The sequence below is a fragment of the Scyliorhinus canicula genome, chromosome 8, assembly GCF_902713615.1.
Source record: "Scyliorhinus canicula chromosome 8, sScyCan1.1, whole genome shotgun sequence".
Lineage (NCBI taxonomy): Eukaryota > Metazoa > Chordata > Chondrichthyes > Carcharhiniformes > Scyliorhinidae > Scyliorhinus > Scyliorhinus canicula.
The window spans coordinates 162,548,880-162,620,968 of record NC_052153.1 but is presented as its reverse complement, the minus strand read 5'-3'; positions in this window follow the sequence as shown (position 1 = coordinate 162,620,968).

Genomic DNA, 72,089 nt, shown 5'->3' with positions numbered 1-72,089 from the left:
GTAACACTCTACTAGCCTAAGCGTGCTAACTATAACTAAATAGACCAGACTAGCTATGAGCCACGTGTAGAAAGTGCTAACTGATATATACACCCTGACTGTCACTACAGTTGTCACCACTGCAAAGAGGCAGAGTGCTGATGCCTTGTGTGTTTTATAGTGGGAAACCCTCTTCTAGTATTCTGCCTGGTGATTGGTTGTGTTTTGTCCTGTGTGTTGATTGGCTGCACTGAGTGTCTGTCACTGCCTGTCTGCATCTCATTATGTGCACGAGTGCATATTGTGACATCTCTCAGGACTGCAGAGTCAGCATCAATTTCCATGCACATGTCTCTGTGGAACTGTGGTGAATGTAATATATGAATGTATATATACTAATTCACACTGTTATTGTAAGCGCAGTGGCGCCATCCTACCACTAGGGGGAGTAGTGCTGGGAGCACTTAGGAACTTGTACTGGTCTCCACCCTTGGTTCCGCCCACGACTCCTCCCCCTAGTGCAGCTGTATAAGTATCCGTGTCCAGAGTCAGCCTGGGTCACTACGAGTTCATCGACAGGTAACAGGCTGGCTCTGAAGTAAGTCAATTAAAGCCTAGATTCACATCGGAAACACGTGTCTGGTGAATTGATGGTTCCATCAGGAACATTGCCGCTTTAACCTTCTTGCCCCAGTGGCCAGAGCCCTACTGACTGAGCTACATGGTGTGGTTGCAGAATTTTCCATCTTGTCGAGAAAAGAGAAGGAAGTCCCTTCATATCTTGCAAAATGATATGTCATGGAACATAATTAATGATTACCGTGAATGTGTCCAAGTTCAGATGACGTTACCGAAGAAGGATGTGTGGTGGTTGCAATGGGGGGGGGGGGGGGGGATGTCTTGTTTCAAACTGGAAGGTCTTCTGATTAGAATTAGACTGATTAGACAGAAGTGAAGAACATTGGCTGCAATTCTGAAAGGCTCGAAGAGTGTTAACAGGAAGTGTTTTGATGGTGTCTGTATCAGCAATGTGCTACTTCCTCATGACAATCTACTTCAGTCATGCTTTTTTTTTGACTGCACTCCCTCCAGCAGTTCGTTTCAGACTTCCCCTGATGAAAATTGCTGTGTTGATCACAAAACTCTTTCTTCTACTGACCTCTGGGCTGAGACATCAGCATGACCTAAAGAATGCCGTCATTAACTTCTGTCAAATTTTCACAACTAAGAACTTCCACACAAAGTCGTTCTATAACATTTTGCCTCTGCATGCTTTGACTGCCGTCTGACAATTATATCTGACAAAATGTTACAGCCAGATATAACGTTATGAGAAAAAAGGTAGACTGTCAGTTATCAAATGTCTCCAGGATGCTTATTGCTATGTCAGTAGAATAAAGCCACTTTTTAAAATTTACTTTAGAGAAATTGTCCAAGGTAGTAATAAATGATGTACCAGCTACTGAAAAACCAAACAAAATTAATGTTCAAGCGTCATTTCAAAAGCCCTCTGCAAAAATTGTCAGGTGTTTTTGGAAAATAGTTAGATTCTGGCATTTCTGAAGGTCTGTGCAGTAACCTATCGGGCCTAGTCTTGCGCCTGATTAAAATTGGACATCCTAAATTAAAGAATTGAACCCTTTCAATTGCAATCAGCTCCAGCGAACAGCCTGTTCGGAATTCGAACTTGGCCAAGTTTGAATATACAAACTCAGACAGGTTGCCTGGGCATATCTGGACCTGCCCTGTCAATCACCTATCAAGAGAACATCGCCCCCTATTGTTATGCACCAGTCTATTGTCCGCAGTCTAGATCGAGCCAGACTCGTGGGCGCCCAGAGTTCCCACCATTATCTTATTTGGTAAGGCAGTACGTGCAGACCACAACACTGGAGATGGACAGATAGGGCAGGCTCAGATGTCCTGCCAACTGATCATTCGGACTATTGGGTGCTGAGACGCCCTCCTGAGACCTCAGTGGCAGAAAGCTAGATGAAATAGCAAAAAGGCGCAAAGGGAGGGGAGATGTGGGAAATGACCATGGCCACCCAGAAGACTGACCAGAGAAGGAAGGAAAGAAGAAGCTGCCAGTGAGACTGACCTTCATGACGACGGGCCAGAGTGACTCAAGAATCGGACCCACAATTCAACCAAGCCATCTTTACGGGTAGTATAACCGAATCTTGGGTGTTTCTAGTATTATATATTCGGGGTTAATTTATGGGTTATTATTGTGTGTTTAATAAAGTTTATTGGATTTATACTTGTGTTTGTCCTTTGTACTCCTCGCTATTAAAGACCCGTAGGTAAAACCTTTGAGCAAGTAAACTGGTTGAAAGTATCTGAATGGAACAGGAACAGCATTTTGGCACCCCAGATGGGACTGCCTAAGAAGTGACTTGCTCTGAAGTCAGACCCCTCAACCCCATATTCTCCAATACTCCGTCTGAGCCTGAATTAAGGGGGAAAATGCCCCACGTAAAGGACAGCCTTAAGTGAGTGAAGCACTAATACAGATTTCAATCAATAAATTCAGCCATAAACTAGATATCTGGAATGCAAGGTTTACAAACTACCTACTCAGAATCAGGATAGTCGAGAGAATTGGGAGCACTCTGGGAGGGAATTTAGTGAGGGTGAGATTGGTTTCCAATATAGCTGCGGCAAATCGTTAAGTAAGGAAAGAATTAGTTATGGCCAGCCATGCTGATTGGGAGGACATCCTCTGCAGTTACTTGAATATGAAATTTCCCAAATGGGTGCAGTCGGGTGACATCCCAAAATTGGATCTGGGATCTGAAGGAGAGAATTGTCGGAGTCATTCCCAGAAGGAGGTAGGTAAACAGGTCCCCAAACTCAGTAAAGCTATTGAGATTGCAAGTTGTTTCGAACAGCTCCGTGGAAGAGAGACGGCGTTAATTCAGGATAAATGGAACAGAGAAGCCCTGATAACCCATCTGAATGAAGAAAAGGAAGCGCAAACAAGTCAGTTAAAATTGGATAGCGAGGCACAACTAAATCAATGGAAGCAGGGAAAGGAAAGCACAGCTTCGTCCCACCGCATGCATCCCACAGTTAGAAACAGAGGTGAGCCTTCAAGAGAAAAGAAACCACACTAATATGATCCATATGAGCCATGCCCAATGTGATAAGGTCTACCAAAAAGTGCAGCGCACCACACCAAGTAAAAAGGACGCCGCGCTGCAACAATTTGAAAAAATAAAACGTAAATGCAGCGAACTACAGGCGGGAGTGAAAGTTCTGCACCAGGCAGTAGAAGACAATCGTACCCACACAGCAGACCCCACCAAATGCCTGCACGAGATTGAGAAGCTAAAACCTCAACTAAAGGGTCTGAATTCTTCCTCTGTGCACCCGAACAGGCGCTGGAATGTGCTTATCACAGTAACTTCATTGTAGTGTTAATGTAAGCCGACTTGTGACAATAAAGATTATTAATTATTCATTAATGTGCGCTTTCACCACCCAATCTGGCGACAGTGGCCCAGGGTAGAATGGGAATAATTAGAGGAGGATTATGCTTATGCGATGGGCAGCCCCACTACCGACTGGGGGCCCCCGCCTCCATTCCAGGCAATGGAGCCGATCACACTCCCCCCGACCCAGCTGCCATCCCAATGAATCCGGTCACCACCCGCCGACAGGACGGACAGAACCCCAATGTGACCTACGTGACGCCCTACAGTATGACAAGGCTTACGGACATTGCTGAAGCCATTGGCGTATTCAAACCCTCAGGGGACACAAACACTCTTTTTGCGAACATTGCCCAATACTGTATTCTAAACAGACTCGACAAGGCAAAGGAGGTCAAGCGCATCTTATTATGTTTAAGCCTTGCAATCCATTCCGCCCTACCCGATCCCCAAATGGTAGCGGGGGAGGGGGGGGGGGGGGGGGGGGGGGAACCCAACCCAAAATGAAGACAGCCATCCTGACTGCCATAGGGTACAATTGGGACAACCTGGTAAACGGCATGGACAATTATCAGCAAAGCAAAGGGAACAGCATTTGCCAGTCGGCTCTGGAATCAGTTTATTGGTGTCTTCGGGCAGTTAAACAGAGTCTAATTAAACCCACAACACCGGTCCACATGGATCGGTACCCTGATTGCACATGCCACCGATGGAGGTCAGAAGGCCTGTGACAACTTCGACCCCAATGACAATGGCCACACTGAAGCATGGGCTATCCACAAAATGACTCGTACTTGGGAAAGTAAGGTCAAACATGACCTTACCCAAACCGACAAAACCAGGGAAATTGAACCCCATCTGCCCAAACCTGCAGCCTGGCCCGGTGTGGTGGAACAAGGGGGCAAGCAGAAACAGGGGACATGGAAACTCCACATACCCACCCCCATAGACCCCTGCCGACCACCGAAACAGGAAACTGCTGCCCTGCCCAATCCCCCATATCCTCTCAACCCCAGACACTTGGAGCAGTACACAGCCGATCCAAGGTACCCACCCCCACAAGCCCAGTGTTAGAACTGCGGACAGATTGGTCATTTCACCTGGGACCGTCCAACCAAACCCCCTGACCGTCTTAGCGATTCCCTGATACAGTGACCTGACCTACGCCACTTGAAGGACCAGCCCAACAAGCCACCATAAACCAGGTAGACAGGTCGAACACTCCCTTCGGACAGTGCCCCCAATTAAAATCTCGACAAGATGCATAGTGGTGCCAGGCTTCACCCACTTGGGTCTGCAACATGAAGTGGGATAGTGTAGGGAGACCCCTTGTACAAGGTGAGGTAAGAGGCCACTCTGTCAAGTTCCTATGGGGCACTGGAGGATCCTGCACTACCGTCAACACATGTCGCAACCTCAGCTGCACTTGGCGGACCAGGAAAACATTTATGTTCAGTGGTTTCACGGGTCATCTACAGGAGGGTTCAGAATCTGACCCATTAGAATTTCGACTGGGAGGGCAGCATGGTGGTGCAGTGGTTAGCTCTGCTGCCTCACGGCGCCGAGGTCCCAGGTTCGAACCCGGCCCTGGGTCACAGTCCGTGTGGAGTTTCCACATTCTCCCCATGTTTGCGTGGGTTTTGCTCCCACAACCCAAAGATGTGCAGGGTAGGTGGATTGGACACACTAAATTGCCCCTTAAATTGACACTAAATTGGAAAAAATGAATTGGGTACTCTAAATGTATACAAAAAAAAAATAATTTTGACTGGGGAATGTGATATGCTGCCACCCTGCTATTTTAGTTAAATTCAACTCCAAAGCAGAACATACTCTAGGCCCTGACCTGATCGTTCGACCCTGTTAGCTCCTGTATATGGCTGATGCTGACCATCCATGAATTGCCTGTCCAGGTGGCCACCGGCAAATACACAGACCCAGGAGCACAGGGCATATTAGCCAAATACACACAGTCGTTCACCAACCACAAAATGATGGCCGAATGGCAGGGGAAGTGATCATAAAAAGCCCTGATCCAAAACCCCATAGCTCCCCATAGCACACCGAAGGGAATGTGGCCAAAGTAATTTAATAGTTTACTGCAGCCGGGAGTCCGGCGTCCTGTTGCCTCCACCAATAATTCCCCACATAGCTGATGAGAAAACCAGATGGCTCCTGGCGGCTCACCATCGGCTACTGAGAACTAAAACAGACCACTCCACCCCGATCACAGTCCCGACAGTGGCGACCAGTCCTGAGGCTATGATGAGACAGGTCCCACATATCAAGTATTTCAATGTGCTGGATATCAGCAACATATTCTGGTCCATTTCCTTGGATCGCCAATGTCAATATAAATTTGCCTTTATGTTCCCTGGGCAACAGTAGACCTGGACGTGCCTGCAGCAAGGTTTCCATAACTCCCCCTCCATATTCCACCAGCGACTAGGCAAAGACTTGGAGGGATTTTCCAAACCAGAATGTCTGATGCAATATGTAGATGATCTCCTCTCACAGACTGAGACAAGAGGGGAGCATCTGAAACTATTCAAAAAACGACCTCATCACTACATCAGGTTTAAAAATAAATCCCAAAAAAGCCTAGATCATGAGACCACAAGTCTCCTACTTGGGTGCAATAGTACCCGAGGGGAAGCACGAGATGGAAAGGAAGTGAGTCGAGTCTGTCACACTCCTTTCCTCACCAAAGGATGTGAGCTCGCTACACTCCTTTCTAGGCTTAGTGGGGTACTGCCGGAACCACATCAATGGTTTCGCCACCAACATCACCTTCCCTTTCGGGCTCTTACGAAAAAACGGCCCATGGATCTGGACGGGCGACACACACACGCATTCTCTGGTCTTAAGTATGCCCTAACACATGTCCCGGCCTGCAGGTACCTGACCCTGATCTTCCCTATACACTTGAAATAGCAGCGACTGATAGCACACTGGCAGCTGTGTCCCTCCAAGAACAGCACGATCGACTCGGCCCAATAGCCTACACTTCCTGCGTACTAACTCCGGTGGAACAAAGCTTCTCGATATCCGAGACACCAGTTATCAGTTTTCTCGGCAGTACACTATTGTAACTAAATAGTTGGCTTGCACTCTCAGCACCATCCTCACAGAACATACCCCCATACAAATACTGCTGAACAGGCGGATCAAAGATGGGATGGGGTTAGCCAAAACCGTATAGCACGGTGGACACTCATGCTCCAGGGCCTCGACATTGCAGCCAAAGATACCTGAGCCCCCACCTTCCAAGCAGACAACCTAACACATGGAGGGGAGCCCCATGAATGCCAGGTTCCGGCAAACAATGACCAATGGCAAGGGGCCATTTCTGCTAAAACAAAAGTGGGGGAGGATCAAGGGGAATCAACCGGGACTGCCAGAGCAGTTTAAAAGTTTATGTAAATGGATCTTCAGCAATGGAAGAAGGGAACAGGAAAACTGGATTGGCATTTATGTGGAAGACCAGGATGGCAAGCCCCTGGGGGAAATAGCCTTAAATCTTCCCACACACACACACACACTCACATACACACGAGTGCCCAGGTTTATGTGGTCAGCCACCCTGACCAGTTTGCCACTCCGCCAGACATACACTCCGATAGTATGCATGTCTGCAATAGTTTAACGGACGTCCTGCCACTATGGGAAGCCATAGATGGGAATCTCGACAGATGGCAAACCTCTTCCATCAGCACCATTATTAAGATTTATTTTTGTGAGTACAGCATCATTAGTCAAGGCCCACCACTGCACCTCCCTACTTGGAGTGGATGAATTAGCAAAGCAGGGTGCCCCGGAAGGAGACTTTTGGGAACCTACAGTTACCGAATGCATTGAAGCGGTAAGTGTCAGACAGACTAAGGTTGAAGACCTTAAACAGACCTAAAGCAGTGACCAAGATCTGAAACAGATTCAGGAAGGGGGATACCTTGCCTTCTTTGAAAAATAGCAGAACACCTCTCCATACAGAACGGGCTAGTCCTTAATGATGGCTTATATTTGGTTCCAACCGGGGTAGCAAGGACGGTGTCGAGGGTGGTAGGATCCAGGGTCAGGCTGGGGACTCGCAATTTTTAGGGTTGCAGTGGAGCCAGGAGTGCAGGAGGCGAAAGAGGCCGGTGTTCTGGCCTTTGCGTCCCTAGTAGCCCGGCCGAGGATCTTGCTTCAATGGAAGGATGCGAGGCCCCCAAGCGTGGAGGCTTGAATCAGTGATATGGCGGGGGTCATCAAATTGGAGAAGGTGAAATTTGCCCTGAGGGGATCAGTACAAGGGTTCTTTAGGCGGTGGCAGCCTTTCCTGGACTTCCTGGCGGAACGGTAGGGAAATAGGCCGGCAGCAGCAGCAACCCGGGGGGGGGGGGGGGGGGAGGGGGGGAGGAGGGAGAGGAGGGGGGGGGGGTGGGGGGTTTTGTTTCGGGGAAGGGAGAAATGTGTATATGTGTTTATTGAATATGCCGGGTGTTTATCTATTTCTTCTTTTTGTAGTTACTGGGGGGAGGGGATTTGGTTTTGGGGGTTAGTGTGTTTTTCTTTTTGTTGTTGTTAATATTGTTTTCTTGTTGTTATTTTACGTTTTTGATCTGTTTTTGAAAATCTCAATAAAAATTATTTTTTAAAAAACCATTTGGTTCCAACCAAGGTTTGGAAACATATTCGCCGGGATTCTCCGCCCCCGCGCTGGGTAGGAGAATCCCCGGGGACGACGGCCCGTGAATCACGCCCCGCTGCATCGACGACAGCTTACCTATTCTCCGGCGCCGATTCTCAGGCGCCCGCAGGATATCCGCTGCGCTGGTCGGGGGCCCTTGAAAGCGCCCCCCCCCTCCCCCCCCCCCCCCCCGGACGATTCTCTGGGCCCTGATGGGCCGAGTGGCTCAGGTTCCACACGCGGGACCTGGAAGGTGTGTGTGCGGGGCCAGTCCTGGAGGGGGGGGATGGTGAGATCTGACCCTGGAGGGGGGGCCCCCACGGTGGCCTAGCCCGCGATCGAGGCCAACCGATTGGCGGGCGGGCTGGTTCCATGGGGGCCTATGTTCCTCCGTGCCGGATCCCTGTAGGGCTCTGCCATATTGCCTGGGGATCGGCGCGGAGATGGGAACCCATGCGCATGGGTTGGCCGTAGCAAGCATGTGCGAACTCGCACCGGCCTTTCCGCGCCGGCTGGAGCTGCGGGAACCACTCCGGTGCTGACCTAGCCCCCTAGGAAGGGGAGCATTCCTCAATATTGGGGACCGTTGATGCCTGAGTGGTTGGCGCCGCTTTTCATGCCGGCGTGAGAACTTGGCCGCAGAATTGGAGAATCCCGGTCATTAGTTTTCAAAATGTCGATGTCCAGGGCCATTAAGGGGCAGGGACCACAGGTGAGCTAATTAAAGTATTGTGCTGGTGGCCAAACCTGGAGCAGGATGTATGACATAATAATAACAATAATAATCACAAGTAGACTTCATTATGTCAATAATTTTATAATCTGCACATACAATCCCGATAAACACGCCTACAAGGGGGAACTGAGACACCCACCCTAAGGAAGGTCCATCGACTAATCTCCTCATCCATTATATCGATCCTACACCACCTGGCCATGGGAGGTTACAAATACATCCTGGTTGTTGTAGACATCTTTTGTAAGTGAGTGGAAGCCTTTCCAACCCGTACTAACATGCCCAAGTTCATAGCCAACCTCCTGGTGTAGCCCATATTCACTAGATGGGGTCTTCCCCGCAGCATCGACTCCAACCAGGACACTCACTTCACTGCCCAGGTAATGCAATGAGTAATGGGATTGTTTGGGATTAAACAACAATTCCACATTGCATACCACCCCCAATCCCGTGGGATTGTGGAAAGGATGAACTGTACCCTAAAAGACATCCACAAAACCGTTCAGCAGAACGACCACTCTTAGAACAATGTCCTGCCTTTCGTACTAATGGTAGCGCAAAATTCCGTGCCCAAGTTCCACCGGATTCACCCACCCCACATCCGAATGATTTGACGACCTATGCAAGAAATCGAACCTCTACTTGGGTTGGATCTGTCCGGACCCGAAGTCGTGGCCCTCACACAGAGAACGCCGTGAAAACGTTAATTAAAAACATCCAGCTGCACAATAGGCTGCAGCCATTAAGATAGGAATATAAAGATGGGTATAAAGTAGGACAACAGATAATGTTCTGAGTAGTCCAGCCTGGTACCTTCTTGTCCCCTCAGAACGCTGGACCCTATTCGATAGTAGATAAAGCCAGTCTCTCCGTTTACAAGATACTGGTGGATCCCAAGATATTTACAAGATACTCGTCGTATGACGCTCACCTTCAGAGCCGGTAGGACAGCGGATACCTGGGAGCCAGAGCCCACCCACGTATATATCCTCCTGCAATATATCATTCTACTTTAAATCTTGGGTCCCAACATCTCTCTGAACACTGAACCCATGGCAGCTTCCAGCTGCAAACGTCTGCACCTACCTGTGACTCCACAGGATCCCTCAACCAGCGCCCGCTGCCAACCAATTCTTCCCACTAGTCACACTCGTCCCCTAGCTGTCCCGGGAAACAGAACCAAATTAAACACCGATTTCAAAGAAATCCTCGGAAAGAAACAAATCCGACTTGTGGCATAAACTTCCACCCGAGGAATCGCAGCCAAATTAAACATGGATTTCAAAATGAAATTCGACTGATAACACCATTGGTTTTTTTTTAAGAGGTGCGGGAGACATAAGAAATCCTGGGGTGGGGGGAGGGGGGGAATGAAATACGTATGGCTCTGCTACCTGGAACTACTCATCCCGCAGCAACCCCGGGCTGCAGCTGCCACACCGATCGAAGACCAGAGGACCAGCCTACGATAACCCGGATATATGTGGTTCACCCCAGCAGACGCAGGTGAGCGTGAAGATCCTCTGGGTGCACCCCAATAAGAGTGGCACCTGTGGGTGCAGCAACCAGTGGGTGTACAGGAAGGATAATGGGATCTCCGATTACTGTTCCCTAAGGACGACCCTTACCAGCGGCTGCTGAGCATACACTCACAATGGGTGCATTGAGCTAACCTGTGTAGCCCATGGCCCGGAGAAAGGGCTGGAATAAGGACAATGGTGCCTTGGTAAAATAATTCAGAAAGTGTACGTTTATAATGTAATTAGAAATGGGCGAAGGCCAAAAGCTAGTACACCCCTCCCACTTGTCTTGAAGTCACCCTAGGGCCCCAAAACGGGTTGATATTAAAACACATGGGGACAATATTATTTGGCACCAGTCTATTGTCCATAGCCCAGATTGAGCCAGACTCTCAGGCGCCCAGAGTTCCCGCCTTATTTGGTAAGGGGGTAGGTGCATACCACACTACCGGAGATGGCCACCGGGGGCGGGTTCAGCTGTCCTGTCAACTGATCATCATCCAGACCATTGGGTACTGCGACCTCCTCTCGAGGCCTTGTTGGCAGGAAGCCAGAGAATGTGGCAAAAGGGCGCAAAGGGAGGGGGGGATAAAGATAAGCATCTGAGGCACATCAGCAGCTAAGGCTCGATGTGGGTGGTGACCTTGACCATCCAGAAAACTGACCAGAGAAGGAAGGAAGAAGCTGCCTGTGAGACTCACCTTTGCGACGAGGGACCAGAGGGACTCAAGAATCAGACCCGCAGTTCAACCAAGCCATCTTTGAATGGTCTCACAAGTAGGCTTCAAATGAAGTTACTGTGAAAAGCCCCTAGTCGCCACATTCAGGCGCCTGTTCGGGGAGGTACAGGAATTGAACCCGTGCTGCTGGCCTGCCTTGGTCTGCTTTCAAAGCCAGCGATTTAGCCTTGTGCTAAACCACCCCTTCGGTATGGATAGTATACCCCAATCTTGGGTGTTTCTGGTACTATATGTATGTGTAATAAAGTTTACTGAATTTATACTTGTGTTTGTCCTTTGTTCTCGCTATTAAAGACATCTAGGTAAAACCGTTGAGTAAGTAAACTGGTTGAAAGTATCTGAAATGGAAGTTCAAGCACCTGGCAACGCTGCCTTGGTGTAGAGAATGCGTGAGGGGAGCTGATGTACATGGAAAAACCCGATTACTCGGTCATCTGTCCCAAAGCATAACTCACAGAAAATGCAAACTTCAGTGACTTGCGACATTGATCTCATGACTGTTGCTACCAACTTATTCTTCTGCATTTTGTGACCATCATGTGGGTTTAATTATGGGGATTTTTTGTGTTGCTCCTGTGGTAAGGGGCGTGCCCTCGTAGTCCATGTGACTGGCCCAACCACTGAGCCTGTCATGCGGGAGCACGCGAACCCCGATCAATGAGCAAAAAGCACTGGGCTCAGTGGGTGGGCTTCTGGTCAGAGTGAACATTGGAACGAGAGTGTTAACGCCGATATTAGAGACTGTGTGTCTGTACTCTTGTTAGGTGCCAATAAACACTTTGGGTGGAATTCTCCGACCCCCCGAGGGGTCGGAAAATTGCCCGGGGCCGGCGTCAATCCCGGCGTCAATTCCGCCCCCTCCATGTCCCGAATTCTCTGCTCCCCCGCCCCGAGATTCGGCGGGGGCGGGAATTCGGCGGGCCCCCGCGGCGATTCTCCGGCCCGCGATGGGCCGAAGTCCCGCCGCTGACAGGCCTTTGCCGCTGGCGTGGTTTAAACCACCCCGGGAACCCCCGCCCCGCCGGGTAGGGGAGAATCCTGGCCTTTGTTCTTCAATACTACCGTCTGCCTGTTATTGCCTTGCGTCACCACAGGTCCGCCAATTTCAAAAAATCTGAGTGCTTTTGTTTAAATTCATGCTTGGGATATGGGCTTCGCTGGCTAGGCCAACATGTGTTCCCCATCCCTAATTGCCCTTTGAGAAGGTGGTGGTGAGCAGCCATCTTGAACCTCTGAAGTCAGTGTGGCGTAGGTATACACAGAGTACTTTAGGGTGGGAGTTCCAGAAATGTGGGACGAAATTCTCCGACCCCCAGCAGATGGGCCGAAGTCCCGCCGCTGGGAGGCTCTCCCGAGGTTTGAACCACCTCTGGTAGCGGCGGGATCGGCAGCGTGACCGGGCCCCCGGGGTCCTGGGGGGGGCGCGGGGCGATCGGACCCCGGGGGGTGCCCCCACAGTGGCCAGGCCCGTGATCGGGGCCCACCGATCAGGGTGCAGGCCAGTACCCTGGGGGCACTCTTTCTCCTCCGCCGTCGCCACGACCTCCGCCATGGCGGAAGCGGAAGAGAAACCCACAGTGCGCATGCGCCGGTGGTGACGGCAGCGGCAGCTGGCCGCTGATGTCACCGCCGCCGCATGCGTTAACCGGTGAAAGCCTTTCGGCCAGCCCCGCTGCCGGGCGGCGGGCCTGAAAGGCCGCTGGCGCCGGTTTTTGCGCCAGTCAGCGTGGTGCCAACCGCTCCGGCGCGAGGCTAGCCCCCAAAGGTGCGGAGAATACGGCACCTTTGGGGAGGCCCGACCCCGGAGTGGTTGGCGCCACTCCCCTACGCCGGGACTCCCCGTCCCGCCGGATAGGGGAGAATGCCGCCCGTGATGAGTGACAATGAAGAAATAGTGATATATTTCCAAGTCAAGACAGTGTGTGACTTGGCGATAATCCTGCCGGTGGAGGTGTCCCCATGTGTCTGCTGCCTGTGTTCTTCTAGGTTCTGGAGGTGGCAGGTTTGGGAGGCTGGTTGAAAGAAGCCTTGGGAGTTGCTGCACTGCATCCTGTAGGTAGTGCATGCTGCAATGGTGGAGGAGTGAGTGTTCAGGGTGATGATCAGATTGCTGATCGAGCAGACTGCTTTGTCCTCATGATAGTGAATTCTTGAGCGTTATTGCAGAAATTCAGAAATGAAAGAATGGCAATATCAGCAGTGTCGTTGGAAAAAAAGGCTGAATGGATGCCACTCATTCCTCACATGGGCAGCACGGTAGCACAGTCGTTAGCACAGTTGCTTCGCAGCTCCAGGGTCCCAGGTTCGATTCCGGCTTTTGTCACTGTCTGTGCGGAGTCTGCACGTTCTCCTCGTGTCTGCGTGGGTTTCCTCCGGGTGCTCCAGTTTCCTCCCACAGCCCAAAGATGCGCAGGTTAGGTGAATTGACCATGATAAATTAACCTTACTGTCCAAAAGGGTAGGATGGGGTTACTGGGATACAGAGATAGGGTGAGATGCGGGTTTAAGTGGGGTGCTCTTTCCAACGGCTGGTGCAGACTCAATGGGCCGAATGGCCTCCTTCTGCGCTGTAAATTCTATGATTCTATGACAAATATATCAAACCATTAATTTTGAGGCATCCTCATGCACCACCTAGAAAGTAGATCAAGAACAGCTTGATAACTTAGCAAATTATCTTATCGAATCCCTACGGTGCTCAGGAGGCCATTTGGCCCATCGAATCTGCACCAACCCTTCGAAAGATCACCCTACCTAGGCCCAATCCCCTGCCCTATTCCTGCATCGCCATCCAAAGGGACAATTTATCATGGCCAATCCACCTATCCTGCACATCTTTGGACTATGGGAGGAAACTGGAGCACCCGGAGGGAACCCACGCAGACACGGGGAGAAAATGCAAACTCCACACAGACAGTCAGGTGAGGTTGGAATTGAACCTGGGTCCTTGGCGCTGTGAGGCAGCAGTGCTACCCACTGTGCCACCCATTCTTGGTCCGAGAATGGCGTGAGACACATGGGGGAAATGAGAACGGTTTCTCTTCTAGAACATAGAACAGTACAGCACAGAACAGGCCCTTCGGCCCTCGATGTTGTGCCGAGCAATGATCACCCTACTTAAACCCACGTAACCCGTATACCCGTAACCCAACAATCCCCCCATTAACCTTACACTACGGGCAATTTAGCATGGCCAATCCACCTAACCCGCACATCTTTGGACTGTGGGAGGAAACCGGAGCACCCGGAGGAAACCCACGCACACACAGGGAGGACGTGCAGACTCCACACAGACAGTGACCCAGCCGGGAATCGAACCTGGGACCCTGGAGCTGTGAAGCATTGATGCTAACCACCATGCTACCGTGAGGCCCCTTCTGAAAAATGGAAATAATTTTTGATAAGTAGTGAATGGGTTGGCATGCTAAACTCTAGGCAGCTGTTGTATTGACATCTGTGAGTTCAGCCCATGCTTCACGGTGGGCGCAGTTTGCATACGAATGAGTTATTACTACTATTTTGCTTCAAATCTGGGGGGGGGGGGGGGGGGTTGAGGAGGGTAGTTGAAGTGAGGCAAACGTGTGGGACGGGAAAGCCCTATGTCACTGTGTCTACCTCCCTGGAGGTGTATGAAAATTAATAGGTCTGGTGTGATTAATAAGTCACTGATTCGTGTAGTGGCAGTCAGATCATTTACTTGCAGGAGTCGAGGACTGGTGTGCAAGTAGCAGATGTTAGCCTCCTGCAGTCTAACAGTGGCAGTAGTGTGTGCAGCACCTGCCTCTGCCACTTGTGCTGAGATTGTTAAAATAGTTCGAACAGAAGTCACGCACCATTACTTCACAGACCACATTACTGGCACAAACATTAACGTGTTTACAGAAAAATAGCAGAAATTAGCAGATGGCCCAATTGCTCACCGATATCTGAAGAATGGCTGCGATGTTTCATCTGACCCCATTCTGAGTCAAAAATTGCGGAGAATGGAGCACAGTGGAGGGCCAGAGTGGCCTAGCAGGAGGTGGTTGGGAAGAAAGGAACAACTTTGAAGCAAATTCAAATTCAAAGACAAGTGGAGGTTTGCTTGAACAACTTCCCTTCAGCTAATTATTAACTTTAAAACTGAGATAATTCGTCAAAGCAGCAATATAGGGTGCGTCATTTAATAGCCTTTGTAAACAAACTCAATCATAGTTTTGACTGAAACTTGTCCAAAAGATACCCAAAGCATGATTAATATTGACAGACCATTGCCTGTTAGTCCACTTCACTAGGAAGCGTACCTGCTTCATAGGATGGGGAGCATATTCCATGAGTACTCTGTCCCAAGGCAGATACTTAGCTCATTGTCCATTCACTAATGCTTCATCCTGAGCTGTTTTCTTGACAGTTCTTTTTGGTGAGTGGTGGTTTGCCTATTACCTTCCACTCTCAGGGGCAGAGCAAAGACGCGGTGCACAAGCCCACTTCAACCAGGGCAGGGAGTGGACCCGCAATGTTGGCTTTATTCGGAACCACATATTATTAGCCACCTCGCCAAGCAAGCTGTGTCACCCGTGAGGAGCACGGCACCAAATTCTGAGACAACTGCTTTGTCCTTCTGGATCCAATCTCCAATCTGAATGGTGTCTCCTGGAGAAGTTTTGTGCATCAAACATCGGAAAGTAAGTTTCAGCAGAAGGCGTAATTTGCATTCTGAGAGGCAGAGTCCACCAGAGTAATTTCACAGAATCATAGAAGTGTTGCGACGCAGAAAGAGGCCATCCGGCCCATCGTGCTGTGTCGGTCGTTCCTTCCTCCAGTTTACAGGCTGTTTGTTGGTGAGGGGCTTTGCTTTCATTGTTAACTTGCTGCGATCACCAAATTCTTAATTTATTATTCATTTGTTAGCATTCCTGTATATTTCATAATATTTATGGCACTCAGCACTCAGTGTACATTCATTGTGTTTGTGTTTTCATGAATTTCGAGACAATCAGGAGGAGATGTTGCAGATGCTCTGCGCATGTGCCGGTCTGAAGGGTAACAGAGCATTTTCTCAACTGCCGCACATGCAAACGAGTCGTTACTTGTTACTGTTACTTGTGCAGTGAGATTTACTGTCTGATTCCTCATTGGTTTCAGTGGTACTTGTAATCAAAACAGGAAGTACATCTGACATATGGCGGATATAGATAGGCTGATGTTTCAGGTAGGATTCTTTGGCAGAACTGCATGTATTTATATCAAGTCACAGCTGACGGCACTGGTTACTGCAAAGGCTATGGGCCCTCACAACATTCAGGCAATAGTACTGAAGACTCATGCTCCAGAACTTGTTGCACCCCTAGCAAAGCTGTTCCGGTACAGCTACAACACTGGCATCTACCCGGCAATGTGGAAAATTTCCCAGGTATGTCCTGTCCACAAAAAGCAGGACAAATCCAACCTGGCCAATTACCACCCTATCAGTCTACTCTCAGTCATCAGTAAAGTGGTGCAAGGGGTTATCAACAGTATTATCAAGCAGCATTTAATGAGCAACAACCTGCTCACAGGCACTGAGTTGGGATCTGCCAGGGTCACTCAGCTCCTGACCTCATGGCAGCCTTGGTTCAAACATGGACAAAAGAGCTGAACTCCAGAGGTGAGGTGAAAGTGACTGCCCTTGACATCAAGGCAGCATTTGATTGAGCATGGCATCAAGGAGCTCTGGCAAAAATGGAGTCAATGGGAATCAAGGGGAATATTCTCCACTGGTTGGAGAATACACCTGTCACAAACAAAGATGGTTGTGGGGATTTTTTTTACATTTAGAGTACCCAATTATTGATTTTTTTTACAATTTAGGGGCAATTTAGCATGGCAAATCCACCAACCGGCATTTCTTTGGTGTGGGGGTGAAACCCACGCAGACACGTGGAGAATGTGCAAATTTCACACGGACAGTGGCCCAGGGCCAGGATTCAAACCCAGGTCCTCAGCGCCGCAGTCCCAGTGCTATCCACTGTGCCACGTGCCGCTCCTGGTTGTGGTTTATGGAGGTTAGCCATCTCAGTCCCAGGACATCACTGCAAGAACCTCTCAGGCTAGTGTCCTAAGTCCAACCATCTTCAGCTGCTTCATCAATGATCTTCCTCCCAACATAAGGGCAGATGTGGGGATGTTAGCTGATGATTGCATAATGTTCAGCATCATTCGCGAATCCACAGACACTAAAGCAGTCCACGTGGAAATGCAGCAAGACCTGAACAATATCCAAGCTTGGGCTGACAAGTGTCAAGTAGCAGTCGTACCACACAAGTGCCATGCAATGACCATCTCCAATAAGAGAGAATAAAACTATCACCCCTTGACATTCAATGGCATTACCATCACTGAATCCCCCACTATCAACACATCGGGGGTTACCATTGAGCAAAAAATGAACTGGGCTAGCCAAATATGTACTGTGGCTACAAGAGCAGGCCAGAGGCAAGGAATCCTGCAGTGAGTAACTCACCTCCTGACTCCCAAAGCCTGCCCACCACCTACAAAGCACAAGTCAGGAGTGTGATGGAATCCTCTCCACTTGCCTGGACGAGTGCAGCTCCAACAACACTCAAGAAGCTCAACACCATCCAGGACAAAGCAGCCCGCTTAATTCGCACCTTTTCCACAAACATTCACTCACTCCACCACGGACGCCCTTTAGCAGCCGTCTGCACCATCTACAAGATGCACTCCAGGAACTCATCAAGGCTCTTTAGGCAGCACCTTCCAAACCTACGACCACTACCATCTAGAAGGACAAGGGCAGCAGATACCTGGAAATAGCGCCACCTGCAAGTCCCCCTCCAAGTCACTCACGATGCTGACTTGGAAATGTATTGCCGCTCCTTCACTGTCACTGGGTCAAAATCCCTGAACTCCCTCCTTAATAACACAGTGGGTGTACCTACGTCACATAGACTGCAGTGGTTCAAGAAGGCAGCTCACCATCACCTTCTCAAGGATGATTAAGGATGGGCATCAAATGCTGGCCTAGCCAGCAAAGCCCACATCCCACTAAAAAACGCATTTTTAAAAAATGTAGATTTCTTCCGTTTTCGTCCTTCTTCAGTGTTGTTTCCCGAAGGCATATTTGGTGCATCTTCCACATTGTGAGAGATTGGATGTCTTTCCACTTTTGTTCTTAATAGATGATAATAAATTTGGATTTGTGACAAAATCACAACAACCGTCACTAACAAATGAAAATCGCGAACTTCTTTCTCATCAGCAATGCTATTTTGGAAGTACCAAAATCAGTCATGTTTTCTGAATACCTTAGGGCCAGTTGTCTTCGGCAGGGCGTACAAATGATGACATGTTAAGAGCAGCTAAGGCCTTTGCGACTCATTGATAACGATGCCAAGAAATCTTTCAGTACTTCAAGCAGTGGCCTGGATTATGTCTGTGTTGTCTGAACTGGATTTTGTTTCTAAACTGATAATAGGCTGGAATTTGCACAGGGATTAGTCAGCAGGGAATCTATGCAACACCTGGAGAAATGACACGGACAGCTAACAAAACCAACAGCTTTTCATCTTGTTCTCTAAATATTCCACTGTTCTCACGTTGAAGCTATGCCATGAAATATACCCCGGATAGCATGGCCTCAGCCCCAGGACAGTCTCTTCAATATACCCCGGATAGCGTGGCCTCAGCCCCAGGACAGTCTCTTCAATATACCCCGGATAGCATGGCCTCAGCCCCAGGACAGTCTCTTCAATATACCCCGGATAGCGTGGCCTCAGCCCCACGACAGTCTCTTCAATATACCCCGGATAGCCTAGCCTCATCCATAGGACAGTCTCTTCAATATACCCCGGATAGCATGGCCTCATCCATAGGACAGTCTCTTCAATATACCCCGGATAGCATGGCCTCAGCCCCAGGACAGTCTCTTCAATATACCCCGGATAGCGTGGCCTCAGCCCCACGACAGTCTCTTCAATATACCCCGAATAGCATGGCCTCAGCCCCAGAACAGTCTCTTCAATATACCCCGGATAGCGTGGCCTCATCCATAGGACAGTCTCTTCAATATACCCCAGATAGCGTGGCCTCAGCCCCAGGACAGTCTCTTCAATATACCCCGGATAGCGTGGCCTCATCCATAGGACAGTCTCTTCAATATACCCCGGATAGCGTGACCTCAGCCCCAGGACAGTCTCTTCAATATACCCCGGATAGCGTGGCCTCAGCCCCAGGACAGTCTCTTCAATATACCCCGGATAGCCTAGCCTTATCCATAGGACAGTCTCTTCAATATACCGCGGATAGCCTGGCCTCAGCCCCAGGACAGTCTCTTCAATATACCCCGGATAGCCTAGCCTTATCCATAGGACAGTCTCTTCAATATACCCCGGATAGCGTGGCCTGAGCCCCAGGACAGTCTCTTCAATATACCCCGGATAGCGTGGCCTTATCCATAGGACAGTCTCTTCAATATACCCCGGATAACGTGACCTCAGCCCCAGGACAGTCTCTTCAAAATACCCCGGATAGCGTGGCCTCAGCCCCGGGACAGTCTCTTCAATATACCCCGGATAGCGTGGCCTCATCCATAGGACAGTCTCTTCAATATACCCCGGATAGCCTGGCCTCAGCCCCAGGACAGTCTCTTCAATATACCCCGGATAACGTGACCTCAGCCCCAGGACAGTCTCTTCAAAATACCCCGGATAGCGTGGCCTCAGCCCCAGGACAGTCTCTTCAATATACCCCGGACAGCGTGGACTCATCCATAGGACAGTGTCTTCAATATACCCCGGATAGCGTGGCCACAGCCCCAGGACAGTCTCTTCAATATACCCCGGATAGCGTGGCCTCATCCATAGGACAGTGTCTTCAATATACCCCGGATAGCGTGGCCTCAGCCCCAGGACAGTCTCTTCAATATACCCCGGATAGTGTGGCCTCATCCATAGGACAGTCTCTTCAATATGCCCCGGATAGCGTGGCCTCATCCATAGGACAGTCTCTTCAATATACCCCGGATAGCGTGGCCTCAGCCCCAGGACAGTCTCTTCAATATACCCCGGATAGTGTGGCCTCATCCATAGGACAGTCTCTTCAATATACCCCGGATAGCGTGGCCTCATCCAGAGGACAGTCTCTCCAATATACCCCGGATAGCCTGGCTTCATCCATAGGACAGTCTCTTCAATATACCCCGGATAGCCTGGCCTCAGCCCCAGGACAGTCTCTTCAATATACCCCGGATAGCGTGGCCTCATCCATAGGACAGTCTCTCCAATATACCCCGGATAGCGTGGCCTCAGCCCCAGGTCAGTCTCTTCAATATACCCCGGATAGCGTGGCCTCATCCATAGGACAGTCTCTCCAATATACCCCGGATAGCGTGGCCTCATCCATAGGACAGTCTCTCCAATATACCCCGGATAGCGTGGCCTCATCCATAGGACAGTCTCTTCAATATACCCCGGATAGCGTGGCCTCATCCATAGGACAGTCTCTTCAATATACCCCGGATAGCGTGGCCTCAGCCCCAGGACAGTCTCTTCAATATACCCCGGATAGCGTGGCCTCATCCATAGGACAGTCTCTTCAATATACCCCGGATAGCGTGGCCTCATCCATAGGACAGTCTCTTCAATATACCCCGGATAGCGTGGCCTCATCCATAGGACAGTCTCTTCAATATACCCCGGATAGCGTGACCTCAGCCCCAGGACAGTCTCCTCAATATACCCCGGATAGCGTGGCCTCAGCCCCAGGACAGTCTCTTCAATATACCCCGGATAGCATGGCCTCATCCATAGGACAGTCTCTTCAATATACCCCGGATAGCGTGGCCTCAGCCCCAGGACAGTCTCTTCAATATACCCCGGATAGCGTGGCCTCAGCCCCAGGACAGTCTCTTCAATATACCCCGGATAGCGTGGCCTCAGCCCCGGGACAGTCTCTTCAATATACCCCGGATAGCATGGCCTCATCCATAGGACAGTCTCTTCAATATACCCCAGATAGCATAGCCTCAGCCCCAGGACAGTCTCTTCAATATACCCCAGATAGCATAGCCTCAGCCCCAGGACAGTCTCTTCAATATACCCCGGATAGCGTGACCTCAGCCCCAGGACAGTCTCTTCAATATACCCCGGATAGCATGGCCTCATCCATAGGACAGTCTCTTCAATATACCCCGGATAGCCTAGCCTCATCCATAGGACAGTCACTTCAATATACCCCGGATAGCGTGGCCTCATCCGTAGGACAGTCTCTCCAATATACCCCGGATAGCGTGGCCTCAGCCCCAGGACAGTCTCTTCAATATACCCCGGATAGCGTGGCCTCATCCATAGGACAGTCTCTTCAATATACCCCGGATAGCATGGCCTCATCCATAGGACAGTCTCTTCAATATACCCCGGATAGCCTGGCCTCAGCCCCCGGACAGTCTCTTCAATATACCCCGGATAGCCTGGCCTCAGCCCCAGGTCAGTCTCTTCAATATACCCCGGATAGCGTGGCCTCATCCATAGGACAGTCTCTTCAATATACCCCGGATAGCGTGGCCTCATCCATAGGACAGTCTCTTCAATATACCCCGGATAGCGTGGCCTCATCCATAGGACAGTCTCTTCAATATACCCCGGATAGCGTGGCCTCATCCATAGGACAGTCTCTTCAATATACCCCGGATAGCCTGGCCTCAGCCCCTGGACAGTCTCTTCAATATACCCCGGACAGCATGGCCTCAGCCCCAGGACAGTCTCTTCAATTTACCCCAGATAGCGTGGCCTCAGCCCCAGGACAGTCTCTTCAATATACCCCGGATAGCATGGCCTCATCCATAGGACAGTCTCTTCAATATACCCCGGATAGCATGGCCTCAGCCCCAGGACAGTCTCTTCAATATACCCCGGATAGCGTGACCTCATCCCCAGGACAGTCTCTTCAATATACCCCGGATAGCGTGGCCTCAGCCCCAGGACAGTCTCTTCAATTTACCCCAGATAGCCTGGCCTCAGCCCCAGGACAGTCTCTTCAATATACCCCGGATAGCGTGGCCTCAGCCCCAGGACAGTCTCTTCAATTTACCCCAGATAGCCTGGCCTCAGCCCCAGGACAGTCTCTTCAATTTACCCCAGATAGCCTGGCCTCAGCCCCGGGACAGTCTCTTCAATATACCCCGGATAGCGTGGCCTCAGCCCCAGGACAGTCTCTTCAATATACCCCGGATACCCTGGCCTCAGCCCCAGGACAGTGTCTTCAATATACCCCGGTTGGGTGGCCACAGCCCCAGGACAGTCTCTTCAATATACCCCGGATAGCGTGGCCTCATCCATAGGACAGTCTCTTCAATATGCCCCGGATAGCGTGGCCTCATCCATAGGACAGTCTCTTCAATATACCCCGGATAGCGTGGCCTCATCCATAGGACAGTCTCTTCAATATACCCCGGATAGCGTGGCCTCATCCATAGGACAGTCTCTTCAATATATCCCGGATAGCGTGGCCTCATCCATAGGACAGTCTCTTCAAAATACCCCGGATAGCGTGGCCTCAGCCCCAGGACAGTCTCTTCAATATACCCCGGATAGCGTGGCCTCAGCCCCAGGACAGTCTCTTCAATATACCCCGGATAGCGTGGCCTCATCCATAGGACAGTCTCTTCAATATACCCCGGATAGCGTGACCTCAGCCCCAGGACAGTCTCTTCAATATACCCGGATAGCGTGGTCTCATCCATAGGACAGTCTCTTCAATATACCCCGGATAGCGTGGCCTCAGCCCCAGGACAGTCTCTTCAATATACCCCGGATAGCCTAGCCTCATCCATAGGACAGTCTCTTCAATATACCCCGGATAGCGTGGCCTCATCCATAGGACAGTCTCTTCAATATACCCCGGATAGCGTGGCCTCATCCGTAGGACAGTCTCTCCAATATACCCCGGATAGCGTGGCCTCAGCCCCAGGTCAGTCTCTTCAATATACCCCGGATAGCATGGCCTCATCCATAGGACAGTTACTTCAATATACCCCGGATAGCGTGGCCTCATCCATAGGACAGTCTCTTCAATATACCCCGGATAGCGTGGCCTCATCCATAGGACAGTCTCTTCAATATACCCCGGATAGCGTGGCCTCATCCATAGGACAGTCTCTTCAATATACCCCGGATAGCGTGGCCTCATCCATAGGACAGTCTCTTCAATATACCCCGGATAGCGTGGCCTCATCCATAGGACAGTCTCTTCAATATACCCCGGATAGCGTGGCCTCATCCATAGGACAGTCTCTTCAATATACCCCGGATAGCCTGGCCTCAGCCCCTGGACAGTCTCTTCAATATACCCCGGATAGCCTGGCCTCAGCCCCAGGACAGTCTCTTCAATATACCCCGGATAGCGTGGCCTCAGCCCCAGGACAGTCTCTTCAATATACCCCGGATAGCGTGGCCTCAGCCCCAGGACAGTCTCTTCAATATACCCCGGATACCCTGGCCTCAGCCCCAGGACAGTGTCTTCAATATACCCCGGATAGCGTGGCCTCATCCATAGGACAGTCTCTTCAATATACCCCGGATAGCATGGCCTCAGCCCCAGGACAGTCTCTTCAATATACCCCGGATAGCATGGCCTCAGCCCCAGGACAGTCTCTTCAATATACCCCGGATAGCATGGCCTCAGCCCCAGGACAGTCTCTTCAATATACTCCGGATAGCGTGGCCTCATCCATATAACAGTCCCTTCAATATACCCCGGATAGCATGGCCTCAGCCCCAGGACAGTGTCTTCAATATACCCCGGATAGCGTGGCCTCAGCCCCAGGACAGTCTCTTCAATATACCCCGGATAGCGTGGCCCCATCCATAGGACAGTCTCTTCAATATACCCCGGATAGCGTGGCCTCAGCCCCAGGACAGTCTCTTCAATATACCCCGGATAGCATGGCCTCATCCAAAGGACAGTCTCTTCAATATACCCCGGATAGCGTGGCCTCAGCCCCAGGACAGTCTCTTCAATATACCCCGGATAGCGTGGCCTCATCCATAGGACAGTCTCTTCAATATACCCCGGATAGCGTGGCCTCATCCATAGGACAGTCTCTTCAATATACCCCGGATAGCCTAGCCTCATCCATAGGACAGTCTCTTCAATATACCCCGGATAGCGTGGCCCCATCCATAGGACAGTCTCTTCAATATACCCCGGATAGCATGGCCTCATCCATAGGACAGTCTCTTCAATATACCCCGGATAGCCTGGCCTCATCCATAGGACAGTCTCTTCAATATACCCCGGATAGCGTGGCCTCAGCCCCAGGACAGTCTCTTCAATATACCCCGAATAGCGTGGCCTCATCCATAGGACAGTCTCTTCTTCAATATACCTCATCCATAGGACAGTCTCTTCAATATACCCCGGATAGCGTGGCCTCATCCATAGGACAGTCGCTTCTATATACCCCGGATAGCGTGGCCTCATCCATAGGACAGTCTCTTCAATATACCCCGGATAGCGTGGCCTCATCCATAGGACAGTCTCTTCAATATACCCCGGATAGCGTGGCCTCAGCCCCAGGACAGTCTCTTCAATATACCCCGGATAGCCTGGCCTCAGCCCCAGGACAGTCTCTTCAATATACCCCGGACAGCGTGGCCTCAGCCCCAGGACAGTCTCTTCAATATACCCCGGATAGCGTGGCCTCATCCATAGGACAGTCTCTTCAAAATACCGCCAGATAGCGAGGCCTCATCCATAGGACAGTCTCTTCAATATACCCCGGATAGCGTGGCCTCATCCATAGGACAGTCTCTTCAATATACCCCGGATAGCGTGGCCTCAGCCCCAGGACAGTCTCTTCAATATACCCCGGACAGCGTGGCCTCAGCCCCAGGACAGTCTCTTCAATATACCCCGGATAGCATGGCCTCAGCCCCAGGACAGTCTCTTCAATATACCCCGGATAGCGTGGCCTCAGCCCCAGGACAGTCTCTTCAATATACCCCGGATAGCGTGACCTCTGCCCCAGGACAGTCTCTTCAATATACCCCGGATAGCCTGGCCTCAGCCCCAGGACAGTCTCTTCAATATACCCCGGATAGCGTGGCCTCATCCATAGGACAGTCTCTTCAATATACCCCGGATAGCGTGACCTCAGCCCCAGGACAGTCTCTTCAATATACCCCGGATAGCGTGGTCTCATCCATAGGACAGTCTCTTCAATATACCCCGGATAGCGTGGCCTCATCCATAGGACAGTCTCTTCAATATACCCCGGATAGCGTGGCCTCATCCATAGGACAGTCTCTTCAATATACCCCGGATAGCGTGGCCTCATCCATAGGACAGTCTCTTCAATATACCCCGGATAGCGTGGCCTCATCCGTAGGACAGTCTCTTCAATATACCCCGGATAGCGTGGCCTCATCCATAGGACAGTCTCTTCAATATACCCCGGATAGCGTGGCCTTATCCATAGGACAGTCTCTTCAATATACCCCGGATAGCCTGGCCTCAGCCCCGGGACAGTCTCTTCAATATACCCCAGATAGCCTGGCCTCATCCATAGGACAGTCTCTTCAATATACCCCGGATAGCGTGGCCTCATCCATAGGACAGTCTCTCCAATATACCCCGGATTGCGTGGCCTCAGCCCCAGGTCAGTCTCTTCAATATACCCCGGATAGCGTGGCCTCAGCCCCAGGACAGTCTCTTCAATATACCCCGGATAGCGTGGCCTCAGCCCCAGGACAGTCTCTTCAATATACCCCGGATACCCTGGCCTCAGCCCCAGGACAGTGTCTTCAATATACCCCGGATAGCGTGGCCTCATCCATAGGACAGTCTCTTCAATATACCCCGGAAAGCATGGCCTCAGCCCCAGGACAGTCTCTTCAATATACCCCGGATAGCATGGCCTCAGCCCCAGGACAGTCTCTTCAATATACCCCGGAAAGCATGGCCTCAGCCCCAGGACAGTCTCTTCAATATACCCCGGATAGCATGGCCTCAGCCCCAGGACAGTCTCTTCAATATACCCCGGAAAGCATGGCCTCAGCCCCAGGACAGTCTCTTCAATATACCCCGGATAGCCTGGCCTCAGCCCCAGGACAGTCTCTTCAATATACTCCGGATAGCGTGGCCTCATCCATATAACAGTCCCTTCAATATACCCCGGATAGCGTGGCCTCAGCCCCAGGACAGTCTCTTCAATATACCCCGGATAGCGTGGCCTCATCCATAGGACAGTCTCTTCAATATACCCCGGATAGCGTGACCTCAGCCCCAGGACAGTCTCTTCAATATACCCCGGATAGCGTGGTCTCATCCATAGGACAGTCTTTTCAATATACCCCGGATAGCGTGGCCTCAGCCCCAGGACAGTCTCTTCAACATACCCCGGATAGCCTGGCCTCAGCCCCAGGACAGTCTCTTCAATATACCCCGGATAGCATGGCCTCATCCATAGGACAGTCTCTTCAATATACCCCGGATAGCCTAGCCTCATCCATAGGACAGTCTCTTCAATATACCCCGGATAGCGTGGCCTCATCCATAGGACAGTCTCTTCAATATACCCCGTATAGCGTGGCCTCATCCGTAGGACAGTCTCTCCAATATACCCCGGATAGCGTGGCCTCAGCCCCAGGTCAGTCTCTTCAATATACCCCGGATAGCGTGGCCTCATCCATAGGACAGTCTCTTCAATATACCCCGGATAGCGTGGCCTCATCCATAGGACAGTCTCTTCAATATACCCCGGATAGCGTGGCCTCATCCATAGGACAGTCTCTTCAACATACCCCGGATAGCCTGGCCTCAGCCCCTGGACAGTCTCTTCAATTTACCCCAGATAGCGTGGCCTCAGCCCCAGGACAGTCTCTTCAATATACCCCGGATAGCCTGGCCTCAGCCCCTGGACAGTCTCTTCAATTTACCACAGATAGCGTGGCCTCAGCCCCTGGACAGTCTCTTCAATTTACCCCAGATAGCGTGGCCTCAGCCCCAGGACAGTCTCTTCAATATACCCCGGATAGCGTGGCCTCATCCATAGGACAGTCTCTTCAATATACCCCGGATAGCCTAGCCTCATCCATAGGACAGTCTCTTCAATATACCCCGGATAGCGTGGCCCCATCCATAGGACAGTCTCTTCAATATACCCCGGATAGCATGGCCTCATCCATAGGACAGTCTCTTCAATATACCCCGGATAGCCTGGCCTCATCCATAGGACAGTCTCTTCAATATACCCCGGATAGCGTGGCCTCAGCCCCAGGACAGTCTCTTCAATATACCCCGAATAGCGTGGCCTCATCCATAGGACAGTCTCTTCAATATACCCCGGATAGCGTGGCCTCATCCATAGGACAGTCTCTTCAATATACCCCGGATAGCGTGGCCTCATCCATAGGACAGTCGCTTCAATATACCCCGGATAGCGTGGCCTCATCCATAGGACAGTCTCTTCAATATACCCCGGATAGCGTGGCCTCATCCATAGGACAGTCTCTTCAATATACCCCGGATAGCGTGGCCTCAGCCCCAGGACAGTCTCTTCAATATACCCCGGATAGCCTGGCCTCAGCCCCAGGACAGTCTCTTCAATATACCCCGGACAGCGTGGCCTCAGCCCCAGGACAGTCTCTTCAATATACCCCGGATAGCGTGGCCTCATCCATAGGACAGTCTCTTCAAAATACCGCCAGATAGCGAGGCCTCATCCATAGGACAGTCTCTTCAATATACCCCGGATAGCGTGGCCTCAGCCCCAGGACAGTCTCTTCAATATACCCCGGACAGCGTGGCCTCAGCCCCAGGACAGTCTCTTCAATATACCCCGGATAGCATGGCCTCAGCCCCAGGACAGTCTCTTCAATATACCCCGGATAGCGTGGCCTCAGCCCCAGGACAGTCTCTTCAATTTACCCCGGATAGCGTGACCTCTGCCCCAGGACAGTCTCTTCAATATACCCCGGATAGCCTGGCCTCAGCCCCAGGACAGTCTCTTCAATATACCCCGGATAGCGTGGCCTCATCCATAGGACAGTCTCTTCAATATACCCCGGATAGCGTGACCTCAGCCCCAGGACAGTCTCTTCAATATACCCCGGATAGCGTGGTCTCATCCATAGGACAGTCTCTTCAATATACCCCGGATAACGTGGCCTCAGCCCCAGGACAGTCTCTTCAACATACCCCGGATAGCGTGGCCTCATCCATAGGACAGTCTCTTCAATATACCCCGGATAGCGTGGCCTCATCCATAGGACAGTCTCTTCAATATACCCCGGATAGCGTGGCCTTATCCATAGGACAGTCTCTTCAATATACCCCGGATAGCGTGGCCTCATCCATAGGACAGTCTCTTCAATATACCCCGGATAGCGTGGCCTCATCCATAGGACAGTCTCTTCAATATACCCCGGATAGCCTGGCCTCAGCCCCTGGACAGTCTCTTCAATATACCCCGGATAGCGTGGTCTCATCCATAGGACAGTCTCTTCAATATACCCCGGATAGCGTGGCCTCATCCATAGGACAGTCTCTTCAATATACCCCGGATAGCCTGGCCTCAGCCCCTGGACAGTCTCTTCAATATACCCCGGATAGCGTGGCCTCATCCATAGGACAGTCTCTCCAATATACCCCGGATAGCGTGACCTCAGCCCCAGGTCAGTCTCTTCAATATACCCCGGATAGCGTGGCCTCAGCCCCAGGACAGTCTCTTCAATATACCCCGGATAGCCTGGCCTCAGCCCCAGGACAGTCTCTTCAATATACCCCGGATAGCGTGGCCTCAGCCCCAGGACAGTCTCTTCAATATACCCCGGATAGCCTGGCCTCAGCCCCAGGACAGTCTCTTCAATATACCCCGGATAGCGTGGCCTCAGCCCCAGGACAGTCTCTTCAATATACCCCGGATAGCGTGGCCTCAGCCCCAGGACAGTCTCTTCAATATACCCCGGATACCCTGGCCTCAGCCCCAGGACAGTCTCTTCAATATACTCCGGATAGCGTGGCCTCATCCATATAACAGTCCCTTCAATATACCCCGGATAGCATGGCCTCAGCCCCAGGACAGTGTCTTCAATATACCCCGGATAGCGTGGCCTCATCCATAGGACAGTCTCTTCAATATACCCCGGATAGCGTGGCCTCAGCCCCAGGACAGTCTCTTCAATATACCCCGGATAGCCTGGCCTCATCCATATAACAGTCCCTTCAATATACCCCGGATAGCATGGCCTCAGCCCCAGGACAGTGTCTTCAATATACCCCGGATAGCGTGGCCTCATCCATAGGACAGTCTCTTCAATATACCCCGGATAGCCTGGCCTCAGCCCCAGGACAGTCTCTTCAATATACCCCGGATAGCCTGGCCTCAGCCCCAGGACAGTCTCTTCAATATACCCCGGATAGCGTGGCCTCAGCCCCAGGACAGTCTCTTCAATATACCCCGGATAGCGTGGCCTCAGCCCCAGGACAGTCTCTTCAATATACCCCGGATACCCTGGCCTCAGCCCCAGGACAGTGTCTTCAATATACCCCGGATAGCGTGGCCTCATCCATAGGACAGTCTCTTCAATATACCCCGGATAGCATGGCCTCAGCCCCAGGACAGTCTCTTCAATATACCCCGGATAGCATGGCCTCAGCCCCAGGACAGTCTCTTCAATATACCCCGGATAGCATGGCCTCAGCCCCAGGACAGTCTCTTCAATATACTCCGGATAGCGTGGCCTCATCCATATAACAGTCCCTTCAATATACCCCGGATAGCATGGCCTCAGCCCCAGGACAGTGTCTTCAATATGCCCTGGATAGCGTGGCCCCATCCATAGGACAGTCTCTTCAATATACCCCGGATAGCGTGGCCTCAGCCCCAGGACAGTCTCTTCAATATACCCCGGATAGCGTGTCCCCATCCATAGGACAGTCTCTTCAATATACCCCGGATAGCGTTGCCTCAGCCCCAGGACAGTCTCTTCAATATACCCCGGATAGCATGGCCTCATCCAAAGGACAGTCTCTTCAATATACCCCGGATAGCGTGGCCTCAGCCCCAGGACAGTCTCTTCAATATACCCCGGATAGCGTGGCCTCATCCATAGGACAGTCTCTTCAATATACCCCGGATAGCGTGGCCTCATCCATAGGACAGTCTCTTCAATATACCCCGGATAGCCTAGCCTCATCCATAGGACAGTCTCTTCAATATACCCCGGATAGCGTGGCCCCATCCATAGGACAGTCTCTTCAATATACCCCGGATAGCATGGCCTCATCCATAGGACAGTCTCTTCAATATACCCCGGATAGCCTGGCCTCATCCATAGGACAGTCTCTTCAATATACCCCGGATAGCGTGGCCTCAGCCCCAGGACAGTCTCTTCAATATACCCCGAATAGCGTGGCCTCATCCATAGGACAGTCTCTTCAATATACCCCGGATAGCGTGGCCTCATCCATAGGACAGTCCTCTTCAATATATCCCGGATAGCGTGGCCTCATCCATAGGACAGTCGCTTCAATATACCCCGGATAGCGTGGCCTCATCCATAGGACAGTCTCTTCAATATACCCCGGATAGCGTGGCCTCATCCATAGGACAGTCTCTTCAATATACCCCGGATAGCGTGGCCTCAGCCCCAGGACAGTCTCTTCAATATACCCCGGATAGCCTGGCCTCAGCCCCAGGACAGTCTCTTCAATATACCCCGGACAGCGTGGCCTCAGCCCCAGGACAGTCTCTTCAATATACCCCGGATAGCGTGGCCTCATGCATAGGACAGTCTATTCAATATACCCCGGATAGCATGGCCTCATCCATAGGACAGTCTCTTCAATATACCCCGGATAGCGTGGCCTCATCCATAGGACAGTCTCTTCAATATACCCCGGATAGCATGGCCTCAGCCCCAGGACAGTCTCTTCAATATACCCCGGACAGCGTGGCCTCAGCCCCAGGACAGTCTCTTCAATATACCCCGGATAGCATGGCCTCAGCCCCAGGACAGTCTCTTCAATATACCCCGGATAGCGTGGCCTCAGCCCCAGGACAGTCTCTTCAATATACCCCGGATAGCGTGACCTCTGCCCCAGGACAGTCTCTTCAATATACCCCGGATAGCCTGGCCTCAGCCCCAGGACAGTCTCTTCAATATACCCCGGATAGCGTGGCCTCAGCCCCAGGACAGTCTCTTCAATATACCCCGGATAGCCTGGCCTCAGCCCCAGGACAGTCTCTTCAATATACCCCGGATAGCGTGGCCTCATGCATAGGACAGTCTATTCAATATACCCCGGATAGCATGGCCTCATCCATAGGACAGTCTCTTCAATATACCCCGGATAGCATGGCCTCAGCCCCAGGACAGTCTCTTCAACATACCCCGGATAGCCTGGCCTCAGCCCCAGGGCAGTCTCTTCAATATACCCCGGATAGCGTGACCTCATCACCATGACCTCTCTTCATGATAATAATAATTAATATTAATCACAAGTAGGCTTACATTAACACTGCAATGACGTTACTGTGAAAATCCCCTACTCGCCAAATTCTGGCGCCTGCTCGGGTAAACTGAGGGAGAATTCAGAATGTCCAATTCATCTAACAAGCATATCTTTCTTGACTTATGGGAGGAAACCGGAGCTCCCGGAGGAAACCCACGCTGAAACGGGGAGATTGTGAAGACTCCGCATAGGCAGTGATCCAAGCCGGGAATCGAAACTGGGACTCTAGCGCTGTGAAGCAATACCCCACAACAGTGTGACCTCATCCCCAGCACAGTTATTTGATATACGTCCATCAGCATGGCCTCAGCCCAAGTACAGCCTCTTTTTGTAAAATATTTTAATTAAGGCATTTGTATAAATTGTAAATACAAACAAAAACAAGAGCAAGGACAAACAGGAACATCATAATAAATAAATAACTAGCTAACCAACATCTCAATGCCGCTGCCATCCCTCTCCTCCCATCCTGCCTTCCCTATTTTAGCCCCTTTATCCCCGATCTTTAAGTGTGTTTCTTGCAAAATGGCCACGTCAGCCTTCAAGCTGCTCAAGGGCGCGAACACACGCGACCATTTGACTGGCCCATTTCAGCCCTCTCGCATTCCATGTGACCAACTTGGTCGGGTGGGGGGAGGGTGGGAGGGGGGGGAGGTTGGCCGCCCCCCCCCCCCACCCCCCCAACCCCCACCCCCCCACCCCCACCCCCCTACACTGCCAATCAACCATATCCCTTCTTGGGCCAGGCCCCGGTCCATGTCTCGTGACCCTCCAGGCCCACCCTCGGATGCCCACCATCACCACCTCTTTACTACCTCTTTTCTTGCTGTGCCCCAGCAACCACACCTTTGTCAGCAGCCTGCACTCCACTCTCCACCCCCCCCCTCCCCTGAACAAAACAACAACCCATCCCACTCTACTACACTAACTACCTGTCCACCCCCCACTGCGCTCCAGTTAACTAGCATGCCCAGCTAGCCTGGCAGCCCCCTCCCTTGATGCCAAATCTCCTACCCCCCCCACTGATACCCCTCCCCCCCGCTCGCATACCTCCATAACGCAAACAACAATGAAACAAGAAGAAAGGTGCACTCACCCTCGACGCTCCCCAAGTATCCCTCCACCAAACCCAACAAAACATCTCAAAGAAGAGAGGTTCTCTACCAACCAACAAATAAAAAGAAAAACAACAGAAAAAGCAAACATCTCCTCACTCCTCCTCCTTCTCCTGCTAGTCCATTGTCTTTTAAAATCTCCATTGCCTCCTCTGGTGTCCCAAAATAATGTTCTCGGCTATTAAAGTCACCCAGAGGCGAGCTGGGTTCAGCATCACGAACTTCACCCCCTTTTTGAAAAGGGCAGCCTTCACCTGGTTGAACCTGGCTCTCCTCTTCACCAGGTCCAGGCCCAGGTCCTGGTACACCCGAAGTTCGTTGCCTTCCCAGGTGTACCTCCTCGTCTGCCTCGCACACCTCAATATCTTCTCCTTATCCAGAAATTGGTGGAGACGCACCACCACAACCCCCAGCGGTTTGTTCATCTGTGGTTTTCTCATCAGTCATCTTGACCTGTGGTGAACAAAGATTCTCTTGCTCCAATTACTCCTTTTTTCTCGCCCCACTTCTGGTCCGTAGATCCAGCCACCAGCATCAGCAGTGGAGTTTAACTTTCTTCAGTCACCTCTGCATCATTTTTCACCAAACCATCCGTCCAAGAAGCGGGGAAAAGGTCCGAAAAAGCCGCCTTGAGCGGGAGCTGCCAAATGTGCGATCAGGACAGCCTTTCTAATCTACCTCCATCAGCATGGCCTCAGCCCCCGGACAGCCTTTCTAATATACCTACCTCCATCAGCATGGCCTCAGCCCCCGGACAGCCTTTCTAATATACCTCCATCAGCAAGGCCTCAGTCTCTAGCCCTATACCCCCCAACAGTGTGGCCTCAGCCCCCGGACAGCCTTTCTAATATACCTACCTCCATCAGCATGGCCTCAGCCCCCGGACAGCCTTTCTAATATACCTCCATCAGCAAAGCCTCAGTCTCTAGCCCTATACCCCCCAACAGTGTGGCCTCAGCCCCAGGACAGCCCTTTTGATATCCACCTGACAAAGTGGCCTCAGCCCCAGAGCGGTCTGTCAATATACCTCCATGAGCATGGCCTCAGCCCCAGGAAAGCCTCTTCCCGATACCCCCCGACAGTGTGGCCTCAACCCCAGGACAGTCCCTTCCCTGTACCCCCCGACAGTGTGGCCTCAACCCCAGGAACGCCTCTTCCCGATACCCCCCGACAGTGTGGCCTCAGCCCCAGGACAGTCCCTTCCCTGTACCCCCCGACAGTGTGACCTCAGCCCCAGGACAGTCCCTTCCCTGTACCCCCCGACAGTGTGACCTCAGCCCCAGGACAGTCCCTTCCCTGTACCCCCCGACAGTGTGGCCTCAGCCCCAGGACAGTCCCTTCCCTGTACCCCCCGACAGTGTGACCTCAGCCCCAGGACAGTCCCTTCCCTGTACCCCCCGACAGTGTGGCCTCAGCCCAGGACAGTCCCTTCCCGATACCCCCCGACAGTGTGACCTCAGCCCCAGGACAGTCTCTTCAATATACCTCCATCAGCATGGCCTCAGCCCCAGGCCAGTCCCTTCCCTGTACCCCCCGACAGTGTGGCCTCAGCCCCAGGAAAGCCTCTTCCCGATACCCCCCGACAGTGGGACCTCAGCCCCAGGACAGTCCCTTCCCGATACCCCCCGACAGTGTGGCCTCAGCCCCAGGACAGTCCCTTCTCTGTACCCCCAGACAGTGTGGCCTCAGCCCTAAAGCAGTCTGTTCAATATACCCCGACAGCATGACCTAAGCCCCAGAACAGTCTCTTCAATATGCCTCCGATAGCATGGCCTCAGCTCCAGTATAGTCTCTGACTCATCCTTGGACATTCTTAAAACTCTCGTCCTAGGACAGTCTTTCACTACTCCACTCTGTTCCTTCAGCAACCCCTAGTCCTGCCTCTGTCTTCCCCTTCCCCTCCCATATCCCATAACTGCGCCCAAAGCTAGTCCTTCCTCTGTCTCTCCCCCCCTCCACGTTGGTCTTGCCTCCGGTGCCCAGCCCTGGCACAGCTTGGCACAGCTTGTGATACAGGCACCTTGAATCTCACAGCAACGCTCTTAAATATCGGTGAAAGCAGTGTTTACGTAGCTCAAAACCACTGATGAACTAAAGTTTGCATGGTGCACGCCACTTCTGTACCATTGGGGAACAGACTGTTCTAGTTATTTGCTGGAGGGGCCCATAATTTGGATGGAGCATATAATTCCAGCGAGTTGCGCTGTTAATGAACATTCGTGAGATGCAAATAAATGCAAATGTGGTGGCTGATTAGATCAGTGGAAAACTCTACACCTCTCTCCCCCCCCCCCCCCCCCCCCCCCCCCCCCAACCCAGCATCAAAGTCAGGAGAACAAAATACCAAATGGACTTTGTGCTGGCGGACAATTTACTTTTTCCACCACCCCCAAATTTAGTGCCACCCCCACCCCCGGTCCGCCATAATGCCCACAGCTGGCAGGAGCAGAAAACTCCGCACTCTGATTCGATTATAATAAGACTACATTATGCTCTTCCAGTACCTTGGAAAGGATTTGCAACCATGAAAATGTATGCATTCTGACACAAGAGAGAGCCAGGGACAAAGATAAAGATTGTGTCAGCTATGAACTATGAACTAAAAGTATGAAAGCAAAGTGATACTGTGGTGAATGTATAGTACTAGTAATTCACCAGTGTATTAGTATCATGTTCTGCCATTGTGTTACAGCCATGTTATGTTGTTGACCTTGTGGGCTCCACCTATGGGCAATTGTGTGGCTTCACCCACAGGGGGATATGTTGGGGCATGCACGGGCTCCCCCATGGCTCCTCCCCTTGAAAGGAAGTATAAAGAGCAGCTGACCTGTAGACGGGTCACAGTATTGTACCAGTCGCAGGCAGGCACTGTTCTAAGCTGACTAAAACCTTGGTTTGCTTCTACTCGTGTCTTTGAGTGAATTGATGGTCGTATCAGATACCGTACTGTGGGCTCTCTGTTTCTCTGTGTTTGAGATGACAATGTATAGCGTTCATGAAGGGCGTAATACACCAGCGTAGAAATTCATAAAAAATAAATCTTTGGTAACAAGATCACCCCAAGGCTAAATAAACAATATTTGCATTTCTAAGTGAAAACGTAAGAGTTTATGTTTAAATTTGTTTTTCATGCTTAAACCACAGGTGAGAGAATTTGCAATGAATTTGCAAAGAAGGTCAGAAAGATTTGAAGGATACCCACAAAGTGACAGATTAGTGAACACCAGCAGGCACAATCGGGACAGGTACATCAGGATTACCATCATGGCCGACAGATATTTAGTCCCGGGGTGTTTGTCGCTTGACTAATAGGAGCCTGCGTTGGCGATAACCAAATGAAGCTCAATGCATTTGATCAACGAGTCAGGTGGCAGCTTTTAGTCACCCCAACCAAGCGTGAAGATAGCGTTTTCTATATCAGAATGGAAAATACATCAAACAGGCATAATTCAGTAAATTATGCAAATACTTACATGTGGTATGATTTTCTTAAAGTGTGAGATCTATCCGAATCCAAATGGTCTAAACTGTGAGTATTTTCCCGTATTTCTGTTCTGAACATGTAAAGTTTGAATTAGATTGAGAATTGCCTTACCATTGCACCTCATAAAAAAATAACAGTTGTCATAGTTAGGACATCCCAAAGTGCTTCATAAACATTTTTTTTGTGTAATCAGCGATGCGATGTGTGTAATCATGACAAGCCATTTTCACACAGCAAGCTCCCATACAGTAATGAACTAAATGATTAGTTCATCTTATTTTAGAGATGTTGGTTGAGCCAAAAATGCTCACAGCACAGCTTCTATCCAAATTATGTCATGGGATTGCCCTTACTCACTCAAGAGGGTGAACAAAACTTCATTTTAATATTTCCAGTGAAGACAGAACCTCTGTCAGAAAGAATCTATGTTATATTCTGTTGAATGAAGCTACATCCTATAACTTGCTAACTCATGCAGTACGATCACCGAGCTGAGGGTTGACCCCCATATTTTTGCCATAAGATAACATTCTCTTCATCAAAGGCTCTTTATCATCCTGTTTTAAAGCAGACCAAGGCAAGCAAGCAGCACGGTTCAATTCCCATACCAGCCTCCCCGAATAGGCGCCGGAATGTGGCGACTAGGGGCGTTTCACAGTAACTTCATTTGAAGCCTTCTTGTGACAATAAGTGATTTTCATTTCATTTCATTATGGCTTCTTAAATTGAGTGGATGAAGAAGGAAGCATATAACTCTTCTGAATGTGAAGCATTAGATAGGGGTGACACGGTGGGTCTGTCAGGGGGGAACGTTCAGCAGGTGTCAGGGCACCGAGGGGGCAGGGGTGGGGCGCGTGCTAGCCATCAGTCTGGCCTTGTAGCCCATGGCACCTGGTTGTGGAGGGGGATATTCCAATGCTGAAACCCTGTCTACACCCACCACCTACAGATCGTACAATGTTCAGCCATCTTCCAGCGTTGTTGGCCGCCGTGGCGGGGGCTGCTGCCTTGCATGAGGCCCAGTGGGAGCTGGAGCAAAGGCGTGACAGGGAGGTGGCGGAGCCTGTTGTAGAGCATCGGGCTGCAGTGGGGCACGTGCAAGCCGCCAAGGCCGCAGGGCCGCACGCGTGAGAGGTGCAGGAGGAGCACCACGCCCTGCGGGAGCCACAGCACGATGATACCGAGGAGGAGGAGGAGGGGAAGGAGGAGGGTGTGGCGTGGCCACGGAGGAGTCCGATGCGACAATGTGTGTTCCAGCCCCGCATTTCCATCGAGGACCTCCCGGACATGCAGGAGGAGACTCCGGATGAGCCGGGAGACCATCGCCCACATCTGCCACCTGATGGCACACCTGGCACCACGTGGGACCGGGGGTGGACATGCCTGCTGGTGGTCATCAAGGTGACGGTCGCCCTCAATGTCTTCGCGATGGGGTCGTTTCAGTCGCCAAGTGGGGACCTTTCCAGCATCCCCCAGCCATCGGTGCATAGGTGTCTCTGGGCCGTCACCGACGCCCTGTACGACATCGCGGACCGGTACCTACTGTTCCCTGTAGACTGCACCCACCAGGATGTCCGCGCAGCGGGTTTCGCCGCTGTTGCCCGGATACCCATGGTGCAGAGGGCGATCGATGGAGTGAACATCGCCATGCGGCCTACGTTAGAGGAAAGGGTCATGTACCTGAACAGGGAGGGTACGTACTCAATGAACGTGCTGGTGGTCTGTGACCACAGGATGACGATCCTGCACGTCAGGTACCTGGCAGTGTGCATGACTCCTTTATATTGGCCTAATCGTTCATCCCCGCCATGTCCGAGGGACCACCCCCCCCCCCCCCCCTCCCGCCCGCCCCCGGCTCTGGGGATGGTTGCCGGGCGACAGGGGCTATCCGTTGCGGTTGTGGCCGATAACGCCTATACGGAGGCCACAGACCGATGCGGAGCGCCACTACAATGATGCCCATGCAGCGACCGAGAGGTGCTTTGCGCTGCTGAAGATGCGCTTCAGGTGCCTGGGGCACACTGGGGGGGGCCTCCAGTACCCGTCGGAGAGGGTCGGCTGCATCGTCGTGGTCCACTGCGCCCTGCACAACATAGCCCAGCAGAGGGGCGATGTGCTGGAGGTGGAGGACGGTCAGGATGAGGGGAACTCTTCTCCAGATAAGGGGGATGGCAAGGGGGGAGCCAATGCACGGGACATGGGGGATGGATGGCAACAGGAGGCTGCCCAGTGCCACCGACCACCCTCACCTCCCCCACCACCGACCACCCTCACCTCCCCCACCACCGACCACCCTCACCTCCTCCACCACCGACCACCCTCACCTCCCCCACCACCGACCACCCCTCACCTCCCCCACCACCGACCACCCTCACCTCCTCCACCACCGACCACCCTCATCCTCCCCCACCACCGACCACCCTCACCTCCTCCACCACCGACCACCCTCACCTCCCCCACCACCGACCACCCTCACCTCCCCCACCACCGACCATACTCCCCTCCCCCAACATCGACCACACTCCCCTCCCCCACCACCGACCAGCCTCACCTCCCCCACCACCGACCACCCTCACCTCCTCCACCACCGACCTCAATCCTCCACCACCGACCACCCTCACCCCCCCCACCACCGACCCTCACCTCCCACACCACCGACCACCCTGCCCTCCCCCACCACCGACCACCCTCACCTCCCCCACCACCACATCACCCTCACCTCCCCCACCACCGACCACCCTCACCTCCCCCACCACCGACCACACTCCCTCCCCCACCACCGACCACCCTCACCTCCCCCACCACCGACCACACTCCCCCTCCCCCACCACCGACCACCCTCACCTCCCCCACCACCGACCACCCTCACCTCCCCCACCACCACATCACCCTCACCTCCCCCACCACCGACCACCCTCACCTCCCCCACCACCGACCACACTCCCCTCCCCCACCACCGACCACCCTCACCTCCCCCACCACCGACCACCCTCCCCTCCCCCACCACCGACCACACTGACCTCCCCCCACCACCGACCACCCTCACCTCCCCCACCACCGACCACACTGACCTCCCCCACCACCGACCGCCCTCACCTCCCCCACCACCGACCACCCTCACCTCCCCCACCACCGACCATCCTCACCTCCCCCACCTCCCCCACCACCGACCACCCTCATCTCCCCCACCACCGACCACCCTCACCTCCCACACCACCGACCACCCTCCCCTCCCCTACCACCCACCACCCTCACCTCCCCCACCACCGACCACCCTCACCCCCCCACCTCCCCCACCACCGACCACCCTCACTTCCCCCACCACCGACCACCCTCACCTCCTCCACCACCGACCACCCTCACCTCCCGCACCACCAACCACACTCACCTCCCCCACCACCGACCACACTCACCTCCCCCACCTCCCCCACCACCGACCACCCTCACCTCCCCCACCACCGACCACCCTCACCTCCTCCACCACCGATCACCTTCACCTACCCCACCACCGACCACCCTCACCTCCCCCACCACCGACCACCCTCACCTCCCCCACCACCGACCACACTCACCTCCCCCACCACCGACCACACTGACCTCCCCCACCACCGACCACCCTCACCTCCCCACCACCGACCACTCTCACCTCCCCCACCACCACATCACCTGCATGCATACCACCCCTCCATGACTCATTCACCTGCGGCACAACGGGATGGGGGCAAATGGTTGATGGTGTAAGCGGGTCTGGTACAAGGCATGGAGGACATTGACAACCCGTCGTGCAATGGGCTCCGAGCCATACATCGTTCGACAATGTCTGACCCATGGCCACATCAAGACCCTCCACCTGGGTGGACCCTGCATGCGGCCCATACACTGCATCCCATGGCCCTGTCATATGGCTGGGAGCGGGATGGCGTGGGAGAACCGTGGGGGGGTTTGGGAGGGGGAGGGTCCGCGTGGCCGCATGTCACACGCACCGGAGCTCAACTTCTATCGCAGCACCCCTCACATACACTGGCACACAGTCCCTGCCCCACCCCCACACACATCAGACAGAGTACAGAGGCAGCTCGCATAGGTGTGGAATGTGTTTAATAACAGATGTTCTGTACATGTGCCCCAGCCCATTTAACTATTCTGTGCTCAAGGGCAGCACGGTGGCCTAGTGGTTAGCACAGCTGCCTCATGGCGCTGAGGTCCCAGGTTCGATCCCGGCTCTGGGTCACTGTCCGTGTGGAGTTTGCACATTCTCCCCGTGTCTGCGTGGGTTTCGCCCCCACAACTCAAAAATGTGCAGGGTAGGTGGATTGGCCACGCTAAATTGCCCCTTAATTAGAAAAAATAATTGGGTACTCTAAATTTATATAAAAAAACAACTATTCTGTGCCCTGCACCTGTGCCAACTTACTCATCAGTGAAATGAAATGAAAATCGCTTATTGTCACAAGTAGGCTTCAAATGAAGTTACTGTGAAAAGCCCCTAGTCGCCACAATCCGGCGCCTGATCGGGGAGGCTGGTACGGGAATTTAACCCGTGCTGCTAGCCTGCCTTGGTCTGCTTTAAAAGCCAGCGATTTAGCCCAGTGAGCTAAATCAGCCCCTACCTTTGTCTGCCAGTGTCTACCTTTCTGACCTTATGGGCCCAATGACGACGTCTCGGTGTTCCCCCAGATGGTACAGCAGAACTGGAGGTGGACTCCTGTGATTCTTGCCCTGTGACTAGGGTCCCCTTTGGCGGCCGTTTCCTGGGGTGGCCTCTCCTGGATGGGCCAGGCTGCACCTTGGACGGTTGGGATGGCGTGGTGCCACCCTGTTCTGCCCGCTGCCCACAGATGCACGAGGGACAGAAGGGAGGGGGGGAGTCCGAGGTGGCGTGGGGTTCCGGGAACCCCCCAGCACCTCCTCCTCCCTCGGGGTGCCCGGTGGCCCCCGGGGCTCTCCATGGGATGGGGGTGCGAGCGGACCCAGCACCCAGGGCACCCCCGTCACCTGGCCCTGCCAGTCCTGGAGGCCCGTGCTGGTATCGACCAGGGTCTGGACGTTCGCAGCCATGGAGCTCAGGGAGTTTGCCATCCCTGCCTGGCTCTGTACAACGCCGTCCATCACCTGGGCAATGGCGCTGATGCTCTCAGCGATGGCCTGCTGGGACTGGGCCATGGACTGCTGAGACCGGGCTAGGTTGTTGAGCGCCTCTGCAATGTTCAGCTGGCCATGGCTCATGGCTGCCTGTGAGACGGCAGCCCTGTCCTGTGCCGCGAAGGACGGGTGCACAGATAGCCCCAGGCCTGGCAAACTCAGTCCGATGCCACACACCGTCGCCACCATTGTCTCCACCGCAGACGCCACCCGTGCGGTGTTGGCCTGCGTGACACTCATGACCGGCACCATTTCCTGCTCCTGGACGCGGATGCAGGTGCTGGAAACCGGCCGTCACCTTCTCACGCCCCTGGGTCCCTGACTGCATCGGGTCTATGGGTGGGTGGGGGAACTCCAGGAACCCAGGACTCGTCTGAGCGGCATGTGTTTGCCGGGGCTGGGCTGCCCTCCCACCGTTCGGCCTTTCGGCTGCTCCTACCTTCACCTGCTGTACTGGAACGGCTGTGTGGTGCGCACCAGTTAGTGTCCCAGAAGCCTCACCACTCAAATGGCCAACCGAGGTGAGAGTGTCTGCAGTGGCGGAGGGTGCAGGGGGGAGTGCTGAGGGGAAAGGGGCCAGGCGAGGGTGTGTGGATCTCACTTGGTGGCGCGTCCCCGACCTCGACATGGGCAATCTCCCGGTCCTCGGGTGCACCAGCTATATCCAGTGCCCTCTGCTCCTGCACAATGAGGGGCCATGTTGCTCCATCAGCGGCCTGTGCGCTCGCGTTGCCGTGGCACCACGCGACGGGTCGCTGACGCTGCTCTGAGGCCACGCCCCCATGCTTCCGGCCACGCCCTTGCTGGCCCCCTTGCACGCTGGAGAATGCGGTCCCAGAATGGGAGCTAACTGCAGTGTGAAACATTCCCGTTTTAATGCTGGCGCCAGCACTCTGCTGTCGGAGCAGAGAATCGCACCTAATGTATTTGGGAAGGGCGAGCAGACCAAGGGAATACTCAATAAATGGGAAGATGTGCTGTACTGTTCTATGTTCTATGTTGAGAGGGGTTGAGGAAGTGAGAGTGCATATCCACAGGTCATTGAAGTTTGCAGGATAGATGGATAAGGTGGTCAAGAAAGCACATGGAATGTTTTCCTCTTTGGGCATGGTATTGAATAAAAAAGCGGCGCTGTAATTAGGGGAGGCGGTGAAATAGTGGTATTGTCATTGGACTGGTAAACCAGGAAGGCAGGGTAATGCTCTGGGGATCTATGTTCAAATCCCACCACTGCAGATGGTGAAATTTAATTTCAATAAAAATCTGGAATTAAAAGTCTAATGATGACCATGAAACCATTGCCAATTGTCACAAAAGCCCATCTGGTTCACTCATGTCCTTTAGGGAAGGAAATCTGCCATCCTTTTCTGGTCTGGCCTACATGTGACTCCAGACCCACAATGTGGTTCACTCTTCACTGCCCCCTCAGATGGAAGTAGGGACGGGTAATAAATGCTGGCACAGCCTGCGCTGCCCACATCCCTTGAACACATTTTAAAAAAAACTTTTTTTAAAACATTTTTAAAAAAGCATTCCTTTAAATATTGGAACTTTAATCTCAATTTAGACATCACAGGAAAGCTGAAACTGGACGGAATTCAATAGAAAATGTCCAGGAGTTGTACAAGCAAAAATGTTAACACGACAAGCTGACTGTGCAATAAACGGTCACGTTCAATTTACCACCAGTTGTATAAAGACAAGTACAATTCCACTATACTGTGAATTTTTCACTTGCTATCAGTAAGATAATCACATGCAACCATGCAACTATCACTGTCAATAAAACCCTTACACAATACAGATCCTGGAACTCTGAAATAAAAGCAAAACATCCTGGAAAAACTCAGCATGTCTGGCAGCATCTGTGGAGAGAAATATTTATGTGAGTGACCTTTCATCAGTTCTCCAAATTCAACCAATTATCTTCTGTCATTTTTATCACCACCAAAATCATCTTTTCTACCCCACCGGTTATAGAATTCCAAAGAGACCATTACTTCCACCACACCCTGGTCCATTTTTCCATTGCCGCACACTTCCCATCCTCTTCCCATTATATCTTCCCACACGAGCGCAGGAGATGTAACTGCGGCTCTTCCCCCTCCCACCTTCTTACTCTCCCTTCTTACACTCCAAGGCCCCAATCATTCCTTGTGGATGAAACTGCCACTTACGCATGCTTCTTCCAACTTACTATCCTGTATTTTTTGCTCACAATGCAATCTCCTCTGCGCTGGAGAGACCAACACAAATTAGGTGACAGAATTTGCGAAACACCTCCATTCAGACAGCAAGTGTGACCCTGAGTCATTGTAATACCCCATCCAACTTTCACTCTGACTTCACTGCCTTCAGCTTCCTGCACTATTTTAAGGAGGTTAAATATCAGTTTGATAAATAATACCTCTTCCTTCCACTCGGAAATCAAGGCCTGTGGTGAGGGGGGGGACTGGGGGGAGGTTTGGAGTTACGGCCTGCTATTGGGTTGAGGTTGAGGCCTGGTGGTAGGCTGAAAGTCGGGGCCTGGTGGTGATGTGGGAGTTGAGGCCTGGTGGTGGGATGGGACTCAAGGCCTTTTGATGGGTGAGATCAAGGCCTGGTGATTCAGGGGCAGAGTTTGGCCCCTGATGGGGTGGGGGGGGGGGGGGGGCAGGGCCTGGTAATTAAGGGGTCGATTCAGGGCCTGATGCTGGGATGGGTGTCAGGGCCGTAACCTCTTGCTGTTCTGTGTATTTGTATTACTATAGTCGACACTGTGCCTGTCAGAAATGAGTCAGTGGATACCAAGTGCCTAAGTCTCGCCTCGTTTCAGATCACAGGCCAGGAGGTTGCTTATTTATCTCACTTTCTGACATCTATTAAGTTGGGATGTTCCTTTAGCTATTAAGCTCTTTCTTTACAATAAATATTGCAACACTTATCTTCTGCTCAGGTTGCTTTGATCGTTAATCGACTCACTTCAGTCCTCAATAACCCCTAGGTTCAGGCCACGTTTTCCTGCTCAATGTTGCATGCACTCACCAAAAGGCAACATTTGGGATCTTGTTCACCTCGCATGAAAGAAAAGTCAGTTGGTTACCTGTCTCTTGAGTCTCGTGGTTTGAGGTCATCCATTCCTTGCGTCACTATTTGACAAGTGCAAAGGAATTCACCGCTCGGAGTTTTATCAAGTCGCACACTCCATAAGCCCATAATAAATAGAACAGGAGTAGACCATTTAGCCCTTTGAGCCTGCTCCGCCATTTAATAAGATCATGGTTGATCTAACACTTACTAAGTCCACTTTCCTGCCTTATCTCCATACCCCTTAATTCTTCTACTGATCAAAAACCTACTGATCTCAGCCTGGAAAATGTTCAAGGACTCGGGTTCCACAGCTCCCTGCGGTGAAGAATTCCAAAGATTCGCTGCTCTTGGAGAGAAGAAATTGTTCTTCAAATCCTCAGGAGATCATGATTTTTTTGCAGTTGATGTTATAATCGAAGATCAAAAAGACTAGTCTTATTTCAGGCTCGCTTCCATCACAGATATGGCAAAGACTATGGGCCCTGACCTGGGTGTTATGGTGGAACAGTCGCTAAAGGTTGCATGCAGGTACAGCAAGTGGTGAGGAAAGCTGATGGCCTGCTGGCCTTCATAGCCAGAGGATTTGAGTATAGGAGTAGGGATGTCTTACTGCAGTTATATAGGGCCTTGGTGAGGCCACACCTTGAGTATTGTGTGTGGTTTTGGTCTCCTAGTTTGAGGAAGGACATTCTTGTTATTGAGGGTGTCCAGCGAAGGTTCACCAGACTAATTCCCAGGATGGCAGGACTGACAGATGGAGAAAGGTTGGATCGACTGGGCTTGTACTGACTGGACTTTAGAAGAATGAGAAGGGATCTCAAAGAAACATATAAATCTTGACGAGACTGGACAGGCTAGACGTGGGAAGAATGTTCCCGATGTTGGGAACGTCCAGAATTAGGGGGTCACAGCCTAAGAATAAGGGGTAAGCCATTCAGGACTGAGATGAGGAAGAACTTCTTCTCTCAGAGGGGTGTGAAGTTGTGGAATTCTCCACCACAGAAAGCTGTTGGGGCCAGATTGTTGGATATATTCAAGAGGGAGCTGAACGTGGCCCTTGCGGCTAAAGAGATCAAGGGATATGGAGAGAAAACGAAAGTGGGATACTGAATTTGCATGATCAGCCATTATCATATTGAATGGTGGTTTGGCTCAAGGGGCCGAAAGGCCTCCTCCTGCACCTATTTTCTGTTCCTGACAGCATTCCAGCAATAGGTCTGAAAACCTGTGCTCAAGAAATTGCCAGTCCCCTAACCAAGCTGTTCCATACAGCAGCAACACTGGCATTTACCCAGCAATGTGGAAAATTGCCCAGGTATGTCCTGTACATAAAAAGCAGGACAAATCTAACCCAGCCAATTACCACCCTATCAGTCTGCTCAATCATCAATAAAGTGATGGAAGGGATCATCAACAGTGCTATCAAACAATACTTGTTTAGCAATAACCTGATACTCAGTTTGGATTCCACCAGGGTCACTCAGCTCCTCACCCCATTACAGCCTTGGTTTAAACATGGATAAAAGAGCTGAATGCCAGAGGTGAGGTGAGAGTGACTGTCCTTGCTATCATTGCAGCATTTGACCGAAAATGGCATCAAGAAGCCAGAGCAAAACTGGAGTAAATGGAAATCAGGGGGGAACTCCCCGTCGGTTGGAGTCATACCTGACACAGACAGTTGTGGTTGTTGCGTTGGAGGTCAATTATTTCATTTCCAGGTCATCACTGCAGGAGTTCCTCAGCGTAGTGTCTTAAATCCAACCATCTTCAGAGGCTTCATCAACGGCCTTCCTTCTATCATAAGGACAGATGTGAGGATATTCGTTAATGATTGCATCATGTTCACAATGTTCAGCACCATTCATGACTCCACAGATACGGAAGCAGTCCATGTCCAAATACAGGACGACCTGGACAATATCAAGGCTTGGGCTGACAAGTGGGAAGTAACATTCGTGCTGCACAAATGCCAGACAATGATCATCTCCAACAAGAAATGAAATGAAATGAAAATTGCTTATTGTCACGAGTAGGCTTCAATGAAGTTACTGTGAAAAGCCCTTAGTCGCCACATTCCGGCGCCTGTTTGGGAAGGTTGGTATGGGAATTGAACCATAAAGAGGATCTAACTATCATCCAATGACATTACCATTGCTGAATGCCCCACTATCAACATCCTGGGGATTATCATTGACCAGAAATTGAACGAGGTCAGCCATATAAATACTCTGACCAGAACAAAGCGGCCCACCTGATTGGCACCCCATCCACAAACATTCACTCCCTCTACCACCGATGCACAGTACCAGTAGTGAGTACAATCTACAAATGTATGACAGGAACTCACCAAGGCTCTTTAGGCAGCACCTTCCAAACCCACGACCGCTACCATCTTGAAGGACAAGAGCAGCAGATACATGAGAATGCCACCACCTGGAAGTTCTGCTCCGAGCCATTCACAATCCTAATTTGGAAATATATCGCCGTTCCTTCACTGTCACTGGGTCAAAATCCTGGAACTCCCTCCCAGCAGCACTGTGGGTGTACCTACACCACGTGGACTGCAGCGGTTCAAGATGGCAGCTCACCATCACCTTCTCAAGGGCAATTAGGGATGGGCAATAAATGCTGATCTCGGCAGCAAGGCTCAAATTCCATGAATGAATTTTGAAAAAGGAATTTGGCATGGACAGGCCATTAGCCTCATTCACATTCCCATTGGGATTGGCCTTTAGTTTTGCTGGTTGAGCACAGAGTGTGATTGTTTGTCGGACTGGAAGAAATTAGATGGTGGGGTTCTCTAGGGGTTGGTAATATGAACACTGTTTTTCTTGACATTTATTAAAGACTTGGGCTGGGAATACCGGGCCCAATTTCAAAATGTGTTCTCGACGCTAGGATCTTCCGGTCCTGCCTGCGGGGAACCTCCACTGCGGATTTCCTGGTGGCGGGAGGTACACGTTGACAGTGGAGGAATCAGAAGCTCCCGCCGCCTGCCAATAGCAGGCTGTCTCTGGCGCCATGAGTCACATTGTGGGGGCGCGGAAAACCTGGCCTAAGACTTTGCTTTTATATGGTGTTTTTCCAATATAGTCTTTTGCTGCGCAGTCACTGTTATTATGTAGGGAGGTGCCGCAGTCAATTTGCACATAGAAATTGCCGCCCACCCACCAGGCCAAGGAGGAGGTATGAAGGCAGTGCCACATCAGGCCACATTTCTACCATCGGCGTTCGTCTTTGAGGAGCTGCCGGCCCTCCTGTGCTGCCATCGACTGCGTCTCACCAAGGAGACCGTGCACCACCTATGCCAATTGGTGGCAGACCTGGCGCTGTGAGGATTAGGAGGAGGACAGCCACTCCTGGTGGCCATCAAGTTGACGGCTATCCTCAACGTCTATGCCTCTGGCTCGTTCCAGGGCGCGAGTGTGGTCATGTGCGGGACTTTGCAAATGCCCGCGCACAGGTGCATTCAAGATGTCATGGATGCCCTATGCGCCAGGACCACTATATACATCCACTTTAACCAGGACCAAACGGTGGCAGAGAGGCATTATAACAATGCTGACTCAGCAACCCGGAGTGTCCACAAGCAGCGCACATGCTCCTAAAGGTGTGCTTCCTCTGCCTGAACCATCTTGGTGGGGCTCTCCAATGCAGCCCCAGAGGGTCGCACGCATTCTGGTGACCTGCTGCAACACGTAGCAGAAGGGCCCTGCTGGAGGAAGAGGAAGAACAGCAGGATTTGTTGGACGAGGGCAGTGTCCAGGATGAGCCAAGCAAGGACCCAGAGCTGGCTCGACAGGTCGCGGAACAAGCCCTTCAGTGTCTTAGAACCAGGGGGAACCTCATCAGCTCCTGATTCGCCAATGAGGAGGCCAAAGGATCGGCAGCTCCATCATCACCACCACCCAGTCCTCTCCCATTGCCACCCCTTGTCCTCAGGCCCTGTGTTGCCTTTGTCGTTAGCTGGTGGGGTCCAGCTAGTAAAGATGACAGTGCTCCCGATGTTTTTGCTTGTGTTTCAGAATCTCCCGATTTTCGTGAATACTGAGGTCCATGTGGGCAGGTAAGGTTCCCCAGACCAGGAGGGTGTTTCAGGAAAAGGATAGGCGAGCGGGGGTAGGGGTGGCTGGCACTGCACGAATCTGCAAAAATATTACTGGGGGGCGAACATAGCTGTGGTTCGGAAGTGGGCAGTGGAGGACAGGTCGGTGTGGGGACAGATGGAGGAGGCTTCGTGTAAAGGGACCAGTCTGAGAGCGCTATTGTTGGCACCTCTACAGTCCTCGTTGGCCAGGTACTCCATGAGCCAGGTGGTAGTATCAGTGTTGAGGACGTGGAACGAATGTCAGCAGCACTGTAGGATGGAAGGCAAGTCCCTGTGGGCACCAGTTTGTGGCAACCACAGGTTTGTTGCAGCAGGGCTGGATGTGAGGTTTTGGGGAGGGGCGGTTGGGGATAGAGTATTTTCAGTACCTGTTCATGGGGGCAAGTTTGTGGAATTGGAGGAGCTTGAGGAGGTGTACTTGCTGCTGAAGGGGAATGGGTTCAGGTACCTGCAGGTGAGGGACTTCTTGAGGAAGGAATTGGGTTCGTTCCTGCAGCTGGCTCCTCCAGCGCTACAGGACAAAGCTGCTGTCCGAGGATTAGATAGGTGAAGGCAAGGTACAAGATGTATAGAATCATAGAAATGTTACAGGTCATTACACGGGGAGTTGATGGAGAGGGAGGACGGCGGTGGCGGAGGTCCGGCACAAGTGGGAGGAGGGCTTGGGAGGGCCGATGCAAGCCGGGGTGTGGAGTGAGGCACTGCGGGGGATAAACTCGCCTTCGTTGTGTGCAAGACTGAGTCTCATACAATTTAAGGTGGTGCATAGGGCTCATATGGCGGGGTCTGGGGTGATTCGTTTTTTTCCAGGGGTGGAATATAGGTGTGGGTGGTGTACAGCGAGTCTGCCGAACCATGTCCATATGTTTTGGGCATGTCCAAAGTTGGAGGGGTTTTGGAAAGAGTTTGCGAACGTAATGGTGAAGATTTTGGGAGTGGAGGTTGCTCCAAACCTATGGGTGGTGATATTTGGGGTGTCAGAGGATGTGGGAGTGCAGCTGGGGTGAGAGGCTTTTTAAAAAATGTACTCTTTTAAATCATTTATGGGATGTGGGCATCACTGGTTCGGCCAGTATTTATTGCCAATCCTGAGTTGGCCTTCAGAATGCTGCTGTGTAGGCTTTGCCTCCCTGATAGCCCGGAGGCAGATCTGGCTGAGCTGGTGGGACTCGGAGCCGCCGAAACTGGGGGCATGGGTGAGCAGCTTGGCACAGTTCATAGAAAAAAATCAAGTTGGCCATGAGAGGGGCGGAGGACGGGTTCTCCACAAGATGGAGGCTGTTCATTGTGTTCTTTAAACAACATTAACACATCAGCGGGGGGTGGGGGGTGATTTTTTGTGTTTGATTTGGGCTATTGGTGGGGGGGGGAGGGGGTTGGGTGTAAAGGAGGGGGGCAAAGTGGCAATTGTGTATGTTTGTTGTTTGCTTGTTTCTGCACTGTATAAATTGAAAATATCTCCAATAAAATGTTTTTCAAACAAAAAAGGTGCTCCAGCTTGTCAGGCTCAAAATAGACTTCCCACGAATCACACTCCTGGGGAATCGAGACTCAGGCAGGATGCACGTGGGCAGCGTGCTGGACATTTGCACGATGCAATCGCGCCTCGTGGCAACGTGAAAATGTTCTGAATCTCTCCTGGTGGAGCACCTCGTCTCTGAAACAGAGAATCCCAACCTTTATTTTCTAATTTAATTTAAATTTCACCAGTTGTTATGGTGGGATTTGAACCCATGTCCCCTGAGATTACTAATCCAGTGACATTACCCCTACACAGCAATCTCCCCCAAACGCCTCAGTTAACAGTCCATTAAGCATTTCCTCAATACTACAGAAGGAAAGAGTTGCATTTCTTCTCACAATCTCATGACAGTGTTTTATCCAATGAAGTATTTTTGAAGTGTAGTCACTGTTGTAATGTGGAAAATATGACATTGAATTTGTGTGTAACTAGTTCTCACCATGTGATAACGACCGGTTTATGACTTCTCTAATCTAGAAGTACAACAGCAAGTGGTGCATGGGAATACATTCATGGGAATACCTTCAAGCTCTCCTCAAGCCACTCACCATCCTGAGTTGGAACTATATCGTCGTTTGTTCACTGTCTCTGGGTCAAAATCCTAGAACTGCCTTCCTAACAGCACTGTGGGAGTACCTACACCACATGGACTGTGTCAGTTCGACAAAGTGATTCACCACCACCATGTCGGGGGCAATTAGGGATGGGCATTAATGCTGGCATTGCCAGTGAAACTAACACCCCATGAAAGGGTAAAACAGAATCTCTTTTAGAGATTGACCAGGATAGTAGGAGTGTGCCCCTGCTAAAACGGCAGTCTCGATTCTCTGCTCAGGTTCTAAAATGGGACTTGAGTCTACCAGCTAATTACCTAGAAGCAAGGGTGCCATTGCTCACAACAAACTGACACTGGAGGATTCTATCACAAAGAAGTGCCTCATCTGGAAGCCTGGCTGAGAATCGAGCAAAGCTTTCACAGCACAAGGGCATCTCAAAACTGCTGACTATTCCTTGTTTGATTTTCGAGATTTTGCTTCCTATCTGGCACCCTATCAATTCAGGTTGCCTGGGAGAAAATAGAATGGACACAGAAGTAATTTAAAATTTTTCAGTCGGTAGACATTATTTATTGCTGCCTTCTTTGATATCTGCAGCTGCATAAACTCATTTAAATTCCCTTCCTCTTTCTCCTCACACCTGTAAATCAATTTTACATTCTTCCTCAATTAGCTCACCTCAGAATTCCAACTTTATGCCTTTTATAATTTCCTGTGTTTATGTTATAAACAGGCGTCTAAGCTGTTAAAATATCCTCTCACACGCTGTGCTGTTTCTTACTATCAACACGTCCAAATGTACTAATAGAGCTTCACACCTCGCACAATCCCTGCAAGGTCTCTGAGCAGGAATATTGGCCTCTTTAATGAATTACCTGAAAGGTTCTCAGTAAATGTAAATGAATCACGATGGGTGAGAGCGATTGTGGAGATTTGAGGGGAGTAAGAAATCGCTGGGGAGTGTGTAAGAGATCATGAGGGTTAGTAAGAAATGGCAGACATTTGCTGGAGATCATTGCCAGGATTTGAAGGTCAGAGAAGAGAAACAGAGCTAGCCTTTCAAGTCTGCGACCTTAGACAGGTACCTAATGCCTGACCGAGGGACCCCTCCCACTACCCCCATTCCCAGGAGAACAGACCCCTTTGGGAAGATCCCAGAATTGAACTCTGGCTCAAAAGACTAACTTCTACTTTTTAAAAATAAAACACGGACAAACAGAGTCACAGGACCGCAAATTAGGTTTAACAACAAGAAAAATACATTTATTAAACATGAAAAATTGGACTATTATACAATACTCCTTTACTCCCTCCTTTTCTGAACAAGTATACTGAGTATCTTTAAGACAGAGATAGATAGGTTCTTGATCAATAAGGAGATCAGGGGTTATGGGGAGAAGGCAGGAGAATGGGGATGAGAACATTTCAGCCATGATTGAATGGTGGAGCAGACTCGGTGGGCCGAGTGGTCTAATTCTGCTCCTATGTCTTATACACAAATTTAAGGATTAACATGGATAACAAAGTACATCTTAAGGTACAATTTGTCTCATTAACACAAAAATGTTAATTTTTTAAGGACATAAGGTAACTGTGGTGATTGTCCTTTTAAGGGAAAGACAGCAAAAGAGGGTCCTGTGTTGAGAGACCAATTGGGACCAGATTGGCCAATCACCCTGGGAGGCTGAGTCACCTCTTAGGCAAAAGACATACAGAAGACATGTAGAAGACATGTAGAAGACATGTAGGGACTGGGGCAGCCAGAGTCTGCTCTAGGGCAACTGGAGGGCTGCCGACCTCTGTACAGTTTTTCTTATTAATGAATACCTTGCGTGTTTCTAAAGAAGTCTGTCAGTGTGCATCATTACAGACACACTCCTTTCTGAACCCAAGTGAATGTCTGTGAATTTCTCCTGAAAATCCCCCCCCCCCAGATGATTCTTATCCTGTGATTCTGATATCTGGTCTCACTGAACTCCGGCTTCCACACGAGCGAGTTCAAATCCCGCTTTCAAGAGTTACACATCTCCATACAGACATTGTGATGGCAGTGGAAACAGATACAAATCCATGTCAATGCCAGGATTGGATGCAGTGCCATAAGAAGTTCAATAACATCACCTAAGTATTCAAGGTAAGTGAATGCACCTACAAATTCCACCAGCACCACGGGTTTCATACACTGCTCAACCCCCACCATTTACATGCAACCAATCTCCAACAGTCACAACTCATACCTCATATTCATAGCTTCACTCCACCCACATAATAATAATAATAATCGCTTATTGTCACAAGTAGCCTTCAATAAAGTTACTGTGAAAAGGCCCTAGTCGCCCCATTTCAGTGCCTGTTCATGCTATTGCTACAAGGATCAGGCCCACATCTCACAGATGAGTTGCAACCTGACATTTGCAGCCCTGCCAGAAAACCCGCAGGCAATGTCAAGGAGCATGGAGGAGTCCAGCAGCAACTAGAAACAGGACTTTGCATAGACCTGGTGCCCATCTTTCCCAGTCTGGAAGTTGTGGTCAAATCCATAATCACAATTGTGATGGAATATGAGGAGATGTCTGATAACTGATGTCTCAGCTTCTTTTACAGCTTGTAGCCATGTAAAATGGCCACCGGCAAAGGACCATGGGAATTGTGGTCAATTTGGGACACAGCCAGGTATACACTCTCTGTGTATTGTGCAAAGAAACCAGACTTGGCTGAAACTTGTATCCATTAAGAGTCGATCACCATTTCCCCCAGGACAATAGAGTTTGAATCAAGGGGTTACAACAGTAGCAGACTAACCGGAGCCACCCCCCCCCCCCCCCCCCCCACTTATTTGGAAAGGCCTACGTGCCTGGGACAATGATAGCTAGGACCTGCTCAGCTATCGAGGTATCCACCTCCTAATTGGCTGAGATCGATGAGGGTGATCAAGAACCCTATCAATCCATTGGACCTGGAGTAAGGACCGCCCTAAAGCGCGCGAAAGAGAGAAAGGATAAAAAGTCCTGCACACTAGAGATCGATCTCTTTTTGGACCGGCCTGTGTGCAGCAGAGCAACCAAGTTCAACGACCCGCAACCATTCCTGAAGGACGAGCACAGTTGAGACGAACCCAACAACTTCCAAACCGACCACATGGACCCAGATAAAGGCCTTATCTCGCACAGTGCCGGTCACTCGAAGTTAAGTAAAGGTCATCTTAGTCGTTAGGTGTAGTTTAGTACGGAGCCGCGTGTGTTATTGCATAGAGATGTCTTGTGTTATTAATAAACTGTGTTTTTGAACTAACATATTGGTTGTGTGGTCATTTGGTCGATATAAGAAACAGATTGTGGTTCACCCTAAAGTAAAGAAGGCAACATTGATTGGCGACCAAGGTGGGATCTCGATTAGAAGTGGCTTTGTTACTCCCAGGAATCCCACAACTTTGAATTAAATTGGGAAAGAGAAAGAGAATGAACCATAAGATTAAGTTTCATATCGGCCAAATAACCAATTTTCGGAAGTATGCACTAACCGCATGCGTAACTAACAGGGAAGGGTAAGGTAAACTCATCAGACTTGCATGCAAATCTAGAGGGATTGTGAACCGGAATATAACCGTAAGCCATATCCGTTGTTTGATCGACTCCTTATGAAATGAAAATCGCTTATTGTCACAACTGGGCTTCAAATTAAGTTACTGTGAAAAGCCCCTAGTTGCCACATTCCGGCACCTGTTCGGCACCTGTTCGGGGAGGCTGGTACGGGAATTGAACCGTGCTGCTGGCCTGCCTTGGTTTGCTTGGTTTGATTTACCCCTGTGCTAAACCAGCCCCTTATTCCCCCATTCCAAATTTTAAGTAGAGAAGAGATGGCAGCGCAGATGATAGAGAAGTTGATGAACCCACAACAGCAATCCAAGGTTACAGTAGTTGATAAATCAGAGCAGTGCCCCATATGGGAGGATGTGTTGAGAAAGTATTTAAAGGGGAAAGGATTGGTCGAATTTTTGTGCAAACACCGAGACAGGTCCAGGAAAGATAGGACAGACTTGGTGGGGGAATCTTTGTGAGATATATAAGAAAAACACAGCAAAGTTTAGAAAGCCAATGGCAATAGTGTGCGGCTTGGTGCAATTGCGAGGCACCGAGGAGGTCATCGAGACGCTCTGCAGGCAGTTAATAGAGAAGGAAGAAGAGAATGAGGGAAACAGTAAAGAAAGTGAGAACATTATTGAGGAACTCCGGGAAAGGTTAGCCGCTAAAGACAGGGAAGTTGTCGATGTTAAACGCGCCCACCAGTCTTGCATAGTACACCTTAGCAGCTTTCAGACCCAGTACGACAAAGCCTATCAAGATACACAGCGCGCAGTCTTGATAAGAGTGGAGACTGAAAACCAGGTCATCCAGCTAACGCAGAAATGCGCCGTTTTACAGGCAGCTTTAAGAGCGCTCCGCCAGTCCACTAAAGAACAAAGGCAGAGCACCGTTGACCATATTAAATGCCAGCGGAAGATAGATAAGCTCCAGTCGTTACTTGCAGTTCAGAATGGTTTTATGTGTGCCTTCGGGTCAGACGAGACAGATGAGGAAGAGATGGCAGACTGGGAAGAGTTCAGCTGAAAGCGCGCAAATAAAGGAACGGAAAGTCTAAAGCAGTCGCCATGCATCCCAAAAAGAAAGGCACCGGCTGCACAGGTCGCACCAACCCCCACAGCTGTCCCGACACACATGAATCTGGTCACCACAGAAAGGATAAGGGATCAGGCAGGTCCAGAAATCACCTACATCACCCCACTTTCGGTAATTCAGTTGAGGGACGCTTGCAGTAAAATTACTCCATTCCAGCCCACCGCAGACCGGCATAGCTTCTTTGAGAAGGTGCCGCCAACAAAAGGTCTTGGGCACAATTCTCCCAACGGGAGTCTAAATGCCAACGCCGGAGTGAAAACCGGAGTGTTTCACTCCGGCGTCGGAGCCCGCTCTCAGCTTCCTATTCTCCTGCCCCCAGGGGGGCGAGGAGCGGCGTTGCGTCATTTACGCGCGCTGGGCCTTGGCGCTGCGTAAAAAGCGGCGCTGCGTAAATGACGCAGTGCCGATGTCACCCTTGCATGCGCGGGTTGGCCAGCGGCAACCCATGCATGCGCGGTTGCCGTCCTCCCTGGGTCCGCCCCGCAAGAAGATGGCGGATGGATCTTGCGGGGCGGCGGAGGAAAGGAGGTTCTCCCTTAGAGAGGCCGGCCCGCTGACCAGTGGCCACTGATTGCGGGCCAGACCCCATCGGAGGCCCCCCCCCGGTGCAGGAACCCCCTTCCCCCGCCCAAAGGCCGCACCCCCCCCCCACCCAGCGTACCCGCGCAGTTCCCGCCGGCAGCGACCAGGTGTGGACGGCGCCAGCGGGAACCTGTCATGTTGGGGTGGCCGCTCGGCCCATCCGGGCCGGAGAATCGCTGCTCGCCTTTTGTAAACGGCGAGCAGCGATTCTCCAAGCGGCCAGCCGTGATTCTCACCGCGCTGGTTTCGGGTGGTGCGAGAATCGCATGCGGGTGCCAGGGTGCGTGGCGGGACTCGAGCGGCGCACCGGTGATTCTCCCACCCGGCGTGGGGGGGGGGGGGGTGGGGGGGGGGGAGAATTCCGCCCCATGTACTGATTGGTGAGAGGGAGGAAGTTAAATTGATAGTAATGAGCCTCAGCCAATCGGTAAGGTCAGCTTTGCCAGACCCCCAAAACGTAGGAGGAGGAACTCTAGAGGAAATTAAGGCCACAATATTAGACGCTATCGGATATAACAAAGGGGATCGGGAAGAGGGTTTGAACAAATGCAGGCAAAAGAAAGGGGAACATCCGACCGCCTTTGCCGGTCGCCTCTGGATACATTTCACGGCAGTGTACAGAAACTTGAACCGCGCTCACCTAGATGAGGAAGACACCACTAAATGGTCCCGTACATTAGTTTCACATGCCACTGAAGCAGGTAAAAGGGCTTGCGCAAATTATGACCCGGCAGATACCATGCATAATGAGATTTGGGTATTCAGATACCTATCCAGGGCATGGGAACAGTCACTTCAGGATCACATGGACCAGAATGCAGTAGAAGCCACAATGTATCCAGTCAGAACTAGCCAGGAACCTGCATGGATAAATGAGGGCAGAAGAGAGGAACATTTCCCCCGAGAACAGTACCTCAGAGCACAAGCCCCAGCCCACACACCACGAGGTCCATGTTACACTTGTGGACAAGTAGGACATTTTGCCCATGATTGCAGACAAAACCCCCCACACCACCAATGACCCCAACAGCTCAGCCCCCCACCCAGAAACAATAGGCCAAACCACGATCGCCAGCCGTGCCAGCGAGAAGGCAACGCTCGCCCCATGCCAAACGTAAACCTCACTTCTAACTCCTCAGATTGACAGTGTCCAGGATCTCCAACATTGGTCTGTGACATGCGCTGGGACAACGTAGGAAGACCAGTAGTCACAGGCACAGTCCGGGGACAAGCAGTTGATTTTCTTTGGGACACAGGAGGATCCCAAACCACACTAAACTCTGCAAACCTATTCCAAAAAACACCCCCTGGTTCACCACAGATACCATCACACTCAGTGGATTCACAGGCCACATGCAAGAGGGATACATCACAGCCCCTATATCTGTCCAAATAGGAAACGTAACCACTACCCACCCCATTGTTCTAGAAGACCTACCTCCGACTGCGGAACGCATCCTACGCATAGACTTTATGAACTCACATAACCTCGCCTTCGATTCTTTAAACAAGTGTGTCTGGCGAATATCCAAGACAGGTAGAGCCCGCGCCACGCTCTCAGTGGGAGATTATGAAAACAAGATTTGCTCAGTAGGGGACTATTGGTTTAACCCTTTGGCAATTAGCACAGACGCCACCATTAAACAGGTATTAGCCACACACAAAGGTGTGTTTGCCCAACAAAAGCACGACTGCGGGCACATTCCAGGTAGATTATAATATCAGGTCCCCACCCCAAACCACAGAAACAGTATGGATTTCCACAGCAGGCTGAGGGAGAAATTTTAAAGGTAATTAACAGTCTATTAAAACAAGGAGTGATTCGATCTATAGCTTCCATTAATAATGCCCCGATTTGGCCCGTAAAGAAACCAGAAGGTTCATGGCGACTCACCATTGACTACCGCGAACTAAACAAAGTTACCCCTTTAACAGCGCCCACCGTTGCCATGAGTCCCGCGACCATGCTTAAGCAGGGATTGCAAGCAAAGTATTTCACCGTGCTGGATATCAGCAATGGTTTTTGGTCCATTCCCCTAGATCGGGCTTGCCATTATAAATTCGCATTCACTTTTCAAGGACAACAGTACACGTGGACGTGTCTCCCCCAAGGCTTCCATAATTCCCCCTCCATTTTCCACAGACAGCTAGCTGCTGATCGTTCCAAATTCTCCCGCCCCGAATGCCTAATTCAATATGTAGACGACCTGCTCCTGCAAACTGATACCAGGGAAGAGCACGTGGCTCTATTGGCCGAATTACTAACCCTGCTCCAGTCCATCGGATGTAAGGTAAACCCCAAAAAGGCACAGATATTGAGGGAAAAGGTACTTTATTTAGGCACCATTATTACACACAGCAAACGTGAAATTGAACAAAAACGTATTGAATCCATTGTGAACTTGCCCCTGTCCCATAATGTAAGTGCACTCTGCTCATTTTTAGGTTTAGTGGGATGCTGCAGAAATTATATAGACGGTTTTGCCACCAAGGCCGCCCCGCTCTCAGAGCTTCTGAAAAAGAACACCCCATGGAATTGGCTTCCCCAGCACACAGATGCCGTAGACGATTTAAAACGCGCCCCAGGTACAGCTCCTGCTTTACAAGTTCCCAACCCCACCTTGCCCTACGCCATAGAAGTAGCAACCACCGACCGAACCCTCTCAGCAGTGCTCCTACAGGAACGCCATGACCGATTAGGACCGGTAGCCTATGCCTCTAGAGTTTTAGACCCCATAGAGCAAGGATTTTCTGCCTGTGAATGACACTTGCTTGCAGTCTTTTGGGCAGTTCAGTACTTTGCCTACATTACAGGCCTCAACCCAGTCACAATATTAACCGAGCACACCCCCACCCAATTGTTGTTAGACGGCAAACTAAAGGATGGTTCAGTTAGCCAGATCAGAGCAGCTCGCTGGACACTCTCATTACAAGGCAGGGATATTTCTGTGAAAGGCACCAAGACCCACACGTTCTTAGCAGACAATTTACAATACGCAGGGACCCCACACGAATGCCAGATAATTGCAGCCACATGCCCCACACGAACCTTTGTTCCCAAATCGTTACAACCACGTGTAAACGGTGAGACACAAAGTTCCCAAGACACAGGGGACACAGTTAAGATCTATGTCGATGGCTCCTCCACCGTTGCGGATGGAGTAAGAATCACAGGATGCGGGATTTACATGGAGGACTCACAGGGACGCCCACTAGAAGAGGTATCTTTAAAATTAGCCGGCCACTTGGGTTCGCAGATAGCCGAACTGGCAGCCATAGCTTATGTAATAGACCACCCAGACCCCTTTCCAACGCCTGCGGACATGCACTCAGACAGCTTGCATGTCTGCAACAGTCTAACAGAATTCCTTCCCCTATGGGAATCTCGAGGTTTTGTATCCGTCGAAGGAAAACCCCTACCAGCCGCCCCTTTCCTGAAACATATTCTTAAGAAAGCCACCGGCCGCACATACGGCATCATTGAAGTCAAGAGCCATCACCACCACACCTTAGCTAAAGCTGGACCATGCACTGGTCACTTCTGGCAACCTCCCCGAGTGTGAACAGATACATTCAATCCAGGTCTCCCAACCCAATATTGAGGATTTATCTCAGGCACAGAAAGCAGACGACTCCCTTAAACAGATACTAAACGGCATCTACCCAGCCCCCTATGATAAATGGAAGGGCACACTCACAATACAGGACGGAATAGTGTTAAAGGACGGAATTTACGTGGTCCCCATCCAAGACAGAAACCAGTTAATTTACCAATTCCATGACCCTTGTGCTGATGGCCCGAATTAAAAAGCGATGTCACACATTATGTCGACAATTCTCTCATTTGCGCCCAGAACAATCCGGAACATTATGCAAAGAAGGGACATTTAAGACACACCCGACCTGTAGAAGGCCCCTGGACAAATCTGCAAATTGATTACATTGGTCCCCTTCCCCCCCACCTGCAGAAACGGTTTCAAGTACGTGCTAGTCGTCATAGACACATTTACAAAATGGGTCAAAGCATTCCCCACGCGTTCAAACACAGCAAAGGCCACCACTAACATTTTGACCCAACAGGTCTTTACGCGCTGGGGTCTCCCACACAGCATTGAGTCAGATCGAGGTTCCCACTTCACCGGCAGAGTAATGCAAAATGTTATGACCATTTTTGGTATCAAACAAAAATTCCAGATAGCCTACCACCCCCAGTCCAGCGGCACAGTAGAACGCATGAACCGCACTTTAAAAACGACCATTCGGAAGATGGTCCAGCAGAACAACTCCACTTGGGACACGATACTACCCTTTGCTCACATGATTATCAGGAACACAGTTTCCAGTTCCACCAGTTTCACCCCCCACATCCTTATGACAGGGAGATGCATGAAAGGCATTGAATATTTATTAGGGCTCGATTTGGCAAATCCCGCAGTAACCGCACTCACCCACGAAAAAGCAGTGCAACAGGTCACAGAGAACATTAAAGTGGTGCAACTAGCTGCTGCTGTCTGACTAGGCGCTAGGAAAAAGCAGAGTAAAGCCAGCTTTGACAAAAAGGTTCACCCCATAGAGTATACAGTCAGCCAGCAAGTTATGGTCTCGTTGTACAACCCCAGCTCCTTCCTAGCCCCTAAATTTGCAGGCCCCTACTCCATCTCTGACAAAGTAAATCCCTCTGTGTACAAGATAGCGTACCCCAACGGTAATTGGTTCCATATCAACCAACTCAAGCTCTACGGATCACAACGCAGGCACGTCCACCACTTAGCCTTGGTAATGGGAGAGGGTGACGCTCTGCCCACTGATTATTCAGCCCGATGCCCGCTCCAACCCTCCCCCCCTCAGGACGGCACTCTCCCCTCGACTCCGCCCATACCTACAGGTTTTAACCTTGAAATTAACTCTGATGAGAGCCTCCCGGATTTGACTACCATCCCTAGCGACCTCCCCACCATCCGCTACCCAAGCCCTCGGAACAACGCCTTGGATTTTCTCGACCCCTTGTACGACTGACAATCCCTGATCCTTTTCACCAGTCTGGGCTCAATGAAATCTGAGACGGATCTGCAGGTATCAATTATTGTTTTATTTCCACCAGCTTGCAAGGCTGACTCACTCGTGGGACCTTAGAACACGCAGCTGTCTTCTAGAGCTCCCAAACGTTAGTGAGGGAGAGAACAAAGAAACCACAGCACATATTGATTGAATCACATCAAGATTTGCATACAAGCTTCCCATTTGGTCATTCTATACACCTTCTGACCTGGCCATATATCCTGACTGGCTCACTTCACATTTCCCAATCCTGGGCCTCTTGTTACCCAGCATCCTTTTCACCATTCTCTCCACGAGGCAAAGCTCCCCTCCCCCCCTTCCTAGCCATGCTGTGCTCATCCCTTTGTTCTCTGTCTGTGAACTCATTACCCTCAGGGTCCAACTGTCTATCATATTCGTTTGTTCACTTCCTCACGACCTCTCCACCCAATGACTCTTCCTACGCCCGCTCCCGACAACGTTGCTTCCACTTCCAGTACACCAGTTCCCGACATTTAATCTATGTTGGCCCAACACTCAGTTATGCAGTCGTAATTACTCCTCTGATTCAACCGTCAGACATGGTCTACTGGCCAATGGCAGTTGAAGGCACTACAATATGAGTACAAATTCTTTCCTTTCATCCCGGTCACCCAGGTAGAGAGTCACGGCAATGATCCCGCCCTACCTGAGGGCCCCAAAATTAACCGGTCAATCACGCTCGGGTAGTGGAGTAACGGCACTTACCCCCGTCCTACCAGGGATCCCACCCATTCCTGTCCCGCAGCGGCCCACACGCACCCCCCGTTTCACATCATGCTCTTTTTGCTGCTTTGGGCAGGTCTTGAATCTTCCTCCCCGCTGCAAATCTAAACCCTTCTTTCTTCCACTGTTCTTTCCGACCCCTTCGGGTCACCTCCAAATGCTATTTATACGTAACAACACAATGGTTGCTGATCACTGCTGCTACCTCTGAGCCCCTTGGACAAAACTCTATAAAACTCGGCGCCCTGAAATTCGGCTGGTTAAGCAAAGCCTCAACCTCCATTGGTTGCTCGTAAAGATGGAGAATGATCAAAGAAAGCATCCACCCACTCCTCGCATCGACCACACAAGCTGTCAGACACTTGAATACTTGAATTGAGACACTTTGATTAGTACCTCTCCAAATTATTTTTAAAAACAAAATGGGGGAGTCACACATGGTGACAATCATAAAGGGAAATTGGAACTAAGAGAGAGAGACTAACACACACAGATATTAACCAACGATACTGACATGGTACTATGCTTGATTCCCTAGGTTTACATGGAAACTAGACACCGCAGGATGAACCCAGAACCCATGAACGTCATATGGACAATTGCCGCACTTACCGGACTCCAAGCACAAGGCACCCAAGACTTTCCACAGCCCGGTGGTCTGTGGTACCGTTCCCCAGATGCAGGGGAATGTGAGAGTGGCACCCTCTGGGTGCGTAAGAACAGAAGCGTCATATTTGGGTGCAATAACCAACGGACAATTTACAGAAAGCCCAGTGGGTCCACATCAGAATGTTACATTAGCATAACCGGAACAGAAGATTGGTGGGAACTTACTAATGCAGGGTGCCCCGAAATTGGAAGTTTAAATAAAATTGCAGGGAACACAATAAGGATCGGACAAAATTACCCCGGGACACCCAATAAAGGTAATTTGGCAATACACACAATTAGAGTCGGACCTAAGCCAGCCCCGAGCAACACCATCCCACAGACCACCTCCAGTCAGGATACCACACAACAACTGTTAGAGATAGAGACCGAAACCCCCACCTGGTGGGAAGGCATTGCAATACGGAGCCCACTCTCATACATAATACCCTCCTCCTGATTGCAGTAATCTATAGTGTAGTCCTCACATTCAAACCCCGTAAATGGAAGGCAAAAGCCTCCCGGCCCCCTATATACACAGTTCGAGCCCCCCCTCTTTGGAATCCAATAGAACTCTACTAAGAATGTACAACTTACAAAATCTGTGATAACCGCTGCTAAATGGACCCTTTATACCTCTGTACTGATTAAATGTGATAAGACAAAGGAATGTGGTGCTGCTGTTTAAGTTTTGTAGATTTTGTGTTATAGATAAGTTCTTTAGGCAAAACCAACAGCATGAGTGTAGTTTAGAAAGTTTAGATAGAAACCAACTGTTTTATATGTTAATTTAAGTTAAAATGTTTTATATGGATCCGATTTTACAAATGAAATAGCTATTAGTGAATTGTTTTAATGAATGTGCGTAATATTAATGAATTAGGTCAAATTGTACCATGAATTTTGGACAGAGTAGAATGGGACCTGAACTGACTGACCAGTGCCAGCTTGAGAAGGTAAACTACGGGATCAAGACAGTGATCCACCAAGCTTCGCGTTCAGGATCAAGAGGACGGAGTGTAGCCATGTAAAATGGCAACCTGCAAAGGACCATGGGAATTGTGGTCAATTTGGGACACAGACAGGTACACAGCCTCTGTGTATTGCGCAAAGAAATCAGACTTGGCTGAAACTTGCATCCATTAGGAGTCAATCACCATTTCCCCCAGGACAATAGAGTTTGAATCAAGGATTTACAACAGTAGCAGACTAACTGGTGCCACTCCCCCTTATTTGGAAAGGCCTACGTGACTGGGACAATGACATCTAGGAACCCCCCCAGCTATCGAGGTATCCACCCTCTAATTGGCTGAGATCGATGAGAGTGATCGAGAACCCTATCGATCCATTGGACCTGGAGTAAGGACGGCCCTAAAGGGCGTGAAAGAGACGAAGGATAAAAAGCCCTGCGCACGAGAGATCGATCTCTTTTGGGACCGGCCTGTGTGCGACCAACTGCAGCAGATCAACCAAGTTCAAGGACCCGCAACCATTCCTGAAGGACAAGCCCAGCTGAAACGAACCCAACAACTTCCAAACCGACCACGTGGACCCAGATGAAGGCCTTATCTCGAACAGTGCCGGTCACTCGAAGTTAAGTAAAGTCGTTAAGTGTAGTTTAGTACGGAGCCGCGTGTGTTATTGCAAAGAGATACAAATCTTGTGTTATTAATAAATTGCGTTTTTGAACTAACATATTGGTTGTGTGGTCATTTGATCGATATAAGAAACAGCTTGTTGTTCACCTCAAAGTAAAGAAGGCAACAAGCTCATGCAGAAGGTGCCTAGTATCTGAGTGCTGCAGGGAAGCTAAGATTAAAATGATAATAATACAATCTCAGGTGTTGTCAAACACGAATAGTAGGCAAGCTCAGACAGTTCCATTTCTGCAAATACCATTGCTCGAGGTGGTTCGCTGGAGCACACAGCAGGTTCAGCAATCTGACCTTTATTGCTAGGATTGTTGAGGTGCCAATACATCGAGAACAAATCTGCAGTCTACTCTCAGGAAGAGAGTAGACTCTCTCTCCCCACTGCTACTGAGCCAGTACCCTGCCGTTGCCTGGCAGCCAGCCAGCCCAGACTGCTGCCGCTCATGCTGAGTTGGTGCAATCCAAACCAGGCCTTCGTGAGCCAGAAATGCACAATATCATCCTGCAGAGTTATCCCCCTGCAGCCACTTCAGCCACTGGGGGTAGCCCTGCTCGGGAACACGAGCACAGGCTAAGGCACACAAAAGGCAGGCACTAAGGGCATGCACAAGGGTGGTCACTTGTGTTTGTATGGGGTATTGGATGGTTCAATTGATAAAGTTAGTTCGGAATTCTTGTTTTGTGGGCTCTTCTTGCAGCATTGTGGCCACTTCAGCGATCAGTGACAGAGGCAAAGTAGGGTGTGGGACTGTATTGAATGGGAAATGGGGTTAGGTTTATTGGTATTGCGATCGGGTGGTGCCATTACAGACACCCACCTGAAAGGGAATGGTGCTGATTTACTCCTCCCTTTTCCTCAGGCGCTCACTGCATAATTTGTGGTGAAGGTCGTGACCTCTTTATGTTAGTGTCCAAAATGCAGCAGGCCCCAACACATAGTGACACGCGGGTACTGCTGGGCTCATCCAGAGCAGGTCCAGTCAGTGGAATCGTTGCTTAAGCACACCAGTTATCTGCCCAATGACATTTTGTATGGCAATATGTTTCTTATTAAATACAGGTTGCCCGGGTGTGTTTGGAGTGAGCACCAGAGCCATGAGCCAGCTGGTCAGTGGACCCCCCCCCCCCCCCCCCCCCCCCCCCAACCCCCTGGCATGATCATCTTCACAGCCATTGACAATCCAGTCCTCACCTTGGTTCTGAGGATTCAGGCCTGTCTGCAACAAGTGGCAGATTTCAATGCGCATCTCCTGAGCCAAGTGGAGATATCACACATTCTGCTGCTCACTTAGGCTAAGGTTTGGTTAAAGTACGTGAATTTCTCCCTGAAGAGCCTGGGTGGCTATGGCCTCCTACAGAGAGCCCTTCACCCTTCCTCCTCCTCCTTCAGGCATTTTGTCCTCTTCTATATCGCCTCTGCCTATTTTCCGACAAACCAAGGGGAATAGAAACCGCTCCTCCCATTAAAAAAAAATATTTACAGGATGTTGACGTCACTGGCTAGGCCAGCATTTATTGCCCATCCCTAGTTGCCCTTCAGAATTGGTGGTGAATTGCCTTCTTGAACCACTGCAGTCCCTGAGGTGTAGGTACACCCACTGTGCTGTGAGGGAGGGAGTTCCTATATTTTTCCCCAGCGACAATGAAGGAACGGCGATATATTTCCAAGTCAGGTTGGTGAGTGATTTGGAGGGGGCCCTCCAGGTAGTGGGGTTCCCAGGTATCTGCTGCTCTTGTCCTTCTAGATAGTAGTGGTCGTGGGTTTGGAAGGTGCTGTCTAAGGGACCTTGGTGAGTTACCGCAGTGCATCTTGGAGATGGTACACACGGCTGCCAGTGTCCGTCGGTGGTGGAGGGTTTGAATGTTTGTGGAAGGGGGAGCAATCAATTGGGCTGTTTCGTCCTGGATGGTGTCGAGTTTCTTGAGCGTTGTTGGAGCTGAAGAGGAGCAAGTGGTCTGAGCTGGATTCTTAAAGTCACTGCATTCTATTCCACTCCCTGTAGACTTCAGTAACCTCAGGTAACAGTACAAAACATCAAGAGGTCTTGTGTTGCTGGGGGAAGTGTCTGTGTCTCTGAGCCAGAATCCCCATGTTCGAGTCTTGCTGTTTGTGTGAGGGTCAAAGGAGGGCACAGCTGCGGAGTTCAGATCAAAATGGTGTCACGAGGGTCAAATCTACAAACTGACCGATGTCATAATCTGTCTATTCTTGGGGCTGGTTTAGCACAGTGGGCTAAACAGCTGACTTGTAATGCAGAACAAGGCAGCAGCACAGGTTCAATTCCCGTACCGGCCTCCCCGAACAGGTGCTGGAATGTGGCGACTAGGGGCTTTTCACAGTAACTTCATTGAAGCCTACTCGTGACAATAAGCGATTATTATTATTCTTATTATTCTGCATGCTTCTGGTGCACACTCCCAGGATCTGTGCTAATCACTTATCCATTGCATGGTATCCATGCAACAAGCTGGATGGATGCCATTATGTCCATGAAATAGCAACCATAAAGCCGAATACACAGGCGCTACACAGCCAAATTGTGTGGTAGCGGTGCTTAAAGCCGCACTACTATGTACTCTCTGGACTTCTAGGTCTTTTTAAGGTTGGGAAGAAGGCAGATTTCAAGGTAAAGCAGATGGAACTTTTGACTGCATTTGGCCTATTCCCATGTTATACCTGACCCGCGATGGTGACAGAGTGCCAAAAGTGGAAACATTTTCCATTCCCCGGCACTGACATCAATTACCTACGGAGCACAAAAGTGAAACAGAGTGTGGCTGTGAGATTCTGGGAAGAGAAACATTTTCCAGGCAATCGCAAGCTGTTTGATCAGAAGAGGAAGGATGCCAGATGTCAGAGCACATTGCACAGAGCCATATTTTTAGGTCAGTGTCAACAATTCATAGTCTACTGTAGTCGAACCATAATAAAATAAATGTCCTTATTATAAATAAATGTTCGAAGTGAAAGGTCTTTCTGTAATATCTAATTGAGTACAATAGATTACATACACAAGCAACGGTCTAAATGTGAGAAATGGTGCTCTGGCATTCTTCATTATAACATTGTGCCATCTGCACTTATTCTATCGTGTTCCTCGTTATAGAATCCCCAAAGCTACCTTCACTTCTGAGTTGCCGTCTGGATATTGTAGAAGACGAGGGCAGATGAAGCACGGTGAAGGTGTAGCCATGCTGGCCACGCAAAATGGACACTGAGCCAAACTAAAATGGAAGGCTGCTGAGAAACAGACAGTTCAGCCAGAACAGCAGTCTGCAAAGAGCAGTTTGCATTCTGCAGCAGCAGAAACCAGTTTGGGCTCAGGTGAAGAGACCTTAGCTAGGTGCAAATGGCAAAACGCTTTGCATGCTAATGAGGCCATCAGACTTGAACACCCACACAATAGATACATTTGGTTCTGAATGGACACATTCCAATCAAGACCCAGACATCGAGGCACCAGAAACCTCCGAACAAAAGGACATAAGAAACGCCCCCTCCATCACGGAGACCCCCTCGCATTGGGGAATTAATCCAGTATCGATAAGAAATTGATCCAATAGGTAGAGCCCGCCCGAGAAGAGGGAAGGACAACGGAACCCCTATAAAAGATAGGGACCTCGTGTTGTCCGGTCTGTTAAACCTGTGCTCCGGCCCCGACTGACACCTGGTATCCTGACTCCAGCCGTTGAGCACCAGCCGCCGAAACCGTAAGTTCAACGCTCGCTACGCGATCCAAGCCCGCTAGACTCCCAAGTGCCAGAACGCTTGCTGAAGGCTGCAGACAAAACCAGGACGAAGGCCTCGTTCTCTGACCTTGCCTGTTCCTGTTAGATAAGTATTCTGTTTGCTTATGTTTAGTTGTAGCTTAGTCTCTTAGTGTGTGTGCATGAGTATTTATTATTAACTGTATAATAAATATTGATCGTTTGAACTTGACTAATCGGTGTATCGTCTTTATTACTTTGAATTTGACCTTGGAATACTTGTGACGTTGCCTATACGGCAGCTGGCGACTCCAGAGCTTAAATAATTACATAGAACAGAGCCTAGCAGTGTTAAGCACACGTCGAACTCGGAGGCGTGTTAATACACTCCAATAAACGCGTTTTACGCCCATAGTAAAACGTGCAACATTTAGTGGCGACATCCGCCGGGACCCTGTTGTAAGTGGAAACACCACAGTGTCCAGGACCCTGAAATTTGAATTAGAACTCCAAATTGCAGAGAAATAAAGAGATCACAAGTATTCAAGGTGTTCAAAATAATAAGCGAAATTCGGAAGTGTGTTTTAGTGCATGCGTACTAACAGGGCTGTAAGGTAAAACTGAAAGCTTTTTGTTGCGACAAACTTTCGGTACTTTGTAATCGGAAAATAGCGTAAGCCGTACCCTTTTTACGAAACACCACCCCAGCAACCCCCTGTTCCAAATTATAAAAAGAGAGTCAGAGGAAATGGCCATGCAGGCAATGGAACGTCTGATGGATCCAGCAAAGTTTGTGGTCGCAGCGACCAGCAGCAGTAGCAGAGTAGGCCAGTGTCCCACGTGGGAGCTGGAACTCCGCAAATATTTACAAGGAAAGGGATGGCCCCTTTGGAAAGAGTTTTGTGCAAATGAGGAGACAGGTCCCGGAAGTATAGGTCATACTTGGTGGGAGAACCTCTCTCAAATACACAAAAAGAGTTTAGGTAAAGCACGCAAGCCGATGGCGATTGTGTCCTGCTTGGCACAGTTGCGAGGCGCAGAGGAGGTCATCAGGACGCTCCGGGCAGATTTAGAGGAAAGGAACCGAATTAGTAAGGTCGATGTCAGGGACATCGAGAAAGAAAACCTGGAATTAAAAGGGAAGTTGGCAGAGAAGGGTAGAGAGGTGGATGATGCCAAGAGGGCTCACCAGTCTTGTCTAGCTCATCTGAACAGTTCCCAGACCCAGTATGAGAAAGCCTATCAGGACGTGCAACGTGCCGTTCTGATAAGACAGGAATCGGAAAAGCAGGTGGAGGCATTGCAGAGGCAATGTTCCGATCTCAAAGCAGCTTTGAGAGCACTCCACGCTGCAACGACCGAACAAAGACAAAGCACAGTTGACCACGCGAAATGCAGAAAACAGATTGCGGAACTGCAATCTCTGCTTTCGGTGCAGAATGGCTTCCAAAGCACCTTTGGAGCTCAGTTAGATGGGGAAAATGCCCCAGATTGGCAGGAATTAAGCGAGACAGCGCAGCGTTATGTTCAGGGAACATGTGCGCCCGCAGCTCAGCAGAAACGACAGGCACCCCAACCCCCCACAGCTCAGACCATAACCGCACCCATGAATCCCGTAACCACACAGAGGAAAGCCGAATCAGAAGGCGCCCCAGACATAACTTACACCACCCCTTTAACAGTAACCCAGCTAAGGGACGCTTGTGAAAAGATCACTCCGTTCCTCCCCACCGCAGACCCCCACCAGTTCTTTGCTAAAGTTAAACAGCAGGCTACCATGTACGGCCTGGATGAGAGAGAGCAGGTTAAGCTCACCGTGTTGAGCTTAGACCAGAGTGTAGTGGCAGCCCTCCCCGACCCACAAAACGTGGCAGGAGGCAGCCTAGAGGAGATGCACACTGCCATTTTAGATGCCATCGGGTACAATAGAGGTGACCCCGTAGAAGGATTGAATAAGTGCAGGCAGAAGAGATCCGAACACCCCACAGCATTCGCAGGAAGGCTGTGGATTCACTTCAGCGCAGTTTTCGGACAGCTAGATAGAGCGCATTTAACCCGCGAAAACATGGTTAAGTGGACGCGCACAATTATCTCACACGCAACAGAAGCAGGACAGAGCGCTTGCAATAATTACGACCCCTCAGAAGAGGCCCATAACGAAAAATGGGTCCTCAAAAGATTGTCCCGCGCTTGGGAGCAATCGCTTCAGGCAAAAGCAAAGGTTAGATCCCCAGAAGAGGCTCAGGCTGCTGCAGATATCCAAGCAGTCAGAGAGCACCAGAAGCCCGCATGGGTAAATGAAGGCAAGAGCAGCCCTCAACAGAAAGGACAGGAATGCTATAACTGTGGACAGTTAGGGCATTGGGCAAAAGAGTGTAATGCACCCCAGCGATCTCAGAGAGGCCAGCAGACAGGCACTCTGAACCGCAACAAAGCAAAACCAATCCACAATGTAGCAGTACAGTCAGGACCCACCAATGTGGACGAGACGAACTGACGGTGTTCGGGCTCCCCCACTTGGGTCTGTGACACACTATGGGACTCATCAGGGAGGCCCGTAGTCACGGCAAAAGTCAAAGGGAAGCCCATAGAGTTATTGTGGGACACAGGAGGATCCCGCACCACCATTAACTCCACAACCACGGCACACGCAGACACGTGGCCGACCACCTCCACCATCACACTTAGCGGGTTCACCGGACACTCGCAGCAGGGACATATCACAGCACCCGTAGCGATCCAGCTAGGGAACATTTCCACAAGACACCCCGTAGTTTTAGTAAATCTTCCCCGGACAGCAGAGCACATCCTGGGGATAGATTTTATGAACGCTCACAGCTTGTCGTTCGACCCAGTGAACCAGTGTGTCTGGCGAATGGCGAGATCAGACAGAGCCCCAGCCACCCTCACAGTAGGAGACTACGCTAATCGGATTAGCGCAGTGGGAGAGTACTCATTCGACCTGACTACACTCCACACCGACCGACAAATTAAGGCCCTACTAAACAAACACAGGACAGCATTTGCAAGTCACCGTCATGACTGTGGCAGAATGACTGGACAAGTTCATGTTACCGGACAGGACCCCCGACCGCAAAAGCAGTATAGATTTCCCCTCGAGGCAGAGGTGGAAATAGAAAAAGTTATAGGCAGCTTGTTGGACCAAGGTGTACTGAGAACGGTAGCCTCCACCAACAATGCCCCTATTTGGCCAGTGAGGAAGCCCGATGGATCATGGCGTCTGACCATCGATTATCGGGAACTCAACAAAGTAACCCCCGCAGTAGCCCCAACGGTAGCTACTAGTCCCGAGACCATGCTCAAGCAGGGTCTCAACGCCAAGTACTTCACGGTATTGGACATCAGTAATGGATTCTGGTCAATACCATTGGCAAAAGCGTGCCAATACAAATTCGCATTCACTTTCAAAACTCAGCAGTACACGTGGACATGCCTTCCACAAGGATTCCACAATTCACCCTCCATTTTCCACCGACAGCTGGCAAGTGGATTAGAAAAATTTTCCCGACCCGAATGTCTGGTACAGTATGTAGACGACCTACTACTGCAGACAGACACAAAGGCAGAGCACATTTCGCTTCTGGCCGAACTCCTGGAACTCTTAACTGAAATTGGCTGTAAAGTTAACCCGAAAAAGGCCCAAATATTGGAAAGTAAAGTGATGTATTTGGGATCAGTCATCACGCACGGCAAACGCGAGATCGAATTCAAAAGAATTGATTCGATTGTCAAATTGCCCCTTCCCCAGAATGTATCAGCCCTCCGGTCGTTTTTAGGACTGGTTGGCTATTGTCGGAACCACATCGACGGATTCGCGACAAAAGCCGCCCCACTTTCAGACCTCCTTAAGAAAGGAGCCCCCTGGGAATGGCTTCCGCAGCATACAGGCGCTGTGGAAGAGTTGAAACGAGCCCTTAGTGCAGCACCCGCGCTGCTAGTCCCCGACCAACTTTCACCGTACGCAATAGAGGTAGCGAGCACCGATCTAACCCTCTCGGCCGTGTTGCTTCAGGAACGGCACGAGCAGCTAAGACCAGTGGCTTATGCCTCCCGACTGTTAGACCCAGTAGAACAAGGATTTTCGGCCTGTGAGAGGCACCTCCTTGCTGTCTTCTGGGCAGTGCAGTATTTCTCATACATCACCGGACTAAACCCCATCACCATTCTAACCGAACACACACCCACACAGCTACTACTAGACGGTCGACTGAAGGACGGTTCAGTTAGCCAGATTAGGGCAGCTAGGTGGACCCTACTTTTACAAGGACGGGACATTACAGTGAAACGGACACGCACACACACATACTTAGCAGACAACCTCCAATACCCCGGACAGCCCCATGACTGTGAAATTGTAGCTCCCCTGCATAACACAGGACCCTTTTTAGCCAAAACACCCCCCAGGAAGATAGGGAACCCGAAACAAAGC